This window comes from Leiobunum rupestre, chromosome 11 (genome assembly GCF_980474605.1).
Source record: "Leiobunum rupestre chromosome 11, qqLeiRupe1.1.hap1, whole genome shotgun sequence".
NCBI classification, from domain to species: domain Eukaryota; kingdom Metazoa; phylum Arthropoda; class Arachnida; order Opiliones; family Sclerosomatidae; genus Leiobunum; species Leiobunum rupestre.
This window is the reverse complement of record NC_143394.1, coordinates 39363527-39428089: the sequence shown is the minus strand read 5'-3', so window position 1 is coordinate 39428089 and position 64563 is coordinate 39363527. Positions and strand designations below refer to the sequence as shown.

The following is a 64563-nucleotide window of genomic DNA, read 5'->3' as shown; positions in this document are numbered from 1 at the left end:
AAATATGGCGTCGAATTCAAAATTCCCTCCATGTACACAAGGATAGTGGCGCACAAATGTCGACTAGATTTGATAATCCGTCTACTAACTTGTCAGTGGTGGCGAAACATGGTAGGAAAAAACAATTAATTGACTCGGCTACAATTCTCATTCTGGTTACTTACTGTTGCATTATAGTAAAATATATTTGTGTAACAAATTAGTAAAATATGAGCTGATACCGTAAAGCGCGTTGGTAAACAGAGCGTGGCATTTACAAAAGTGGTGCCATCTCTAGATTCATTGCTGAGTTAGAAGTTAAGAACACGCTAGAAAAAGTGCAGTGGTATCGTGCAGGTTGAAGTCTGTGCGCAATAAAGTTACTTGCGCGTACCTAATCTGTCTATTATATATTACAAATAATTAATTATAATATATTTTTTAGCATCTTTAGCCGTCGTGTCCTAAATTGCGCTTCAGCGATTTATCTTAAGATGGCTCTATTTGTGACAACAAAATTCCGGGTGCTTCTTTTATTTAGTTACAAATCAAATTGAAATCAAAACCGCAAACTGCTTCGTTCAATTTATGATGTCCACAACTTCGTCTTCATCCGCGCCGAACTCCATATTGACCAAAGTGTCGGGGATCTTGGAGACATCCTCGCTGTTATCCCCAATTGGCAAGTCATAAACGAGCTCTTCTTTAATGGAGCTGAGATCCACTTTGAGGCATTCGGGGCTGAACATAATTTCTGTCTCAATAGGGATGGTCCAGGTTGTGTCCGCGTGCGATTCGCGAGCTTCCGGAGAAATTGGTAAGTCATAAACGTGCTCTTCTTTGATGGAGCTGAGCTCCACTTTGAGGAAATCGGGGCTGAATATAATTTCTGTCTCAATAGGGATGGTCCCGGGTGTGTCCGCGTGCGGTTCGGGAGCTTCCGGAGAAATCGGTAAGTCATTAACGTGCTCTTCTTTAATGGAGCTGAGATCCACTTTGAGGCATTCGGGGCTGAACATAATTTCTGTCTCAATAGGGATGGTCCAGGTGGTATCCGAGTCCGGTTCGGGGACTTTCGGTTTGAGGGCATGTGTGCAGTCGGGGTTTGAGGTGCCAAATTGAATCTGTTCATCCGTCAGGCGTCGATGTGGCTTTGAATAAGACTCAACTCCCGTTTGAGTAGAAAGGGTGTCAACCAGCCGTGCTTGTAACGAAGTTTGGTGCGATGGCAGTCGATCGCGACTGGTCGAAGCGCCTCTTTCGTTACCGGGAAAACCGTTAAATGGAAAGGATTTTACCGTCGCGAAGTTGCCGTCGGTACTTGGGCTTTTGCGAGGCTCCCTCTCTTGAGCGTGACGTGCTCTGTCGTGCAGCACTAACTTGCTCTTTTGACTGGCCCGATATCCGCACTTGGTGCACCCAAAGGGTTTCTCGCCGGTGTGTCTTCTTATGTGTACTTTCAAGTCACTCTTTCGCGAGCTGGTATAGCTACACTCCCTACATTTAAATGGTTTTTCATCTGAATGCACTTTCTGGTGCACGGTCAAATGAATCTTACGCACAGCTGCGTAGCTACACTGACTACATTTAAATGGTTTATCACCAGAATGAACTTTCTGGTGCACAGTCAAATGACACTTATATGCAGCTGCGTAGCTACACTGACTACATTTATAAGGTTTCTCTCCGGAATGCACTTTCAGGTGCTTCGTCAAATTATTATTCTGTGCAGTTGCGTAGCTACACTGACTACACCTAAAAGGTTTTTCACCGGAATGCACTTTCTGGTGCTTAGTCAAATCACTTTTATGTGCAGCTGCGTAGTTACACTGATCACAACGAAAAGTTTTCTCTCCCTTGTGTCTTTTTTGGTGGACGATGAAATTACCATTTATGTTCGTGGCGTAGACGCACTCCGCGCATTGGAACCTCATCTCTTCCCGGGTATTAATTTGCCAGTTTCCCGCCGAGATGTTCCATTAGATGTTACTTTCAGATTTATCTTGCTAAAGTTCTGAAGTAATACTTATCCGTGAAAAACAAGTCTAGAAAGACCTAAACAAAATAAAATTTATATTAGTAATATTATCGCAATATTTCGTAAAACCCAAATCCGATTCGGCGGCCACACCATAGAAATCCTATAGGGTAGAATGATTATAACCGAAAAATATGTAAAGCGCCGCTGCAGACGATCGAAACGGTTCAGCCAATCAGAGCTCAGAGTGGTTCGCGAATTTGGTTTAGTTTTTATTTCACGTTTATTCCAAAAGACGGAAAAGTAAAGTTCGCGACAAAGATGAACGCATAGATCTATAAACTTAACTAAAGCCGAGGGGTAAGACAGTCTCAGATAATCTGTACACCGAGTTCGTTTAGCACTGTTAAAGGTACGTATTTTCAAGAGTACGCGAGTTCCATTTAGTACTGTCAAAGGTACCCCTCGACTAAAGCGCAAAACAAAGTAAACGTAAGACATATAAAAAATAATTAATTAAAAATAGATCAAAGGAAAATATAGAATGATGACTAGAAGGGTGTCGTTTATAACATCCCTAGTGACTGTGCGAAACAGAATGCAGGACCGAAAAATTAGAGCAAAAAACCTGCATCAAATAAGCTTAAATGAATAATGGGGTGTATTAGGATATGGGCGACGGTCCAAGTGAAAAATCATGAAAAAATGGGTAGAATGGTAAAACCCAAGTGATTTAAATCAGACAACCCTGCATGTGGATTAACTTTGGTTATATAAAAATTGTTCTTGACTTTTATTAAAACTATATTAAATTTCTTTCACGAAGTTACTGACAACTAGGAGCAACAAACACAAGGAGAAACAAACACAAGGAGAACGCAACTAGCCTTTAAACACGCTAACGAAGGGTTGTGTACGAATTTCATTGGACGAGCGTCACGAGCCTTTACGCTAAACGTTTTACGGGCGGGGGGAAGAAAATTTCAAAATTTTCCCCTTCCGACGGCAGCAGGCGCTAAAGCGTCTAGCCAATGAAAAATGTACACAAGAAAATCCACGACTCTCGACGGGTTGCGTTCTTCTTGTGTGGGGTGTTGTGTTTGTTGCTCCTAGGTGGCAGACAATAAATTTAACCTAACTCTAATTCACCAACTGTCCTAGCCTCTCGGCCTCCTTGTCTCTCTACCTATTTGTATTGTCCACTGTCTTAACGTGATGGGTCTTAGACCTCTTGTTAAGCAATAAAAGAACTAAAGAACTAAAGAACTCCCTTTCCTCCCGGGAGGCAATCTGTACTTAAATCGGCACTATGACTCTACTTTCTTACTTTATATTAGTGGCAGACAATAAATTTAACCTAACTCTAATCTAAAATATTCCCGCCTTTTGTAGAAGACGGGCACACTGGGAAAACCTACTCAATAAAATTTCACCAACAATTGATGTATTTCTATTTTGGAAGAATGACTATGTTGAGACGGAACCAATTAAATACCGGGTTGATTTTTAGGTGGAATTCACCACCCCGGCTCGAATGGGTTAAAGGAATACCGTCACTAACGTTAAATTGAAATAAAACACAGTTCCACGATTTCTGAGTGAAACAAACACGAGACGCAGAAATAAAAAGACATTGTCTCTTTTCCTCGGTCAGTTTTGACAGAAAAGCCACCTTAAGGAGAAAGCGTACCTTGATATTTTAGATGTAACGCGGTTTGAATATCCATTCTGCTTTTAAGAAAATGATTGTTTTGCGTGTTTCAAATGCTTCAATAATATTTTAACTGGTTTTGCTTGAAATTAGCTGAACATTTTTGGTTATTTCTAAAGAACAGTTTGATAATAAATGTAAAAATTCTTGGCTTTTTGATATAAAACAAAATATTGAATATGCAATATGGTATTTCTGCTAAAAGTGGAGTGTTTAATTAGGGCTTAACTGCGTTTAAATATTTTGCCTTTACGTTTTAAGTAAAGTAATTTTAGACAAAACTCAGGTAATTGTGCACTCATTCTACTTATGTAGTTATTGCTTTTGACCCCAGTATAATGTTAGAAGTCAGAAGTTCAAATTGGGAGATTTTTAATATTTTTATAGCTCCTTTAAGTTGTATCGGATTTTGACACCGAGATTTTCATATTTATCGATATCTTATGGACACGAGATGACGCTCAGGGCCGGATTAAGGAGAGTGCCAAGAGGGCATTAGCCCGCGGGCGCAAGGCTGTTGGGGGCACCCCATATTAGAAAATTTTACCGACGGAACGTCTGTATCTGCTAACTTACATACAAACTTGAGGAGCATCTAATGATTTTAGATAATGGAGTTCAAACTTGAAGGGTGTCTTATGATTTAAGATAATGGATTGCAAACTTTAAGGGCATCTAATGATTTTAGATAATGGAGTGCAAACTTGAAGGGCGTCTTATGATTTAAGATAATGGATTGCAAACTTTAAGGGCATTTGATGATTTTAGATAATGGAGTGCAAACTTGAAGGGCATCTAATGATTTAAAATTATCGATTTAGGAAGTTAAATTATTTCGGTATTTGATGAAGCAGAAAATTACATCCAAATACAATTGGAAAGTCTAAAATAATGCAATGCCATTGTGCCGCGAAAGCCCTTGGAGAAAAGTACGTGGCGGAAATGTGGTGGCGCATTTCAAATTCACTGGCTGGCCGCCATCGCTATTGCGAGACCCTTAATCGCAAAACAGACATACTAGAAAATGGATTAAAGAAACTTTGTTGTCGTTGATTCAGCTTCCTTTTTCAAAATTAGTCATTCGAAGTGATCGGCGTTGGAGACGGGAGAGAAACAAGTTGGCAAGCCAAAATATACCTCTCCTCGGTAGAATTGTCCCTAGTGGTATTAATTTCTCGAGATAACCATTAAAGATATATCTCCGCAATTTAGAGTTATTTGTTAAAAATATTAACCCATTTCTATCCCGCCCGGTATAAAATTTTAATTATAATTAAAATAATTGAGACGAACGACCAATTTTAATTTATTCAGAATATCATAAGTTAAGTAGTTACAACAGTAAGTTAGACGTACTATAACAATGCACAATTGAATTAAACCCTTTTACAGAACAAGTTTATCAGTTAAATATAATACGAAGCAAATTTTAATGAAAGAAATATCTACAGAGGCTTTTTGGAATTACTCGCTTACGAAATACTTGCCGCATCTTTAACGCTCATTTTATTTCAACACTCACCCTTGATGAAGATACCGTAGATATCTGGTAGTGGACGACTCGTTCACTTCCTGTTGACGTTGTGACGCATACCATATGAAAAAGACCAATGCCGTCCAATTTCCAATATCATATAATGACTCGCACACCCAAGAAATCATTGACTGCGTTAGAAATCGTAGATATCCAAATATCCACACCAAATGTATTTACAAGAAGCAAAAACCTTACCATCAACAAAGCACAGAGAGCCACTTGACTAACCGCCACCTCTTAAAGCAATTAACGTTAAATTATCTCCTTTGAATTAACAGAACTATATATAGGTCGTTAAGAAAGTGGACCACCCACAGGGTCTACCCTTTAACCCTCTAATCTCGGCTGACTGCGCTAAAACAAGATTTAACCTTTAAAAAATACCAGATTAGGCCTTCATAAATTCATTAATAAAAAAAGACTTTATTACCTATTATGCTTACGATGCCTGTCTTAATTTCAGTGAATCGAAGCAGCTATCGGTGGTTCTGTGGTAGAGCGCTCGACTGCCAAGCCGAATGGTCTGGGTTCGAAACCTGGGTGGCGCATTTGTTTTTAATCAATAGAGAAACGCTAAATTAGAATTTCTTCGATGCAATAATTTCAATTTCAATTCTATTACAATTAAACCAAAATTTCGTACTCTATTAAATACGCTTCCGATAAAGCTGAAGGTCTAATTTTCAATTTGGCGTAACAAGTGTCGGTGGTTCTGTGGTAGAACGTCCGCCTGTCAATCAGGAGGTCTCGGGTTCAAATCCCGCCCGATGCGATCGCAAATTGATACTAAGACGAATACCGTGTACAACTGGTGGAAACCCTGCCATTGGACGTTGAGAGGTAGCATTACACTCAGCACTCGGTCCGTCCCAAAGTCATTAAGAAGAAGTTGGAGAGAAAACGCCCATATAAACACAACAGACTCAACATGCACAACCATCAGAACACAAACACAACAAATTCAACACTCACAACCTACGCATAAACATTACAAAAACGTAATACACCAAACCGTCACGACGGTGAGCGAAAAAACACCATCCAAACCAAACCGCAAATGCATCCGTTAACGCTCACCGTCACACGGTGGTTTTGCCAACCCTTTGAGAAACTGCGTACGCAGTGATTACACTTTGCACCGAAAATGCGAACTTTGTCCCCTCGGAGAGGTAAAAACCAAAAAATTTGGTTATCTGTGGTTAGATCGTAGACGGGGTTTATTCAATGCATATTAAAAGTAATAGAAAATAAAAGATTTTGTTTCCATACTTAAAGTTATAAAGTACAATAATTATCCTACGTAAGAATTATTCTGTTTTGATGCTTCACAATTTCACGGATTAAGATCGTTTTCCCCCATTTCGAATTTCTTACTTCTCTCTTAACCTGTTACAGTTTAATTGATATTGCTTAGTTTTACTATACTAATTCGAAGCTAGAAGCAGCCGAGAGGGGAACAATAGCCGATCACTCTATAATATAAAACAAAGAAATCTGCAGGATCTGCTCCCGATCACCCAGTGAAACACGAAACAACATTCGGAGCACTTATGATTACTTACGATACTTTGGATTTATCGACAAAAATATGGCGTCGAATTCAAAATTCCCTCCATGTACACAAGGATAGTGGCGCACAAATGTCGACTAGATTTGATAATCCGTCTACTAACTTGTCAGTGGTGGCGAAACATGGTAGGAAAAAACAATTAATTGACTCGGCTACAATTCTCATTCTGGTTACTTACTGTTGCATTATAGTAAAATATATTTGTGTAACAAATTAGTAAAATATGAGCTGATACCGTAAAGCGCGTTGGTAAACAGAGCGTGGCATTTACAAAAGTGGTGCCATCTCTAGATTCATTGCTGAGTTAGAAGTTAAGAACACGCTAGAAAAAGTGCAGTGGTATCGTGCAGGTTGAAGTCTGTGCGCAATAAAGTTACTTGCGCGTACCTAATCTGTCTATTATATATTACAAATAATTAATTATAATATATTTTTTAGCATCTTTAGCCGTCGTGTCCTAAATTGCGCTTCAGCGATTTATCTTAAGATGGCTCTATTTGTGACAACAAAATTCCGGGTGCTTCTTTTATTTAGTTACAAATCAAATTGAAATCAAAACCGCAAACTGCTTCGTTCAATTTATGATGTCCACAACTTCGTCTTCATCCGCGCCGAACTCCATATTGACCAAAGTGTCGGGGATCTTGGAGACATCCTCGCTGTTATCCCCAATTGGCAAGTCATAAACGAGCTCTTCTTTAATGGAGCTGAGATCCACTTTGAGGCATTCGGGGCTGAACATAATTTCTGTCTCAATAGGGATGGTCCAGGTTGTGTCCGCGTGCGATTCGCGAGCTTCCGGAGAAATTGGTAAGTCATAAACGTGCTCTTCTTTGATGGAGCTGAGCTCCACTTTGAGGAAATCGGGGCTGAATATAATTTCTGTCTCAATAGGGATGGTCCCGGGTGTGTCCGCGTGCGGTTCGGGAGCTTCCGGAGAAATCGGTAAGTCATTAACGTGCTCTTCTTTAATGGAGCTGAGATCCACTTTGAGGCATTCGGGGCTGAACATAATTTCTGTCTCAATAGGGATGGTCCAGGTGGTATCCGAGTCCGGTTCGGGGACTTTCGGTTTGAGGGCATGTGTGCAGTCGGGGTTTGAGGTGCCAAATTGAATCTGTTCATCCGTCAGGCGTCGATGTGGCTTTGAATAAGACTCAACTCCCGTTTGAGTAGAAAGGGTGTCAACCAGCCGTGCTTGTAACGAAGTTTGGTGCGATGGCAGTCGATCGCGACTGGTCGAAGCGCCTCTTTCGTTACCGGGAAAACCGTTAAATGGAAAGGATTTTACCGTCGCGAAGTTGCCGTCGGTACTTGGGCTTTTGCGAGGCTCCCTCTCTTGAGCGTGACGTGCTCTGTCGTGCAGCACTAACTTGCTCTTTTGACTGGCCCGATATCCGCACTTGGTGCACCCAAAGGGTTTCTCGCCGGTGTGTCTTCTTATGTGTACTTTCAAGTCGCTCTTTCGCGAGCTGGTATAGCTACACTCCCTACATTTAAATGGTTTTTCATCTGAATGCACTTTCTGGTGCACGGTCAAATGAATCTTACGCACAGCTGCGTAGCTACACTGACTACATTTAAATGGTTTATCACCAGAATGAACTTTCTGGTGCACAGTCAAATGACACTTATATGCAGCTGCGTAGCTACACTGACTACATTTATAAGGTTTCTCTCCGGAATGCACTTTCAGGTGCTTCGTCAAATTATTATTCTGTGCAGTTGCGTAGCTACACTGACTACACCTAAAAGGTTTTTCACCGGAATGCACTTTCTGGTGCTTAGTCAAATCACTTTTATGTGCAGCTGCGTAGTTACACTGATCACAACGAAAAGTTTTCTCTCCCTTGTGTCTTTTTTGGTGGACGATGAAATTACCATTTATGTTCGTGGCGTAGACGCACTCCGCGCATTGGAACCTCATCTCTTCCCGGGTATTAATTTGCCAGTTTCCCGCCGAGATGTTCCATTAGATGTTACTTTCAGATTTATCTTGCTAAAGTTCTGAAGTAATACTTATCCGTGAAAAACAAGTCTAGAAAGACCTAAACAAAATAAAATTTATATTAGTAATATTATCGCAATATTTCGTAAAACCCAAATCCGATTCGGCGGCCACACCATAGAAATCCTATAGGGTAGAATGATTATAACCGAAAAATATGTAAAGCGCCGCTGCAGACGATCGAAACGGTTCAGCCAATCAGAGCTCAGAGTGGTTCGCGAATTTGGTTTAGTTTTTATTTCACGTTTATTCCAAAAGACGGAAAAGTAAAGTTCGCGACAAAGATGAACGCATAGATCTATAAACTTAACTAAAGCCGAGGGGTAAGACAGTCTCAGATAATCTGTACACCGAGTTCGTTTAGCACTGTTAAAGGTACGTATTTTCAAGAGTACGCGAGTTCCATTTAGTACTGTCAAAGGTACCCCTCGACTAAAGCGCAAAACAAAGTAAACGTAAGACATATAAAAAATAATTAATTAAAAATAGATCAAAGGAAAATATAGAATGATGACTAGAAGGGTGTCGTTTATAACATCCCTAGTGACTGTGCGAAACAGAATGCAGGACCGAAAAATTAGAGCAAAAAACCTGCATCAAATAAGCTTAAATGAATAATGGGGTGTATTAGGATATGGGCGACGGTCCAAGTGAAAAATCATGAAAAAATGGGTAGAATGGTAAAACCCAAGTGATTTAAATCAGACAACCCTGCATGTGGATTAACTTTGGTTATATAAAAATTGTTCTTGACTTTTATTAAAACTATATTAAATTTCTTTCACGAAGTTACTGACAACTAGGAGCAACAAACACAAGGAGAAACAAACACAAGGAGAACGCAACTAGCCTTTAAACACGCTAACGAAGGGTTGTGTACGAATTTCATTGGACGAGCGTCACGAGCCTTTACGCTAAACGTTTTACGGGCGGGGGGAAGAAAATTTCAAAATTTTCCCCTTCCGACGGCAGCAGGCGCTAAAGCGTCTAGCCAATGAAAAATGTACACAAGAAAATCCACGACTCTCGACGGGTTGCGTTCTTCTTGTGTGGGGTGTTGTGTTTGTTGCTCCTAGGTGGCAGACAATAAATTTAACCTAACTCTAATTCACCAACTGTCCTAGCCTCTCGGCCTCCTTGTCTCTCTACCTATTTGTATTGTCCACTGTCTTAACGTGATGGGTCTTAGACCTCTTGTTAAGCAATAAAAGAACTAAAGAACTAAAGAACTCCCTTTCCTCCCGGGAGGCAATCTGTACTTAAATCGGCACTATGACTCTACTTTCTTACTTTATATTAGTGGCAGACAATAAATTTAACCTAACTCTAATCTAAAATATTCCCGCCTTTTGTAGAAGACGGGCACACTGGGAAAACCTACTCAATAAAATTTCACCAACAATTGATGTATTTCTATTTTGGAAGAATGACTATGTTGAGACGGAACCAATTAAATACCGGGTTGATTTTTAGGTGGAATTCACCACCCCGGCTCGAATGGGTTAAAGGAATACCGTCACTAACGTTAAATTGAAATAAAACACAGTTCCACGATTTCTGAGTGAAACAAACACGAGACGCAGAAATAAAAAGACATTGTCTCTTTTCCTCGGTCAGTTTTGACAGAAAAGCCACCTTAAGGAGAAAGCGTACCTTGATATTTTAGATGTAACGCGGTTTGAATATCCATTCTGCTTTTAAGAAAATGATTGTTTTGCGTGTTTCAAATGCTTCAATAATATTTTAACTGGTTTTGCTTGAAATTAGCTGAACATTTTTGGTTATTTCTAAAGAACAGTTTGATAATAAATGTAAAAATTCTTGGCTTTTTGATATAAAACAAAATATTGAATATGCAATATGGTATTTCTGCTAAAAGTGGAGTGTTTAATTAGGGCTTAACTGCGTTTAAATATTTTGCCTTTACGTTTTAAGTAAAGTAATTTTAGACAAAACTCAGGTAATTGTGCACTCATTCTACTTATGTAGTTATTGCTTTTGACCCCAGTATAATGTTAGAAGTCAGAAGTTCAAATTGGGAGATTTTTAATATTTTTATAGCTCCTTTAAGTTGTATCGGATTTTGACACCGAGATTTTCATATTTATCGATATCTTATGGACACGAGATGACGCTCAGGGCCGGATTAAGGAGAGTGCCAAGAGGGCATTAGCCCGCGGGCGCAAGGCTGTTGGGGGCACCCCATATTAGAAAATTTTACCGACGGAACGTCTGTATCTGCTAACTTACATACAAACTTGAGGAGCATCTAATGATTTTAGATAATGGAGTTCAAACTTGAAGGGTGTCTTATGATTTAAGATAATGGATTGCAAACTTTAAGGGCATCTAATGATTTTAGATAATGGAGTGCAAACTTGAAGGGCGTCTTATGATTTAAGATAATGGATTGCAAACTTTAAGGGCATTTGATGATTTTAGATAATGGATTGAAAACTTTAAGGGCATTTGATGATTTTAGATAATGGAGTGCAAACTTGAAGGGCATCTAATGATTTAAAATTATCGATTTAGGAAGTTAAATTATTTCGGTATTTGATGAAGCAGAAAATTACATCCAAATACAATTGGAAAGTCTAAAATAATGCAATGCCATTGTGCCGCGAAAGCCCTTGGAGAAAAGTACGTGGCGGAAATGTGGTGGCGCATTTCAAATTCACTGGCTGGCCGCCATCGCTATTGCGAGACCCTTAATCGCAAAACAGACATACTAGAAAATGGATTAAAGAAACTTTGTTGTCGTTGATTCAGCTTCCTTTTTCAAAATTAGTCATTCGAAGTGATCGGCGTTGGAGACGGGAGAGAAACAAGTTGGCAAGCCAAAATATACCTCTCCTCGGTAGAATTGTCCCTAGTGGTATTAATTTCTCGAGATAACCATTAAAGATATATCTCCGCAATTTAGAGTTATTTGTTAAAAATATTAACCCATTTCTATCCCGCCCGGTATAAAATTTTAATTATAATTAAAATAATTGAGACGAACGACCAATTTTAATTTATTCAGAATATCATAAGTTAAGTAGTTACAACAGTAAGTTAGACGTACTATAACAATGCACAATTGAATTAAACCCTTTTACAGAACAAGTTTATCAGTTAAATATAATACGAAGCAAATTTTAATGAAAGAAATATCTACAGAGGCTTTTTGGAATTACTCGCTTACGAAATACTTGCCGCATCTTTAACGCTCATTTTATTTCAACACTCACCCTTGATGAAGATACCGTAGATATCTGGTAGTGGACGACTCGTTCACTTCCTGTTGACGTTGTGACGCATACCATATGAAAAAGACCAATGCCGTCCAATTTCCAATATCATATAATGACTCGCACACCCAAGAAATCATTGACTGCGTTAGAAATCGTAGATATCCAAATATCCACACCAAATGTATTTACAAGAAGCAAAAACCTTACCATCAACAAAGCACAGAGAGCCACTTGACTAACCGCCACCTCTTAAAGCAATTAACGTTAAATTATCTCCTTTGAATTAACAGAACTATATATAGGTCGTTAAGAAAGTGGACCACCCACAGGGTCTACCCTTTAACCCTCTAATCTCGGCTGACTGCGCTAAAACAAGATTTAACCTTTAAAAAATACCAGATTAGGCCTTCATAAATTCATTAATAAAAAAAGACTTTATTACCTATTATGCTTACGATGCCTGTCTTAATTTCAGTGAATCGAAGCAGCTATCGGTGGTTCTGTGGTAGAGCGCTCGACTGCCAAGCCGAATGGTCTGGGTTCGAAACCTGGGTGGCGCATTTGTTTTTAATCAATAGAGAAACGCTAAATTAGAATTTCTTCGATGCAATAATTTCAATTTCAATTCTATTACAATTAAACCAAAATTTCGTACTCTATTAAATACGCTTCCGATAAAGCTGAAGGTCTAATTTTCAATTTGGCGTAACAAGTGTCGGTGGTTCTGTGGTAGAACGTCCGCCTGTCAATCAGGAGGTCTCGGGTTCAAATCCCGCCCGATGCGATCGCAAATTGACACTAAGACGAATACCGTGTACAACTGGTGGAAACCCTGCCATTGGACGTTGAGAGGTAGCATTACACTCAGCACTCGGTCCGTCCCAAAGTCATTAAGAAGAAGTTGGAGAGAAAACGCCCATATAAACACAACAGACTCAACATGCACAACCATCAGAACACAAACACAACAAATTCAACACTCACAACCTACGCATAAACATTACAAAAACGTAATACACCAAACCGTCACGACGGTGAGCGAAAAAACACCATCCAAACCAAACCGCAAATGCATCCGTTAACGCTCACCGTCACACGGTGGTTTTGCCAACCCTTTGAGAAACTGCGTACGCAGTGATTACACTTTGCACCGAAAATGCGAACTTTGTCCCCTCGGAGAGGTAAAAACCAAAAAATTTGGTTATCTGTGGTTAGATCGTAGACGGGGTTTATTCAATGCATATTAAAAGTAATAGAAAATAAAAGATTTTGTTTCCATACTTAAAGTTATAAAGTACAATAATTATCCTACGTAAGAATTATTCTGTTTTGATGCTTCACAATTTCACGGATTAAGATCGTTTTCCCCCATTTCGAATTTCTTACTTCTCTCTTAACCTGTTACAGTTTAATTGATATTGCTTAGTTTTACTATACTAATTCGAAGCTAGAAGCAGCCGAGAGGGGAACAATAGCCGATCACTCTATAATATAAAACAAAGAAATCTGCAGGATCTGCTCCCGATCACCCAGTGAAACACGAAACAACATTCGGAGCACTTATGATTACTTACGATACTTTGGATTTATCGACAAAAATATGGCGTCGAATTCAAAATTCCCTCCATGTACACAAGGATAGTGGCGCACAAATGTCGACTAGATTTGATAATCCGTCTACTAACTTGTCAGTGGTGGCGAAACATGGTAGGAAAAAACAATTAATTGACTCGGCTACAATTCTCATTCTGGTTACTTACTGTTGCATTATAGTAAAATATATTTGTGTAACAAATTAGTAAAATATGAGCTGATACCGTAAAGCGCGTTGGTAAACAGAGCGTGGCATTTACAAAAGTGGTGCCATCTCTAGATTCATTGCTGAGTTAGAAGTTAAGAACACGCTAGAAAAAGTGCAGTGGTATCGTGCAGGTTGAAGTCTGTGCGCAATAAAGTTACTTGCGCGTACCTAATCTGTCTATTATATATTACAAATAATTAATTATAATATATTTTTTAGCATCTTTAGCCGTCGTGTCCTAAATTGCGCTTCAGCGATTTATCTTAAGATGGCTCTATTTGTGACAACAAAATTCCGGGTGCTTCTTTTATTTAGTTACAAATCAAATTGAAATCAAAACCGCAAACTGCTTCGTTCAATTTATGATGTCCACAACTTCGTCTTCATCCGCGCCGAACTCCATATTGACCAAAGTGTCGGGGATCTTGGAGACATCCTCGCTGTTATCCCCAATTGGCAAGTCATAAACGAGCTCTTCTTTAATGGAGCTGAGATCCACTTTGAGGCATTCGGGGCTGAACATAATTTCTGTCTCAATAGGGATGGTCCAGGTTGTGTCCGCGTGCGATTCGCGAGCTTCCGGAGAAATTGGTAAGTCATAAACGTGCTCTTCTTTGATGGAGCTGAGCTCCACTTTGAGGAAATCGGGGCTGAATATAATTTCTGTCTCAATAGGGATGGTCCCGGGTGTGTCCGCGTGCGGTTCGGGAGCTTCCGGAGAAATCGGTAAGTCATTAACGTGCTCTTCTTTAATGGAGCTGAGATCCACTTTGAGGCATTCGGGGCTGAACATAATTTCTGTCTCAATAGGGATGGTCCAGGTGGTATCCGAGTCCGGTTCGGGGACTTTCGGTTTGAGGGCATGTGTGCAGTCGGGGTTTGAGGTGCCAAATTGAATCTGTTCATCCGTCAGGCGTCGATGTGGCTTTGAATAAGACTCAACTCCCGTTTGAGTAGAAAGGGTGTCAACCAGCCGTGCTTGTAACGAAGTTTGGTGCGATGGCAGTCGATCGCGACTGGTCGAAGCGCCTCTTTCGTTACCGGGAAAACCGTTAAATGGAAAGGATTTTACCGTCGCGAAGTTGCCGTCGGTACTTGGGCTTTTGCGAGGCTCCCTCTCTTGAGCGTGACGTGCTCTGTCGTGCAGCACTAACTTGCTCTTTTGACTGGCCCGATATCCGCACTTGGTGCACCCAAAGGGTTTCTCGCCGGTGTGTCTTCTTATGTGTACTTTCAAGTCGCTCTTTCGCGAGCTGGTATAGCTACACTCCCTACATTTAAATGGTTTTTCATCTGAATGCACTTTCTGGTGCACGGTCAAATGAATCTTACGCACAGCTGCGTAGCTACACTGACTACATTTAAATGGTTTATCACCAGAATGAACTTTCTGGTGCACAGTCAAATGACACTTATATGCAGCTGCGTAGCTACACTGACTACATTTATAAGGTTTCTCTCCGGAATGCACTTTCAGGTGCTTCGTCAAATTATTATTCTGTGCAGTTGCGTAGCTACACTGACTACACCTAAAAGGTTTTTCACCGGAATGCACTTTCTGGTGCTTAGTCAAATCACTTTTATGTGCAGCTGCGTAGTTACACTGATCACAACGAAAAGTTTTCTCTCCCTTGTGTCTTTTTTGGTGGACGATGAAATTACCATTTATGTTCGTGGCGTAGACGCACTCCGCGCATTGGAACCTCATCTCTTCCCGGGTATTAATTTGCCAGTTTCCCGCCGAGATGTTCCATTAGATGTTACTTTCAGATTTATCTTGCTAAAGTTCTGAAGTAATACTTATCCGTGAAAAACAAGTCTAGAAAGACCTAAACAAAATAAAATTTATATTAGTAATATTATCGCAATATTTCGTAAAACCCAAATCCGATTCGGCGGCCACACCATAGAAATCCTATAGGGTAGAATGATTATAACCGAAAAATATGTAAAGCGCCGCTGCAGACGATCGAAACGGTTCAGCCAATCAGAGCTCAGAGTGGTTCGCGAATTTGGTTTAGTTTTTATTTCACGTTTATTCCAAAAGACGGAAAAGTAAAGTTCGCGACAAAGATGAACGCATAGATCTATAAACTTAACTAAAGCCGAGGGGTAAGACAGTCTCAGATAATCTGTACACCGAGTTCGTTTAGCACTGTTAAAGGTACGTATTTTCAAGAGTACGCGAGTTCCATTTAGTACTGTCAAAGGTACCCCTCGACTAAAGCGCAAAACAAAGTAAACGTAAGACATATAAAAAATAATTAATTAAAAATAGATCAAAGGAAAATATAGAATGATGACTAGAAGGGTGTCGTTTATAACATCCCTAGTGACTGTGCGAAACAGAATGCAGGACCGAAAAATTAGAGCAAAAAACCTGCATCAAATAAGCTTAAATGAATAATGGGGTGTATTAGGATATGGGCGACGGTCCAAGTGAAAAATCATGAAAAAATGGGTAGAATGGTAAAACCCAAGTGATTTAAATCAGACAACCCTGCATGTGGATTAACTTTGGTTATATAAAAATTGTTCTTGACTTTTATTAAAACTATATTAAATTTCTTTCACGAAGTTACTGACAACTAGGAGCAACAAACACAAGGAGAAACAAACACAAGGAGAACGCAACTAGCCTTTAAACACGCTAACGAAGGGTTGTGTACGAATTTCATTGGACGAGCGTCACGAGCCTTTACGCTAAACGTTTTACGGGCGGGGGGAAGAAAATTTCAAAATTTTCCCCTTCCGACGGCAGCAGGCGCTAAAGCGTCTAGCCAATGAAAAATGTACACAAGAAAATCCACGACTCTCGACGGGTTGCGTTCTTCTTGTGTGGGGTGTTGTGTTTGTTGCTCCTAGGTGGCAGACAATAAATTTAACCTAACTCTAATTCACCAACTGTCCTAGCCTCTCGGCCTCCTTGTCTCTCTACCTATTTGTATTGTCCACTGTCTTAACGTGATGGGTCTTAGACCTCTTGTTAAGCAATAAAAGAACTAAAGAACTAAAGAACTCCCTTTCCTCCCGGGAGGCAATCTGTACTTAAATCGGCACTATGACTCTACTTTCTTACTTTATATTAGTGGCAGACAATAAATTTAACCTAACTCTAATCTAAAATATTCCCGCCTTTTGTAGAAGACGGGCACACTGGGAAAACCTACTCAATAAAATTTCACCAACAATTGATGTATTTCTATTTTGGAAGAATGACTATGTTGAGACGGAACCAATTAAATACCGGGTTGATTTTTAGGTGGAATTCACCACCCCGGCTCGAATGGGTTAAAGGAATACCGTCACTAACGTTAAATTGAAATAAAACACAGTTCCACGATTTCTGAGTGAAACAAACACGAGACGCAGAAATAAAAAGACATTGTCTCTTTTCCTCGGTCAGTTTTGACAGAAAAGCCACCTTAAGGAGAAAGCGTACCTTGATATTTTAGATGTAACGCGGTTTGAATATCCATTCTGCTTTTAAGAAAATGATTGTTTTGCGTGTTTCAAATGCTTCAATAATATTTTAACTGGTTTTGCTTGAAATTAGCTGAACATTTTTGGTTATTTCTAAAGAACAGTTTGATAATAAATGTAAAAATTCTTGGCTTTTTGATATAAAACAAAATATTGAATATGCAATATGGTATTTCTGCTAAAAGTGGAGTGTTTAATTAGGGCTTAACTGCGTTTAAATATTTTGCCTTTACGTTTTAAGTAAAGTAATTTTAGACAAAACTCAGGTAATTGTGCACTCATTCTACTTATGTAGTTATTGCTTTTGACCCCAGTATAATGTTAGAAGTCAGAAGTTCAAATTGGGAGATTTTTAATATTTTTATAGCTCCTTTAAGTTGTATCGGATTTTGACACCGAGATTTTCATATTTATCGATATCTTATGGACACGAGATGACGCTCAGGGCCGGATTAAGGAGAGTGCCAAGAGGGCATTAGCCCGCGGGCGCAAGGCTGTTGGGGGCACCCCATATTAGAAAATTTTACCGACGGAACGTCTGTATCTGCTAACTTACATACAAACTTGAGGAGCATCTAATGATTTTAGATAATGGAGTTCAAACTTGAAGGGTGTCTTATGATTTAAGATAATGGATTGCAAACTTTAAGGGCATCTAATGATTTTAGATAATGGAGTGCAAACTTGAAGGGCGTCTTATGATTTAAGATAATGGATTGCAAACTTTAAGGGCATTTGATGATTTTAGATAATGGATTGAAAACTTTAAGGGCATTTGATGATTTTAGATAATGGAGTGCAAACTTGAAGGGCATCTAATGATTTAAAATTATCGATTTAGGAAGTTAAATTATTTCGGTATTTGATGAAGCAGAAAATTACATCCAAATACAATTGGAAAGTCTAAAATAATGCAATGCCATTGTGCCGCGAAAGCCCTTGGAGAAAAGTACGTGGCGGAAATGTGGTGGCGCATTTCAAATTCACTGGCTGGCCGCCATCGCTATTGCGAGACCCTTAATCGCAAAACAGACATACTAGAAAATGGATTAAAGAAACTTTGTTGTCGTTGATTCAGCTTCCTTTTTCAAAATTAGTCATTCGAAGTGATCGGCGTTGGAGACGGGAGAGAAACAAGTTGGCAAGCCAAAATATACCTCTCCTCGGTAGAATTGTCCCTAGTGGTATTAATTTCTCGAGATAACCATTAAAGATATATCTCCGCAATTTAGAGTTATTTGTTAAAAATATTAACCCATTTCTATCCCGCCCGGTATAAAATTTTAATTATAATTAAAATAATTGAGACGAACGACCAATTTTAATTTATTCAGAATATCATAAGTTAAGTAGTTACAACAGTAAGTTAGACGTACTATAACAATGCACAATTGAATTAAACCCTTTTACAGAACAAGTTTATCAGTTAAATATAATACGAAGCAAATTTTAATGAAAGAAATATCTACAGAGGCTTTTTGGAATTACTCGCTTACGAAATACTTGCCGCATCTTTAACGCTCATTTTATTTCAACACTCACCCTTGATGAAGATACCGTAGATATCTGGTAGTGGACGACTCGTTCACTTCCTGTTGACGTTGTGACGCATACCATATGAAAAAGACCAATGCCGTCCAATTTCCAATATCATATAATGACTCGCACACCCAAGAAATCATTGACTGCGTTAGAAATCGTAGATATCCAAATATCCACACCAAATGTATTTACAAGAAGCAAAAACCTTACCATCAACAAAGCACAGAGAGCCACTTGACTAACCGCCACCTCTTAAAGCAATTAACGTTAAATTATCTCCTTTGAATTAACAGAACTATATATAGGTCGTTAAGAAAGTGGACCACCCACAGGGTCTACCCTTTAACCCTCTAATCTCGGCTGACTGCGCTAAAACAAGATTTAACCTTTAAAAAATACCAGATTAGGCCTTCATAAATTCATTAATAAAAAAAGACTTTATTACCTATTATGCTTACGATGCCTGTCTTAATTTCAGTGAATCGAAGCAGCTATCGGTGGTTCTGTGGTAGAGCGCTCGACTGCCAAGCCGAATGGTCTGGGTTCGAAACCTGGGTGGCGCATTTGTTTTTAATCAATAGAGAAACGCTAAATTAGAATTTCTTCGATGCAATAATTTCAATTTCAATTCTATTACAATTAAACCAAAATTTCGTACTCTATTAAATACGCTTCCGATAAAGCTGAAGGTCTAATTTTCAATTTGGCGTAACAAGTGTCGGTGGTTCTGTGGTAGAACGTCCGCCTGTCAATCAGGAGGTCTCGGGTTCAAATCCCGCCCGATGCGATCGCAAATTGATACTAAGACGAATACCGTGTACAACTGGTGGAAACCCTGCCATTGGACGTTGAGAGGTAGCATTACACTCAGCACTCGGTCCGTCCCAAAGCCATTAAGAAGTTGGAGAGAAAACGCCCATATAAACACAACAGACTCAACATGCACAACCATCAGAACACAAACACAACAAATTCAACACTCACAACCTACGCATAAACATTACAAAAACGTAATACACCAAACCGTCACGACGGTGAGCGAAAAAACACCATCCAAACCAAACCGCAAATGCATCCGTTAACGCTCACCGTCACACGGTGGTTTTGCCAACCCTTTGAGAAACTGCGTACGCAGTGATTACACTTTGCACCGAAAATGCGAACTTTGTCCCCTCGGAGAGGTAAAAACCAAAAAATTTGGTTATCTGTGGTTAGATCGTAGACGGGGTTTATTCAATGCATATTAAAAGTAATAGAAAATAAAAGATTTTGTTTCCATACTTAAAGTTATAAAGTACAATAATTATCCTACGTAAGAATTATTCTGTTTTGATGCTTCACAATTTCACGGATTAAGATCGTTTTCCCCCATTTCGAATTTCTTACTTCTCTCTTAACCTGTTACAGTTTAATTGATATTGCTTAGTTTTACTATACTAATTCGAAGCTAGAAGCAGCCGAGAGGGGAACAATAGCCGATCACTCTATAATATAAAACAAAGAAATCTGCAGGATCTGCTCCCGATCACCCAGTGAAACACGAAACAACATTCGGAGCACTTATGATTACTTACGATACTTTGGATTTATCGACAAAAATATGGCGTCGAATTCAAAATTCCCTCCATGTACACAAGGATAGTGGCGCACAAATGTCGACTAGATTTGATAATCCGTCTACTAACTTGTCAGTGGTGGCGAAACATGGTAGGAAAAAACAATTAATTGACTCGGCTACAATTCTCATTCTGGTTACTTACTGTTGCATTATAGTAAAATATATTTGTGTAACAAATTAGTAAAATATGAGCTGATACCGTAAAGCGCGTTGGTAAACAGAGCGTGGCATTTACAAAAGTGGTGCCATCTCTAGATTCATTGCTGAGTTAGAAGTTAAGAACACGCTAGAAAAAGTGCAGTGGTATCGTGCAGGTTGAAGTCTGTGCGCAATAAAGTTACTTGCGCGTACCTAATCTGTCTATTATATATTACAAATAATTAATTATAATATATTTTTTAGCATCTTTAGCCGTCGTGTCCTAAATTGCGCTTCAGCGATTTATCTTAAGATGGCTCTATTTGTGACAACAAAATTCCGGGTGCTTCTTTTATTTAGTTACAAATCAAATTGAAATCAAAACCGCAAACTGCTTCGTTCAATTTATGATGTCCACAACTTCGTCTTCATCCGCGCCGAACTCCATATTGACCAAAGTGTCGGGGATCTTGGAGACATCCTCGCTGTTATCCCCAATTGGCAAGTCATAAACGAGCTCTTCTTTAATGGAGCTGAGATCCACTTTGAGGCATTCGGGGCTGAACATAATTTCTGTCTCAATAGGGATGGTCCAGGTTGTGTCCGCGTGCGATTCGCGAGCTTCCGGAGAAATTGGTAAGTCATAAACGTGCTCTTCTTTGATGGAGCTGAGCTCCACTTTGAGGAAATCGGGGCTGAATATAATTTCTGTCTCAATAGGGATGGTCCCGGGTGTGTCCGCGTGCGGTTCGGGAGCTTCCGGAGAAATCGGTAAGTCATTAACGTGCTCTTCTTTAATGGAGCTGAGATCCACTTTGAGGCATTCGGGGCTGAACATAATTTCTGTCTCAATAGGGATGGTCCAGGTGGTATCCGAGTCCGGTTCGGGGACTTTCGGTTTGAGGGCATGTGTGCAGTCGGGGTTTGAGGTGCCAAATTGAATCTGTTCATCCGTCAGGCGTCGATGTGGCTTTGAATAAGACTCAACTCCCGTTTGAGTAGAAAGGGTGTCAACCAGCCGTGCTTGTAACGAAGTTTGGTGCGATGGCAGTCGATCGCGACTGGTCGAAGCGCCTCTTTCGTTACCGGGAAAACCGTTAAATGGAAAGGATTTTACCGTCGCGAAGTTGCCGTCGGTACTTGGGCTTTTGCGAGGCTCCCTCTCTTGAGCGTGACGTGCTCTGTCGTGCAGCACTAACTTGCTCTTTTGACTGGCCCGATATCCGCACTTGGTGCACCCAAAGGGTTTCTCGCCGGTGTGTCTTCTTATGTGTACTTTCAAGTCACTCTTTCGCGAGCTGGTATAGCTACACTCCCTACATTTAAATGGTTTTTCATCTGAATGCACTTTCTGGTGCACGGTCAAATGAATCTTACGCACAGCTGCGTAGCTACACTGACTACATTTAAATGGTTTATCACCAGAATGAACTTTCTGGTGCACAGTCAAATGACACTTATATGCAGCTGCGTAGCTACACTGACTACATTTATAAGGTTTCTCTCCGGAATGCACTTTCAGGTGCTTCGTCAAATTATTATTCTGTGCAGTTGCGTAGCTACACTGACTACACCTAAAAGGTTTTTCACCGGAATGCACTTTCTGGTGCTTAGTCAAATCACTTTTATGTGCAGCTGCGTAGTTACACTGATCACAACGAAAAGTTTTCTCTCCCTTGTGTCTTTTTTGGTGGACGATGAAATTACCATTTATGTTCGTGGCGTAGACGCACTCCGCGCATTGGAACCTCATCTCTTCCCGGGTATTAATTTGCCAGTTTCCCGCCGAGATGTTCCATTAGATGTTACTTTCAGATTTATCTTGCTAAAGTTCTGAAGTAATACTTATCCGTGAAAAACAAGTCTAGAAAGACCTAAACAAAATAAAATTTATATTAGTAATATTATCGCAATATTTCGTAAAACCCAAATCCGATTCGGCGGCCACACCATAGAAATCCTATAGGGTAGAATGATTATAACCGAAAAATATGTAAAGCGCCGCTGCAGACGATCGAAACGGTTCAGCCAATCAGAGCTCAGAGTGGTTCGCGAATTTGGTTTAGTTTTTATTTCACGTTTATTCCAAAAGACGGAAAAGTAAAGTTCGCGACAAAGATGAACGCATAGATCTATAAACTTAACTAAAGCCGAGGGGTAAGACAGTCTCAGATAATCTGTACACCGAGTTCGTTTAGCACTGTTAAAGGTACGTATTTTCAAGAGTACGCGAGTTCCATTTAGTACTGTCAAAGGTACCCCTCGACTAAAGCGCAAAACAAAGTAAACGTAAGACATATAAAAAATAATTAATTAAAAATAGATCAAAGGAAAATATAGAATGATGACTAGAAGGGTGTCGTTTATAACATCCCTAGTGACTGTGCGAAACAGAATGCAGGACCGAAAAATTAGAGCAAAAAACCTGCATCAAATAAGCTTAAATGAATAATGGGGTGTATTAGGATATGGGCGACGGTCCAAGTGAAAAATCATGAAAAAATGGGTAGAATGGTAAAACCCAAGTGATTTAAATCAGACAACCCTGCATGTGGATTAACTTTGGTTATATAAAAATTGTTCTTGACTTTTATTAAAACTATATTAAATTTCTTTCACGAAGTTACTGACAACTAGGAGCAACAAACACAAGGAGAAACAAACACAAGGAGAACGCAACTAGCCTTTAAACACGCTAACGAAGGGTTGTGTACGAATTTCATTGGACGAGCGTCACGAGCCTTTACGCTAAACGTTTTACGGGCGGGGGGAAGAAAATTTCAAAATTTTCCCCTTCCGACGGCAGCAGGCGCTAAAGCGTCTAGCCAATGAAAAATGTACACAAGAAAATCCACGACTCTCGACGGGTTGCGTTCTTCTTGTGTGGGGTGTTGTGTTTGTTGCTCCTAGGTGGCAGACAATAAATTTAACCTAACTCTAATTCACCAACTGTCCTAGCCTCTCGGCCTCCTTGTCTCTCTACCTATTTGTATTGTCCACTGTCTTAACGTGATGGGTCTTAGACCTCTTGTTAAGCAATAAAAGAACTAAAGAACTAAAGAACTCCCTTTCCTCCCGGGAGGCAATCTGTACTTAAATCGGCACTATGACTCTACTTTCTTACTTTATATTAGTGGCAGACAATAAATTTAACCTAACTCTAATCTAAAATATTCCCGCCTTTTGTAGAAGACGGGCACACTGGGAAAACCTACTCAATAAAATTTCACCAACAATTGATGTATTTCTATTTTGGAAGAATGACTATGTTGAGACGGAACCAATTAAATACCGGGTTGATTTTTAGGTGGAATTCACCACCCCGGCTCGAATGGGTTAAAGGAATACCGTCACTAACGTTAAATTGAAATAAAACACAGTTCCACGATTTCTGAGTGAAACAAACACGAGACGCAGAAATAAAAAGACATTGTCTCTTTTCCTCGGTCAGTTTTGACAGAAAAGCCACCTTAAGGAGAAAGCGTACCTTGATATTTTAGATGTAACGCGGTTTGAATATCCATTCTGCTTTTAAGAAAATGATTGTTTTGCGTGTTTCAAATGCTTCAATAATATTTTAACTGGTTTTGCTTGAAATTAGCTGAACATTTTTGGTTATTTCTAAAGAACAGTTTGATAATAAATGTAAAAATTCTTGGCTTTTTGATATAAAACAAAATATTGAATATGCAATATGGTATTTCTGCTAAAAGTGGAGTGTTTAATTAGGGCTTAACTGCGTTTAAATATTTTGCCTTTACGTTTTAAGTAAAGTAATTTTAGACAAAACTCAGGTAATTGTGCACTCATTCTACTTATGTAGTTATTGCTTTTGACCCCAGTATAATGTTAGAAGTCAGAAGTTCAAATTGGGAGATTTTTAATATTTTTATAGCTCCTTTAAGTTGTATCGGATTTTGACACCGAGATTTTCATATTTATCGATATCTTATGGACACGAGATGACGCTCAGGGCCGGATTAAGGAGAGTGCCAAGAGGGCATTAGCCCGCGGGCGCAAGGCTGTTGGGGGCACCCCATATTAGAAAATTTTACCGACGGAACGTCTGTATCTGCTAACTTACATACAAACTTGAGGAGCATCTAATGATTTTAGATAATGGAGTTCAAACTTGAAGGGTGTCTTATGATTTAAGATAATGGATTGCAAACTTTAAGGGCATCTAATGATTTTAGATAATGGAGTGCAAACTTGAAGGGCGTCTTATGATTTAAGATAATGGATTGCAAACTTTAAGGGCATTTGATGATTTTAGATAATGGAGTGCAAACTTGAAGGGCATCTAATGATTTAAAATTATCGATTTAGGAAGTTAAATTATTTCGGTATTTGATGAAGCAGAAAATTACATCCAAATACAATTGGAAAGTCTAAAATAATGCAATGCCATTGTGCCGCGAAAGCCCTTGGAGAAAAGTACGTGGCGGAAATGTGGTGGCGCATTTCAAATTCACTGGCTGGCCGCCATCGCTATTGCGAGACCCTTAATCGCAAAACAGACATACTAGAAAATGGATTAAAGAAACTTTGTTGTCGTTGATTCAGCTTCCTTTTTCAAAATTAGTCATTCGAAGTGATCGGCGTTGGAGACGGGAGAGAAACAAGTTGGCAAGCCAAAATATACCTCTCCTCGGTAGAATTGTCCCTAGTGGTATTAATTTCTCGAGATAACCATTAAAGATATATCTCCGCAATTTAGAGTTATTTGTTAAAAATATTAACCCATTTCTATCCCGCCCGGTATAAAATTTTAATTATAATTAAAATAATTGAGACGAACGACCAATTTTAATTTATTCAGAATATCATAAGTTAAGTAGTTACAACAGTAAGTTAGACGTACTATAACAATGCACAATTGAATTAAACCCTTTTACAGAACAAGTTTATCAGTTAAATATAATACGAAGCAAATTTTAATGAAAGAAATATCTACAGAGGCTTTTTGGAATTACTCGCTTACGAAATACTTGCCGCATCTTTAACGCTCATTTTATTTCAACACTCACCCTTGATGAAGATACCGTAGATATCTGGTAGTGGACGACTCGTTCACTTCCTGTTGACGTTGTGACGCATACCATATGAAAAAGACCAATGCCGTCCAATTTCCAATATCATATAATGACTCGCACACCCAAGAAATCATTGACTGCGTTAGAAATCGTAGATATCCAAATATCCACACCAAATGTATTTACAAGAAGCAAAAACCTTACCATCAACAAAGCACAGAGAGCCACTTGACTAACCGCCACCTCTTAAAGCAATTAACGTTAAATTATCTCCTTTGAATTAACAGAACTATATATAGGTCGTTAAGAAAGTGGACCACCCACAGGGTCTACCCTTTAACCCTCTAATCTCGGCTGACTGCGCTAAAACAAGATTTAACCTTTAAAAAATACCAGATTAGGCCTTCATAAATTCATTAATAAAAAAAGACTTTATTACCTATTATGCTTACGATGCCTGTCTTAATTTCAGTGAATCGAAGCAGCTATCGGTGGTTCTGTGGTAGAGCGCTCGACTGCCAAGCCGAATGGTCTGGGTTCGAAACCTGGGTGGCGCATTTGTTTTTAATCAATAGAGAAACGCTAAATTAGAATTTCTTCGATGCAATAATTTCAATTTCAATTCTATTACAATTAAACCAAAATTTCGTACTCTATTAAATACGCTTCCGATAAAGCTGAAGGTCTAATTTTCAATTTGGCGTAACAAGTGTCGGTGGTTCTGTGGTAGAACGTCCGCCTGTCAATCAGGAGGTCTCGGGTTCAAATCCCGCCCGATGCGATCGCAAATTGATACTAAGACGAATACCGTGTACAACTGGTGGAAACCCTGCCATTGGACGTTGAGAGGTAGCATTACACTCAGCACTCGGTCCGTCCCAAAGTCATTAAGAAGAAGTTGGAGAGAAAACGCCCATATAAACACAACAGACTCAACATGCACAACCATCAGAACACAAACACAACAAATTCAACACTCACAACCTACGCATAAACATTACAAAAACGTAATACACCAAACCGTCACGACGGTGAGCGAAAAAACACCATCCAAACCAAACCGCAAATGCATCCGTTAACGCTCACCGTCACACGGTGGTTTTGCCAACCCTTTGAGAAACTGCGTACGCAGTGATTACACTTTGCACCGAAAATGCGAACTTTGTCCCCTCGGAGAGGTAAAAACCAAAAAATTTGGTTATCTGTGGTTAGATCGTAGACGGGGTTTATTCAATGCATATTAAAAGTAATAGAAAATAAAAGATTTTGTTTCCATACTTAAAGTTATAAAGTACAATAATTATCCTACGTAAGAATTATTCTGTTTTGATGCTTCACAATTTCACGGATTAAGATCGTTTTCCCCCATTTCGAATTTCTTACTTCTCTCTTAACCTGTTACAGTTTAATTGATATTGCTTAGTTTTACTATACTAATTCGAAGCTAGAAGCAGCCGAGAGGGGAACAATAGCCGATCACTCTATAATATAAAACAAAGAAATCTGCAGGATCTGCTCCCGATCACCCAGTGAAACACGAAACAACATTCGGAGCACTTATGATTACTTACGATACTTTGGATTTATCGACAAAAATATGGCGTCGAATTCAAAATTCCCTCCATGTACACAAGGATAGTGGCGCACAAATGTCGACTAGATTTGATAATCCGTCTACTAACTTGTCAGTGGTGGCGAAACATGGTAGGAAAAAACAATTAATTGACTCGGCTACAATTCTCATTCTGGTTACTTACTGTTGCATTATAGTAAAATATATTTGTGTAACAAATTAGTAAAATATGAGCTGATACCGTAAAGCGCGTTGGTAAACAGAGCGTGGCATTTACAAAAGTGGTGCCATCTCTAGATTCATTGCTGAGTTAGAAGTTAAGAACACGCTAGAAAAAGTGCAGTGGTATCGTGCAGGTTGAAGTCTGTGCGCAATAAAGTTACTTGCGCGTACCTAATCTGTCTATTATATATTACAAATAATTAATTATAATATATTTTTTAGCATCTTTAGCCGTCGTGTCCTAAATTGCGCTTCAGCGATTTATCTTAAGATGGCTCTATTTGTGACAACAAAATTCCGGGTGCTTCTTTTATTTAGTTACAAATCAAATTGAAATCAAAACCGCAAACTGCTTCGTTCAATTTATGATGTCCACAACTTCGTCTTCATCCGCGCCGAACTCCATATTGACCAAAGTGTCGGGGATCTTGGAGACATCCTCGCTGTTATCCCCAATTGGCAAGTCATAAACGAGCTCTTCTTTAATGGAGCTGAGATCCACTTTGAGGCATTCGGGGCTGAACATAATTTCTGTCTCAATAGGGATGGTCCAGGTTGTGTCCGCGTGCGATTCGCGAGCTTCCGGAGAAATTGGTAAGTCATAAACGTGCTCTTCTTTGATGGAGCTGAGCTCCACTTTGAGGAAATCGGGGCTGAATATAATTTCTGTCTCAATAGGGATGGTCCCGGGTGTGTCCGCGTGCGGTTCGGGAGCTTCCGGAGAAATCGGTAAGTCATTAACGTGCTCTTCTTTAATGGAGCTGAGATCCACTTTGAGGCATTCGGGGCTGAACATAATTTCTGTCTCAATAGGGATGGTCCAGGTGGTATCCGAGTCCGGTTCGGGGACTTTCGGTTTGAGGGCATGTGTGCAGTCGGGGTTTGAGGTGCCAAATTGAATCTGTTCATCCGTCAGGCGTCGATGTGGCTTTGAATAAGACTCAACTCCCGTTTGAGTAGAAAGGGTGTCAACCAGCCGTGCTTGTAACGAAGTTTGGTGCGATGGCAGTCGATCGCGACTGGTCGAAGCGCCTCTTTCGTTACCGGGAAAACCGTTAAATGGAAAGGATTTTACCGTCGCGAAGTTGCCGTCGGTACTTGGGCTTTTGCGAGGCTCCCTCTCTTGAGCGTGACGTGCTCTGTCGTGCAGCACTAACTTGCTCTTTTGACTGGCCCGATATCCGCACTTGGTGCACCCAAAGGGTTTCTCGCCGGTGTGTCTTCTTATGTGTACTTTCAAGTCGCTCTTTCGCGAGCTGGTATAGCTACACTCCCTACATTTAAATGGTTTTTCATCTGAATGCACTTTCTGGTGCACGGTCAAATGAATCTTACGCACAGCTGCGTAGCTACACTGACTACATTTAAATGGTTTATCACCAGAATGAACTTTCTGGTGCACAGTCAAATGACACTTATATGCAGCTGCGTAGCTACACTGACTACATTTATAAGGTTTCTCTCCGGAATGCACTTTCAGGTGCTTCGTCAAATTATTATTCTGTGCAGTTGCGTAGCTACACTGACTACACCTAAAAGGTTTTTCACCGGAATGCACTTTCTGGTGCTTAGTCAAATCACTTTTATGTGCAGCTGCGTAGTTACACTGATCACAACGAAAAGTTTTCTCTCCCTTGTGTCTTTTTTGGTGGACGATGAAATTACCATTTATGTTCGTGGCGTAGACGCACTCCGCGCATTGGAACCTCATCTCTTCCCGGGTATTAATTTGCCAGTTTCCCGCCGAGATGTTCCATTAGATGTTACTTTCAGATTTATCTTGCTAAAGTTCTGAAGTAATACTTATCCGTGAAAAACAAGTCTAGAAAGACCTAAACAAAATAAAATTTATATTAGTAATATTATCGCAATATTTCGTAAAACCCAAATCCGATTCGGCGGCCACACCATAGAAATCCTATAGGGTAGAATGATTATAACCGAAATATATGTAAAGCGCCGCTGCAGACGATCGAAACGGTTCAGCCAATCAGAGCTCAGAGTGGTTCGCGAATTTGGTTTAGTTTTTATTTCACGTTTATTCCAAAAGACGGAAAAGTAAAGTTCGCGACAAAGATGAACGCATAGATCTATAAACTTAACTAAAGCCGAGGGGTAAGACAGTCTCAGATAATCTGTACACCGAGTTCGTTTAGCACTGTTAAAGGTACGTATTTTCAAGAGTACGCGAGTTCCATTTAGTACTGTCAAAGGTACCCCTCGACTAAAGCGCAAAACAAAGTAAACGTAAGACATATAAAAAATAATTAATTAAAAATAGATCAAAGGAAAATATAGAATGATGACTAGAATGGTGTCGTTTATAACATCCCTAGTGACTGTGCGAAACAGAATGCAGGACCGAAAAATTAGAGCAAAAAACCTGCATCAAATAAGCTTAAATGAATAATGGGGTGTATTAGGATATGGGCGACGGTCCAAGTGAAAAATCATGAAAAAATGGGTAGAATGGTAAAACCCAAGTGATTTAAATCAGACAACCCTGCATGTGGATTAACTTTGGTTATATAAAAATTGTTCTTGACTTTTATTAAAACTCCATTAAATTTCTTTCACGAAGTTACTGACAACTAGGAGCAACAAACACAAGGAGAAACAAACACAAGGAGAACGCAACTAGCCTTTAAACACGCTAACGAAGGGTTGTGTACGAATTTCATTGGACGAACGTCACGAGCCTTTACGATGAACGTTTTACGGGCGGGGGGAAAGACAATTTCCGAATTTTCCCCTTCCGACGGCAGCAGGCGCTAAAGCGTCTAACCAATGAAAAACGTACACAAGAAAATCCACGACTTTTGACGGGTTGCGTTCTCCTTGTGTGGGGTGTTGTGTTTGTTGCTCCTAGCTGACAAATACTGGTAGAGTTATAGTCCAGTAACTTTAGGATTTCACTTCGGAAAAAATGCCCCGCGCTGAATTTTTGCATACATCTTTAAACCTCTATATACATTTTATTCGCCTATAATTTTAAACTATTTACTGAAACTCAATATATGAGGTGTTATTCTTCTTCAAATGGTCTTATCCTTCTTTATAAATTCTAAAAAACATCGGGCTAAAAAGTTATGAAAATTGGCGAACTTTTTCAAACATAGCGGCGAAAGTCGGCACCGCAGCCTTTAGAACATTGGGGAGGTTCTATAAGACCATAACCACCTTCGATTGTGAAATGTTTTGGTATGACATATTTTCCCCCCAACTTTATCGCAATAAAACATTGAAGCCGTACTACAAAAAGTGGCACTGCGATTGCGCAAAAACGACTGCACAGACGCTAAATTCACATAAGACCATTCTTATCAAGAACGTGCTAAGAATTATTTTTGTAATCGACATAATAGCTATAAAACTAATAATTTTCCCGCCAATAAAAAAGTTCCATACACTTTAATGATGGAGACGTTTATAGAGACTAAATAAAGGTGTATGCAAAAATTCAGCCCGGGGGCATTTTTTCCGAAGTTTGGTCGATTTTTTTCCCATAGTTACTGGACTATTAGCCAAATCAGGTTTACTGAATTTATCTCCCAATCAAAATTCTTCAGTACGAAAATTGTATTGGATTGGGAAAAATGAAGATTCAGTTGTCAGTATAAAGCTCACCATTCACCTTGAGCTATAATTAATAGGTTCTAAGTAAAATTATCCATAGTATATACGATGTTCAAGTTAGTCTTTAGATGTAGACATATAACACACTATAGAAAACTATCCTAATTGACTTACGAGGAGACTACCCGAGGTGATATTCACCGTTTTTGTGGAAACTAGGTGAGTACGTAGACCTTATGCTAACATGAAATTTCACCAAGGGAAAAGTTGCAATGGGCATTAGTTCGCCATGGCAACCGAAGATGTTTTTGACAACACAGTATGTATATTTTCCCATTGAAAATAACATGGGAATCTGAGCACTTCTAAAAATTTCAAAAAAAATAGATCAAAATTTACAAATGAAATTAATTATATGATATTTTGATGAATTTTGGTCAATTTGGTCAAAATATGTAAAAATTGATCAGAATCGGTAAAAATGGAGAAAAGCGAAATATAAAGATAAAAAAAGTTGTATTTGCCAACTAATCGCCAAATCGACGATAATAAATGCATTTTATCAAAATTAATAAAATTAATTCAAACTTGATTAATTGCCTAACCGATATAATTTAACAAAACTATAAAATCTGATGTTTGTATATTGGTTTGTTGTTCTTTATGCACGTCTAAGATAGTTGTCCGAGTCGCCCGAAATTTGGCCTGCGGCATTGTGGCGCCTCCCGTCAGGTTTTAAAGGTGCTTGAGTTTGCCAACTTTCGTAGTTTTTGGCCGTCAGGTTTTAAAGGTGTCTTGAGTTTGCTTATCTTCGAAATTTTTGACCACAGGACCAATAAAATTTGGTCAATTCGATCAAAACTTGTACAATATATTTAGATTAAACTGGGTAAATGTAATAATATTTAGATTAAATTGTGTAACTGTGATTAAAATGAACTGTAATGAGTTAATCTTGATTAAATTTAACGAAAATTGGGTGCTTTTGTTAATAGTACTTACAATGTTTGCGAAATGTAATTAAATTGGATGAAAAGAGAAAACGTGAATAGATCTAACAATGTTTAACAAAATTGATAAATATTTTTAAATATTTTATTCAAAATATTTTACACGACTAGTTTCGCTGCTCGCTAGCACCAATTTGTCGATTTCTTTTGAATATATAGTTTTAATGAATAGGGTTAGTCCTACCGTACTAATTATCATGATTACAGAATATCATTAAAAATTTTCACCTTTACTTAAGACATTAATTAACTAATTTTATCAATTTTGATCAAATTATTTCCATTTTATCAAATTTGATAGAACTAATTTAAACGTTATCTTTCGCCTTTCTCCATTTTATCGATAGTGATCAATTTTTAATCACATGGATAAAATTTTACCAAACAACTAAATTCCATTTGATTAATTTTGATAATATGTATTTAGTATCGTCGATTTGGCGATTAGTTGGAAAATACAACTTTTTTTATCTTTATATTTCGCTTTTCACCATTTTTACCGATTCTGATCAATTTTTACATATTTTGACCAAATTGACCAAATTTCATCAAAATATCATAAAATTAATTTCATTTGTCAATTTTGATCTATTTTCCCATGTTTTCAATGGGAAAATATACATACTGTGTTGTCAAAAACATTTTCGGTTGCCATGGCAAAACTAATGCCCATTGCAACTTTTCCCTTACATACCCACCTAGTTTCAACCAAATCGGTGATTATCCCCTCGGGTAGTCTCCTCGTTAGTTTTGAAAAATTGTCCTAATGTCTGTGACCAACGTTTAGAACCTAATATTTTAATCTTCTAATTTTGGTATTCACCATTTTTGTTGAATAGAAGGCTATTTTTAACAATAGGTACTTTTGGTTTTTTTATGGTTTTTGGTTTATTATTTGTCAAGGATTACAATAATGCAAAAAGTTTTAACCGCAATTTATTATTTAGAAAAGTATGTTAAATATAAAATTGTTACTTTCCAGCAATTTTAAGAAAAAGTGTAAAATAGCTGAAAGGTGTATAATTAACGTTAATTTCATTATTATCTCTCGTGTCATTTGTGAGAAATATGAACCCTAGCACTTACTCCCCAATGCGTTTTACTTTAATTTAGACCAAACTTCTTTTACCGTGTCGCGTTCCCAACGTTATCCAAAAATGAACTTTTCAGAATTTTCGTTCTGGCAAATTGACATAGCTGCAATATTAGCGTAAATTTCTAGGAACCTTGTGAATTTTCCCTAGGATGATTATTTAAATTCCTAGATTTTTTAATGCGATTTGGATAACGTGGCGCTGATGACGAATAAGAAAAATGTGGAAATGCAAAACACTACTAACTTACTTTTTAATTTTAGGAATTTTCGCCGTATTTCAACGCATTTTAGGGGTTTTGGCGGGGAAAATAAGTTAGGTTATTTATATTTTTGGGTTATTTGGATTAATATCGGGTTGACGATACTTGATGAGTCAGGCTTGGTGCTGTCCTCTAGAATCTCTCAAATCCTGATTGCAAAGCTTCCTCGTGGCGAGAGCTGGGCAACGTATGGCTAATAACCTGCGGCTGATTTGCACAGGTAACACTGTCCCTATCCGGATTGTCCTTAATGGGGTCACTGGTAGTGTATTCGGCTGCCGGACCTGATTTCTGGGCCTGTTTCTGGGCCTGTTTGCGGCGACCCTCTGTAGCCTCCCGGAGGGGAGACGTACGCCGTTCTTTTGTTGGGCCTGGATTTTGGGTTCGTGCGATGGTGCTCACCATACCTGTCATTTGATAACCTTATCGGGGATGGTAATTGCAGTGGAATAGAAAGTCTCTCTAGCCCTCAGCTGTGCGAGGATGGGTTCTCGGGCAGGCCCATGGTGTCGCCTTTTGTTGGGCCGTGATGAGGGCGTTTGTTTGCCATATGTGAGCCTGTTTTTTATAGCTGTCTCACTGGCCAAACGTTTGTTTCGCAAAGCGCATTTTTGTCCGGTCCTGGTTGAGTGTTGTGGGCCGCCGTAGTGCCTAGCGGAACGGCGGGGTACAAATACATAACTTTATGTCCTCTAGGTTTGGCCCTCAAGGGGTCGGAGTGTGCAATAACTGGTGGCTTTCCGGGGAGTCGGGGTCCGGCACTTGTAACTAGAGTTCTTAAATTACGGTAATTTAGGAAATCAGTAAATTACACGGTAATTTACCGTGTTGCGGTAAATTACCGTAATTAAAGTAGAAACCGTTTGTTGCTCAAAATATTTCTGAATAACTAGGTCTACTTTCTTTATTTTACCCATATTTACCAAATAAAACTTTATTTACTTATTTAAATTATATGAAATTATAGAAAGAATACTATATTATTTCGCTAGACTACTTCGAAGTAACGCTAAACCAACGCAGATGCTCGGAATAACCAAGTGAAAATACAACTAATATTTTAGCAGACGACAGATGAATCATGAATGTGATTTTTCTTAAACAGCGCTAGACATAAGAATTCTTCCTATTAAACGTATCTAACTATTCTAACACGGCCTTTGACTCCTTGGAAATTCGCTACCAAAACGAATCTAGGTGGCGCAGCGGTGCCTACCTCTTCGAGTTAGTGCGTTACGCCTATGACCTAGTGTTTGCTGGAGTTAAATTACATTATTAAACGATGCAAAAATACACTAAAACGCGAATAACGTTAGGTTTTGAGTTTTGTAATCTTGTGCGACGTATTTTAGGTACATTTTAGCCCGAAAGATCAAAGAAAATTGAGAAAATGAAGCACGAGTACGATGGTAAATTACCATCGTAATTTACCACAGTAAATAACCCTGGTATTTACCAGGGTAATTACCATTTTCGTAATTTACCTGAGAAAATCGTAAATTACTGTTACCAGGGTAATTTACCGCGTAAATTACCAGGGTAAATTACCGATTCGTATCTCTACTTGTAACCCACAAGGGCGGTGGCGCACTGGGAGATGTTAGCTCCGTCCAAATGGTCCTATCTCCACCTCCGACTTCGGTCAGGTGTGGGCTGGATACTGGGCTTCGGCCCAGGCTAACGGAGAGGGGCCGGGCCACCTGGCCGCTTCGGCGGATTGAGTAGCCTGCTGTGGGGCTCCGGGCCTCCGTATGAGGGCCCGGCGGACCCATCTCCCGGCCTTTTGGGGTTCCACCGGGATATCCGGTGCCAGCTGTGCCGGGTTATGCGGGCTGCTGGGTGCCCGCCGTTCCCCTTTAGGAGCTCTCTCCAAAAGGCTTGGCTCTCTACCTTTCTCGGTAGGGTGTCGGCTGGCGTTGCTAGAGCATCCGTTCTCTATCCCACTGCTGTGTGCGAAGTGGCGAGCTGGTCGACCCATTGCTGCACTTTCTGCTGGGATGAGCGGCTTGCGTCGAGGGTGCGACCATCAGTAGTGGGGTTCTGCTACCCATGCTGGTTTTGTCACCTGTCCGGGCTTGTGGACGCTGGCGTAGGGCATTCTGATGAGACCACCGGTGTAGTAGGCTGACTGATTCGCTTGGAGCACCGGTATATAAATTTCTGACCACATGTCCTCTAGGTTTCCCACTGTCCCTATCTAGTGGTGTGATGGGGTCACTGGAGCCTGTGGGGGCTCCATACCCGGCTCTCAAGGTCATTTGATCGGGGCGCTGGGTCACTGGAACCTCATTGGTGTTCCATACTTGTCATTCTGTGACCTACTAAGAAGAGTAGTTTGCAGTGGAAGAAGAAGTCACTCTAGTCTTCAGCTGTGCGAGGGTGGGTTTCGGGCAGCCCATGGTGTCGCCTTTTGTTGGGCCACGATGAGGGCGTTTGTTAGCTATATGTGGGGCAGTCATGATGGCTGTCTCACTGGCCGAACGTTGTTTCGCAAAGCACACTTTTGTCCCGGCCTCTTTAATCTCGTAGGCCGCTGTAGTGCTTAGGCGGAGCAGCGGGGTACAAATACATAAGACTTATGTCCTCTAGGTTGCGTTATAGATGGCCCATAACTTTTTTTAGTATGGGGTTGGGGAGGCGCCAATACTTAGAATACATTCGAAGTTGTATAAGTCAACATCACACAGAAGACATATATATGATATAGTATGGTTAAAAAAAGTCTAAAATGCGTTCAAATACGGGAAAATTTCCCCAACCCTTAAACGTTAGTTCTGTTTTGCATTTGAACCTTTTTCTTCATCAGTCCTATAATATCCAAAAAGTATTAAAATCTAGGAATTTAAAAAATCGTCCACGTCATAAGTCCTACCTCATCCCACACGTACACAAAACTCGAAATATGTCGTATTTTCCGTTGTAAAAATTGCTGGCAAGTAACAATTTTACATTGATCATATCTTTTTAAATTATTAAGGGTTAAAACTTTTTGCATTACTGTAATCCATGACAAATAACAAACCAAAAAACAAAAAACACACAAAAAAACGAAAGTACCTATTGTTAAAAAACTAAATTAAAATATTAACATTGCCTACCTTTATTAATGTAAAATGATATATTTTGTAAAAGTAGAGGTATTATTCTAAGAATTAGAAGTAATTATCTTTCTGGTTTTTAAAGCGCGATATTTCGTTGTTGCGATCATAGAATTGGTTGCGCCAAAACTTATTGATCGACTTTGAGTAATTTTACCAAATAAATTTCTTACCGACGTGACGACGTCAATCTGCCAGAATCCTGAAACTTGGAAAAGATAATATTTACGGTGCGGTGGAATACCCGACTAAACAGAATAAAGCTATGGTCGTAACTATGGCTTAAACATTAGAAACTGCTTTTAAACTATAATAACATTACGGACAAAATTATCTAAAGTACAAAAACCTTGTTTACTATTATTAATAACCCAAATTTATCGAGGGGTCCGTCACTTCCAGGAATCGTGTATGAGATTCCGAATCAAGGAATCTGGAATCGAGATTCTTGATACTGTTAAGATTCTAGATTCAGTGATTCCGCAATAATATCTTACGGATTGATTTACACAGTTCAAGCAAAGAATGGCACAATCGCAGTCGGGAGGATTCGAACCTGGTCGGGAAGATTCGAACCTCGGCGGGAAGATTCCAACAAATTTCTAGTCTGTCGCCTTAACCCCTCGGCCACGACTGCCCTTATAACGAATGTTTTTTGAAAATTGATAAGAATAATATCTTACGGAGTGTTTTATACATCCAAACAGCAAGAGAAGAATTTACTAACGCAGTCAACAGGATTCGAACCTGCGCGGGAAGATCCCAACAGATTTCTAGTCTGTCGCCTTAACCACTCGGCGAAATTGTTTTGAAAATTGATAAGAATAATATCTTACGGATTGTTTTACACATCCACAGAGCAAGAGAAGAAATTACTAACGCATCGGCAGGACTCGAACCTGCGCGGAAAGATCCCAACAGATCTCCAGTCTGTCGCCTTAACCACTCGGCCACGACTGCCCTTATGATCAAAATTTTTCTGAAAGTTCATAAGAATAATATCTTACGGATTGTTTCACACATCCAAACAGCAAGAGAAGAATTTACTAACGCAGTCAGTAGGATTCGCACCTGCGCGGGAAGATCACAACAGATTTCTAGTCAGTCGCCTCAACCACTCGGCCACGACTGCCTAATAACTAGATAAATTTGTGAAAAATGATAAGAATAATATCTTACGGATTGATTTAAACAGGCAAAGAGAAAAATTAACAATCGCAGTCGGCAGGATCCGAACCTGCGCGGGAAGATCCCAACAGATTTAAAGTCTGTCACCTTAACCCCTCGGCCACGACTGCCCTTATAATCGAATTTTTTTATGAAAGTTGATAAGAATAATATCTTACGGATTTTTTTACACATCCAAAGAGCAAAAGAAGAAATTACTAACGCAGTCAGCAGGATTCGAACTTGCGCGGGAAGATCTCAACAGATGTCTAGTCTGTCGCCTTAACCACTCGGCCACGACCGCCCTTATAATCTACTTTTTTTTATGAAAGTTGATAAGAATAATATCTTACGGATTTTTTTACACATCCAAAGAGCAATAGAAGAATTTACTAACGCAGTCAGCAGGATTCGAACCTGCGCGGGAAGATCTCAACAGATGTCTAGTCTGTCGCCTTAACCACTCGGCCACGACCGCCCTTATAATCTATTTTTTTTTATGAAAGTTGATAAGAATAATATCTTACGGATTTTTTTGCACATCCAAAGAGCAATAGAGGAATTTACTAACGCGGTCAGCAGGATTCGAACCTGCGCGGGAAGATTCCAACAGATTTCTAGTCTGTCGCCTTAACCACTCACCCACGACTGCCCTGTTAATCAGTTACTTATATTAATGATAAGATCCATTTCTATAGCCAAAGCTTTATAGGAAAAAGTACCACCTACATTCGGCTAGATTTGCATCTGTGCGAGGGGATACCAACAGATTTGTTGTACGTCGCCGTAAATACTGTCAATTTGGTAATATTTTCTAAAGGGATGGTATAAAAGGTCTCGATCCCGTTTCGTCACAGTTTAAGTCGCCGCCTGGCCATTTTGCAACTGCAAATTATCCGCATTCACCGTCGATGCATTCCGCCGCTAATTCAATTCGACACGTTTCAAAATTTTTATTGACATGCCTCGCCGGAAAGACCGATTATATATTTTTATTTAACTAATTTTAATTACGTTATTTAAAAAAAGAAGTGTTTGGTTCTTGATTTAGCAGTTTTCGTAACGTGCCGCTGTAAAAAGCTAGATGAAACGATTGATCAGCCAAACTTTATTATTTATGATTCGGAACGGATACTACGCGACGCAATTATATTGTTCATGGATGGCACCTTCTAGTCTGTTCCAAAGCTATTCTGCCAACTTTATACCATTCACTGCGAAGTTAACGGCGTCATGTTTCCTCGCGTCTTCGCACTACATCTAGATAAAAGTACTTACATCTGTTAGCTACGATAGATGGCGATACCTATTCCGTAAACAAACCAACGGATTACCACTACTTTTTCTTTTTGAATTCCCCTTCCCCTTTTTTCGAATTCACGACTTGGCACTTGAACCGGGATTACGTTTTTAGTAAATAACTATTAATTGCGGAGATATCTGAGAGGTTCGAGGTGACGGAAACTCATTCCGACGAGTCGTCGGAGTCAACTTTGCTGAAGGTCCTCGGAGTGGTATGGGCAACGGATTCGGACGAACTACGAATTGACATTACGTCACTGCAGCAATTCATTTCGACAACTTTTGGGAAAACTAAACGATACTTTCTACAAGCGGCCTCTCGAATATTTGACCCGGTTGGGTTTTTATCGCCGTTTACCGTAAGAATGAAATGTCTACTACAGGAGCTGTGGGCAAATGGTGTTAAATGGGATGAAGAGGTTTCAAATGAATTGTTATCGGTGTGGGAACGCTGGCGTCAAGAGCTCGGTAGAATGAATGAAATATCGATACCAAGATGCTATTTCAAAGGTTCGAGAGAGGCAAGGTCGTCTATGGAGCTGCATTGCTTTTGTGATGCAAGCGAGAAGGCGTATGAAGCGGTGGTGTATATCCGAACCGTTTACCAAGATAATTCGATAGACACTAACTTTATCGCCTCAAAGAACAGGGTTGCCCCCTTAAAGAGGCTTACTCTACCTCGCTTGGAGTTAATGGCCGCCCTAGTTGGTGCACGTCTTATGGAGTTCATCGTACGAGACTTTCAAGGAGGGATAATCAATGTCCACTATTGGACGGATTCTATGGACGCCTATTATTGGATCCGAAGTACATCTAGGACTTGGAAACCTTTTGTTGCGAATAGGGTGGCTGAAATTCAGTCGCTAACGGATCCAGAGAAATGGCATCACGTGACGGGAAAAGCGAATCCGGCGGATTTACAAACGAGAGGTGTCACTATATCCTGTTTAGTTAGTAGTAACCAATGGTGGAAGGGGCCACAATTTTTACTTGAACCTATAGACAAGTGGACTAACTGGCCCCCGAAGGTCGACCTTAAAGAGCTACGTTCAATACATGTACAGCAAACCGTATGTGCTGTTCAAGTTTCCATACAACCGGTCCTGGACATAACCCCATCTAAAGCAAGCATTGAGAGTTACGGCTTGGATACAAAGATATGTTCACTACTCGAAAAACTTGAACGCTATAATAAAAAACAAACTTACCCCAGAAGAGTTAGATAAGGCTCAGATCTACTGGGTTAAGATTGCGCAGAAGAACGCATTTCAGGGAGAAATACATACATTGGAAAATAAAGAGCCTATTGAGTCCGACTCCAAGTTAAAAAGTCTCGACCCTTTCCTGGATGATAACCAAGTCGTACGGGTGGGAGGAAGACTTCAGAAAGCAACCATTAGCTACGCAATGCGTCATCCTATATTATTACCAGGAAATCATCACCTGACCAGGCTAATCATAGAGTCTGTCCACGATCAGGTTTTCCATATGGGTGTGGTAATGACACTTTCAAGAATACGGGAGACCTATTGGATAATGAGAGGACGTCAAGTGGTTAAAAGTATTATAGCTAAATGTTTACCGTGCCAGAGAATGAAGGCTAAACTGACGGCGCAGGACATGGCTCCTTTACCACGTGATCGAATATCGGAGTCACCACCGTTTCACGTAACCGGCGTAGACTTTGCGGGACCATTGATGGTAAAACAAGTTAATACCGAGAAGGTAGTCACGAAGGGGTACATTGCCCTGTTTACTTGCGCTGTCACTCGAGCAATTCACCTGGAGCTAGTAAGCAATATGTCGACGGAAAACTTCATCTTATTTATAAAGCGTTTTATTGCTCGACGTGGTATCTGCAAAATAGTCTTTTCGGACAACGCGAAGACGTTTAAGAAGGCCAAGACAGAACTTGAAAAGCTTTGGAAGAGTCTTTGGTCACCGAAGTTAAAGAACTACTTTACCTGTCACAATATCGTATGGAGGTACAACGTCGAACGGGCCCCCTGGTGGGGGGGCTTTTTCTAACGATTGGTTAGAACTGTAAAGAATTGTCTGAAGAAATGCCTCGGTCGAGCCTTGCTGGGATATGAAGAGATGGAGACTTCATTAATCGAAATCGAGGCTCTTGTAAACTCAAGGCCAATTACCTACCTATGTGATATTAAAGATGATCCTATCCCCTTGACCCCGTAAAATTTTCTGATTGGTTTGAGAGCAAATTCTTTACCGCAAAAACCAAAGGTCTTAGACCCGGAGTTGCAAGTCATTAATAGAAACTCTCTGGTTAAACGATGGATTTACCGAGACAAATTGTTAAGTCAATTTTGGAATAAATGGACCAAGGAGTATATTCTCCAGCTACTTTCCGCTCATCAGGCCGAAGTGGAAGGAGGGGTCAAAGCTTCACCGTCGCTAAAACCGGGTGATGTCGTGCTAATTTTAGAGGATAAACTGCTGCGCCATCTTTGGAAGATCGGTAAAATAGAAGAAGTATATACAGGAAGGGACGAGAAAGTTAGATCCTGTCTGGTCCGTACATCAACTTCAGCTCTGAAGAGACCCGTACAACTCCTATGTAACTTAGAACTTGACGAGGTGTAAAGGTAGTTAGTAAAACTCCCTTTGGGTGGGAGTATGTTGTGGAATGTTCCTTATTTTCTAAACTGGTTCTTGGTACTAAATATGGTGTTTTATTATGTTGTTTTTAAACCTTAATAATTTGAACTTTCGTTACTCAAATAGACTTTGATGTTAGATAAGCGATTGAAAGCTTAAATAGTAACAAAAATACCGTATTTTAATTAATATAAATAACTAACATCTTCAATTGTTCCAAATCTTTCGAACTATGGGGTGGGGAAGTGGTTAGAACTTTTGCTTCGCAGTAAAAACTTAAAGAAATTGTCGGCAAGTAGCTCTTTTTTCAACAGATCTCGCTATAGCCGACATTAAAACAAGATATTTAATTGATCAATAACGTAAATAACATAAATTTTAAACAATATTATTTATATGCGATATATAATTTAGGTTAAAGCCCACTAAATAGAGTATAAGTTGTCTAAATGTAATACTCTACAAAGGCTCTCCGACGACGTTATCATTTGGCTATTTTGAATTTTAGCTTCCTTTGCCATTAATAGATGGCACCACGTTCTCCACTAAAGTCACTTTTTTGGAAGAATCGGATAGATTCATGGCCATCTCTATTAACTGGGGCCTTTTCATAATACAGGTGGCAATGATAGAGCCGAGAGTTGGTGTAACGATTTTTACCTCTCCGAGGGAACTATGTCCTCTAGGAGGGGTTATACAATCACCGTGTCTGTCTGTGTGTCTGTCCTGCGAACGCGTTCACATTTTCCGTGCAAAGGTTAATCATTGCGTACGCAGTTTCTCGAAATCTCTGCGTTCGCAGTTGCTAGGACTGTCGAAGGGTTGGCAAAACCACCGTGCGACGGTGAGCGTTAACGGATTAATTTGCGGTTGGGTTTGGTTTGGTGCTTTCATTTCTCAAAGAAAGGGTATACGCAACTCCAATTGAAAAGAGAGACGATCTTCGCCGGATAATTGAAATTGCTTGTCCAGAAGTAACACCAGAACTGATAGATCGTTCATTTGATGAAATGATTGTCCGAGCTCAAGCTTAAGCTTGTGTTGCAGCTAGAGATACGAATCGGCAATTTACCCTGGTAATTTACGCGGTAAATTACCCTGGTAACAGTAATTTACAATTTTCTCAGGTAAATTACGAAAATGGTAATTACCCTGGTAATTACCAGGGTAATTTACTGTGGTAAGGTAATTTACCATCGTATTCGTGTTTCACTGTTTCTCAATTTTCTTTGATCTTTTGGGCTAAAATGCACCAAAAATACGTCGCACAAGATTACAAAACTCAAAACCTAACGTTATTCGCGTTTTAGTGTATTTTTGCATCGTTTAATAATGTAATTTCACTCCAGCAAACACTAGATCATAGGTGTAAACCGCGGAACGCACTAACTCGAAGAGCTAGGCACCGCTGCGCCACCTAGATTCGTTTTGGTTGCGAATTTCCAAGGAGTCGAAGGCCGCGTGTTAGAATAGTTTGATACGTTTAATAGGAAGAATACTTATGGCTAGCCCTGTTTATACCGGTTCAATTAACTATCGATGAATCTGACGAGGATGATAACGATAGTGAATACCTTGAGGAATATGATAATACTGATAATTCATCTCAAAATGAAGGTAATTGAACATTTTTTGGGCATTTATAACCTATTGTGGTAATTTATAAAATGTATAATACCCAACAAAAGCGTTTCTTCTTTGTATTCCTTGTTTTAATCGTAAAAAAAACCCTTTTTAAAAAAAAAAATTACGGTAATTTACCGCAACACGGTAAATTACGCGATAAATTACCGCGTAATTTACTGATTTCCTAAATTACGGTAATTTAAGAACTCTAGTTGCAGCCTATGAGGGTTTAATTGAACCCACTTTGTAAACAATTGTTTAGCGTGTTTGAAATAAATTATATCGAAAGAATTGTAGCAGAATAGCCCTGTCGTTGTGCCAATTAGTGTTACCAATTTATAAGACTAATTGGCACAAATAATTTTATTAGCAACGATTAAGTTAATCTAATTTGTACCAGTAATCGCTGGAGCACATTAAAAAACTTCAATTCTCAGATAAATAAACGGTTTTCTTAAAGCTTAAATAGTAACAAAAATACCGTATTTTAATTAATATAACTAACATCTTCAATAGTTCCAAATCTTTCGAACTATGGGGTGGGGAAGTGGTTAGAACTTTTGCTTCGCAGTAAAAACTTAAAGAAATTGTCGGCAAGTAGCTCTTTTTTCAACAGATGTCGCTATAGCCGACATTGAAACAAGATATTTAATTGATCAATAACGTAAATAACATAAATTTTAAACAATATTATTTATATGCGATGTATAATTTAGGTTAAAGCCCACTAAATAGAGTTAAGTTGTCTATATGTAATACTCTACAAAGGCTCTCCGACGACGTTATCATTTGCCTATTTTGAATTTTAGCTTCCTTTGCCATTAATAGATGGCACCACGCTCTCCACTAATAGATTCATGGCCATCTCTATTAACTGGGGCGTTTTCTCTCCAACTGCTTCTTAATGACTTTAGGACGGACTGAGTGCTGAATGTTATGCAACCTCTCAACGTCCAATGGCAGGGTTTCCACCAATTGTACACGGTATCATACAATTTGCGATTTATTGGCGCCGGCCGGTAATCGAACCCGGGTCTGCCTCGTGCAAGAGATTCACTCTAAACCACGCGGATAGTTCACCGCCGAGCCATTGACTTCCTTAGTAAAGGAACCAACCATTATGATAAGGCGGGTTTTTTACTAAACGGATGAATACAATATCTGTGGATATGTTTTATTGAACTTTGTTTTTTTATTTTTGTGAACTTGTTTTTATTTCGTCGGGAATTGAGCCGGGAGCGCGGTTTTAGGACTTTGATTCGTTGCCGCTGTGTTATTGTTTCCTTTTACGTTGTGTTATAAATCTGTAATATATTATTCAATGACATTGTTAAACTCTTGTCAGTAGGTTTATTTTTTCGGATACGCTTTTTTGTTGTGTTTTTAACTGATCGAGATTACGTTCTTTTTTGTCTAATCTTTGGTATTGTTGGTTTTTTCTGTCTTATATTTGTATCTACTATTTTTTAAGTTTATTTCCTTTTTCCCGCAAATACGTCCAGTCTTAGAGGAACCTTTAAGAGCGTAAGTCATGCCCAAAAGCTTATCATTATAATAAACGTGAAAAATCGTATTTGTGAATGGTAATTTTAAATATCTTTCGTTTTATTTGTATTTTATTTCGTTTTTTCAGTCGTTTATTTTTATCGAGTTGTATACATCGTGCGCTTACACTTATGTTGGTCTGGTTTTTAACTGGGTCGTCATTGCTTCGTAATTTATTTTAAACGTTTTCTCGACTGATTAAGATGTTGAATTTGAAATAAAACGTATTTCGTAAGCGAGAAAAATACAAGTACCCTCTGTAGATATTTCTTTCATTAAAATTGGCTTCGTATTATATTTAACTGATAAACTTGTACCGTAAATAGGGTTAAATTCAATTGTGCATTGTTTAAGTACGTCTAACTCACTGTTGTAACTACTTAATTTATAATATTCTGAATAAATTATACTCGGTTGTTTCGTCTCAATTATTTTAATTATAATTAAAATTTTATACAGGGCGGGATTGAACCTGGATTACGTTTTTAGTAAATAACTCTGAATTGCGGAGATCTATCTTTAAGGGTTATCTCGAGAAATTAATACCGCTAGGGACAATTCTTCCGAGGAGAGGTATATTTTGACTTGCCAACTTGTTCTACGAGCTTAGGCGACGGGCGAACGGATCGGTCGCAACCTAAGTTAGTCACCGTTGACATTTTCTACCACTACTACCAGATGTTATGAAATGCTATTAATGGATAACTAAAGTTAAGGTTATTAGGTTTAAAATACTGGGTGTCTTCATTTGATCGGCCCAGGCATTTTTCTCAAAAACTATACCTTCTAGAAATGTGAAACTTTCAGTATGTACTCGGTGGAGATCGTTGTTATTTGTGAATTTCAGAAAAATCGTGAAATATTTAACGGTTTTAGAACTTGTAGTTTTTGAACGCTAGGTGGTAGACGAAAACTTTCAAAGAGTAAGTTGTAGAGCATACTCGAAAATCTCTAATGCAGTTGGTATCGTCAAAATCGTACATTTTGTCACTGAAATAATAGGTCATGAAAAATAACAAGTTGGTACTACCCAAATGTTTTTACGCCTCATGTTATTGTAATGATTGTCTGTGAAAAATGAACATGTTTTGAGCCAAATCAAAGTGCAATATTATAAGGAATTACAGTAGGACCCCGCACACGTTTGTTTTCTATGGACAAAAAGTTTGTGTTTTTTATTAAACAAGAAAAAGTAGGTTTTAGTGTCTATAAAATGTCTAATTTATGCTAACTGAATTACCGAAAGCATTTTTTTTCACTTCTGATTCGTTTAAAATGTGGATCCGTTTTAGTATTTAAAGTGCCAACGCTTTGTTAGAAAAACATTATCTCTACGTAATCCGGTAAAAAAGTATGAATCGTTATACTCGTGAACAGCGGTCCAGGATGGTTGAGTTCGTTATAGTACGGCGATGGTCATCGAATCGCACGTTTAACAACTCTGTTTATCCTGACAGTCAACCAAATCACCCCACTATTCTCCGAGCTGTTGCTGACTTCGAAGGAGACGGCAATTTGAGTCCCAGATTCCGCGGACCTAGAAGTCATAACACTAATATGGAAGACACAGTCATCGCCTACTTTGTCGCTTACCCTCGAGCAATTATAAGAATGGCAGGCTCTGATTTGGACTTGTCAAAATATTATGTCTGGAGTGTCCTTAACCACCATTAATTTCACCCATTTCGTGCCACGCTCCACAAAGCACTTCACGATGGTGATCAGCGCCTTAGGTTGGATTTCGGTAACTGGTTCAGTACCATGGTTTGATCCTGGCGTTCAACGAGTGTTCCTTTGGAAGGGACTACCCATTTAACCGCCAGAATAACCATATGTGGAGCGATGTAAATCCACACTGGGGATTCCCACATCACAATCAAGTACAATTCCGATTGAACGTCTGGACAGGTCTACTAGGAGATCGCGTCATTGGGCCAGTTTGTCTTCCGAATCGGCTTAATGGGGTGAGCTACTTGGCGTTTCTACGAAATGAAGAAGCAGAAGCGTTGGAAGATGTCCGTTTAGTCAACCTGCCACGCCTTTGGTTCTTGCATGACGGTGCACCTCCCCACCAGGAACGACATGCCGTGCAATACCTCAACACCCGAACACCGAGTTGCCTGAGCGTGGGATTGGGAAGAATGGTCTAGTGCGATGGCCTCCTAGGTCCCCAGATTTGACACCGCTGGACTTTTACCTGTGGGGATTCGTCAAGGAGGAAGCATACAAGACGCCAGTCCCTAGTGAAGACGACTTGCGCCAGAGAATCATTGCAGCGTTCCAACTCGTTCCAGATATGGTCCGTGGTTCGTTCCAGAATATGCTTCATCGCGTACGGATTTGTATAGCAGTGGACGGTGGCATTATTGAACAAACAAACTTTCTGTAATTCCTTATTTCAATAATTGCACATGTTCTAACACTTAATTTGAAAAAGTAAAATAATGATTTGGCTAAAAACATGTTCATTTTTCACAGACAATCATTACAATAACATGAGGCGTAAAAACATTTGGGTAGGACCAGCTTGTTATTTTTCATGACCTATTATTTCAGTGACAAAATGTACGATTTTGACCATTCCAACTCCATGAAAGGTTTCCATTGACCTTTTTCGTCTACCACCTAGCGTTCAAAAACAACAAATTCTAAAACCGTGCAAAATTTCACGAATTTTCTGAAATTCAAAAAATAACAACGATCTCTACCGAAAGAGTACATACGGAAAATATAGTTTTTGAGAAAAATGCCTGGGCCGATCAAACGAAGATACCCTGTATAGGATTCGCTGTACCAAGCGCTGCTATTTAAATTAAGGTTAAAGGGATAGAAATAAACACTCGGAGCTACCATGCCAAAGTTCATATTTATTGAAATGTTAATATCGGGCTATTAAATCATAGAAACTACAAGAGGAATAGAAAGAGTCGATGAAAAGTGTTACGGGCTCGGTACGTGCAAAAGGTTCTCCGTTCATTTCCGCTTGAATCTAATTGGCCGTCATTTCCAAAGCTTCTTTTTGATTGGACCAGAGATAACCGGAAATGAAGGGATAACCTTTTGCCCGTGTCATCTTAGTAAAGCACGTACAAAGGCAGGGCCTTCTATTCCTGTGGCAGGTATTTTTGGATATAGAGAAAGATATGGTAAAACTTGAAAAACTATTTACAACGCTGAAGATGGGACCTCTTGGCACAACGGATGGGATCGAAAGATAGAATTATAATCCCTTATGGCCTATACAGCCTCGTGAGGAAGAAGCAAGACTAGAACAATTTATAATGTTCTAATAAAATAAGGTTTCCCTTAAAAGTTAACGAAAAAATTCGTTGCGTTGCTTAAAGGGAGTAGAACCCTCCTTGTTTGGTAGGGTCAGAAGAAAATAGGGGAAGTACGTATCTGTAGCTTTGAGCCATAGAAGTCGTCGTGTGACCCACGAAAATGCCTTTTTACGCGTAATAAACCAAACTGAAAAAGTAGTTCCACTTTTGTTTTGATTCAACTCGGCTATAAACGACGAAAGCAAATACGCCTTAGCTCAATTAGCAGAGAATGAGAAGGACAATATGTCACAATTGTTCAATTTAAGAAAAATTGATTTTTTAAACGATGTATTCATCCGCGATTTCCTGCCAAACCGTTTTGGCGCGAAAATTCGTGAAAAGTGACGCCTTTCCAAAGCTGACTAGAAGCGTACTTCCCCCTATTTTCTTCTGGTAGGGTGCGCCATAGCTTCTCTATTTTCCCACTCATGGCGCTAGTCAGAACGATAGTCGAAACACCCAATTCTTCTATTAGAGGAAGCGTGCCCGCCCTGAAGAGGTTTTATCACTTGAAACCTTTATTGTTTCATATTTAGTGTGTATTTCTTAAATGCACCCTTAATTAACATATAAACAACAATATCCGAGCTATAAAATAATTATTTTCATTATAATTTGGATATTTATTCAAATATAATTTCTTAATAATGAGGTATGTGGTTTTAGATTCACGAAAAGCGTTCTAGTAGATATGAGAAATTTAAGCAGTACCAAAGCGGGGATACTTTTAGTCGAATAATTCCTCAAAAACGACTGTATTTCACACTGCGTATCACACGTGGTTAGAAATATGAGGGGAGGGAATTATCTATTGCCCCAAATTCCTGAAAAGGTTAATTTATGGGGTAATGAGGCAAAAATATAAGTCTTACATTGGGGTTGCGATGGGACTTTATTTACAATTAGGACCAATGGGGATGTAGTATATGTAGATGGCGTTAATTTAGTAAATTTAAATATGTAAATATATAAGCTAATGCACTACATAATAAAATTTGGAATTTTATCATGTACCATTCTTTTTTAAAACTTACAACAGGGGAAAGAATCTATCTCTAAGAAGGGGATTTACCACGATTTTGTTATTCTTCAGAAGCTCTAATTTCTTTGTTCTCACGTTGTAATATTACTTAGCTTTACACTGGCTAGTATTTTTTACCTTCGCGCGAAGTTAACAATCGTTCCTTTAAAACCTAGGAGGATGATTCTAAGGGGAATAGTGCTCAGTTCTAAAATTCACATTTACACTACCAGGTACTACGTCTACTCATAATAATAACTGAGTCAACTAATTAATTTAACAATGGGTAAAAAAATTATTGTTACAAGAGTCGTAGTCTAGGGAGGGTGGTCGATCGATGATTGCAAGGTACAAATGACACTGAACCAAAATTAAAACCCTTTGTATACACGTCAAGATAGTGGCGTAGCCATGGGGCACTGGGGTAACGTATGGGTGTATGTACAATTGTTGTTTTCAAATTGTGTGCTCATCCCGAATCAAAATTCTGGCTACTGCGTTAAGAAGATTAATGACTACGGTTCCGATGTCTACGAAACGCTAAAGACTATTTTGAGTGGTAATGGCTAATTCGGATACGTACAGCTGGCAAAGTTATAATAAGAGCCAGTGTGTCAGAATTTATAGCCCAGTGTACCTAGTAATAAAAACCACACCACCGGAGGTCTATCATCACAGTGCCCTACGCCAGCGTCCACAAGCACGGACAGATGACAAATTCAGCAAGGGTAGTAGTACCCTACTACTGATGGTCGCACCTTTGACGCAAGCCACTCAACCCAGCAGAAAGTGCAACAATGGGACAACCAGACCCGACTTCGCACACAGCAGTGGGATTAAGAATGTATGCTATAGCAACTCCAGCCGACACCCTACCTACGTAGGTAAAGAGTAATACTGTTTCATTATGTCCTTATTTTACAAAAATGACTCATTTGTAAGAGCATCTAGTTTATTGTTACTTCTCTGTTTGAGATCCGCACACCTGTCGGTGTAATTATGCGACAGCCATGCTGCGAGTTACAGAACACTCGAATGGTGAAGCCATCTCGAGACTAATATCGCAACAATACCCTTCAGAAACAGCTCCTAAATGGGAACGATGGACAGACAGTGGTCCACATAACCCGGCAGGAACCAGGACCACTGCGCCTCCTATGGAGACCCGCCGCCCCACAGCAGGCTACTCAATCCTCCGAGGCGGCTAGTTTGCACGGACCCTCTCCGTTAGCCTGAGCCGAAGCTCAGTTTCCAGCCCAAACCTGACCGAAGTCGGATGTGGAGATAGGACCATTTGAACAGAGCTAACATCTCCTAGTGCACCACCACCCTTATGGGTTACAAGAGCCGAGCCCCGTCTCCCCGGTAAAGCCACCAGTTATTGCACATTTTAACCCATTTAGGGCCAATAATAAGAGCCAATAAAAAGCTTATTTAAGGCAGATTAAATTTAGTTGAATAATGGGAGATAGTTTCCAGAACATTCCAGAAACTAAGTCTCAAGACGCCCACTAGAGCGAGGAATTTCTACCGCGGACTTAATGGCTGCCAAGACACGGTTTTAGACTCGAGCTTAGACAACCCACTGAAGGACCGAGCCCGTTGAATGTCTCAACATAGTTATTAGTTATTATATCTAAGTAGAAATAATTACTTACTGACCCATGTAGGTTCAGGCCCCATAATTTATTTTATAGGCCTGGTCCAAAAAAGGTCCTCAGATTTCATGGGCGCCACCAATTAGCTGACGCTTGGAGGAAGGCCAATTTAACCCGGCCTTGTTGCTGGGACTTGACTCCCAACCGTTAACCTCATCCTTCCAATTTAGGACACCGCAAATAGTGAGTCCAGTTTGATTTTTGGTTGATAGAATTAAATAAAATAGCCAATGGGAATAGAAACCATATCTTTATTTAACTATCAAACTTTTTCCACGATGAAAGGATTTCATTTTTGCATTATAAACTTATATCAAAGTAATACTTCAATAAACAAGAGCTACATCATAATATTTACCGACGCGTACGTGAGTAACTGTAATATATATCGAAATGAATTTTTTATTCCTCTCTCTAGTTTCTATGATGGAACTTCGAAGATTCCACCAATCTCTGACGCCATCTCACGCCGAATCTATATATCGATATTTGCGACTTTAGATGGCGCCACGTGTTCCACAAAACGTTTCGCTACTGTCTTAGGTTTAAGGGTGTCTTATGATCTTTCAGAAGTTTGTCTGTCTAAATAAAAACATTATCGTATTACGCTTTAGATATGCAAATTAATATCGTATTTCAAACACGGATTTTAATTTAATAACCCATATTAATTTATAGAAATATAAGACGCCAGCATTTAGTGTAGGCTGCGTAGTGCACTCTGGGTTCTTAATAAATGGGGAATGTATATTTTGACTCAAGCCAAGAGCTTATCTTATTTTATATCCTTCGGTTAGGCATACTTTATCGAGTGCTGAGTGAGGCGAAAGCAATTCGAGTTGGATGGGGACATACAGGCCCCAGTATAATACAGTTGAGCTAAGAAAACGGCGCAGGGGGGAAATGATTTATTTTGAAACCTCGAACACTGGCGCTGCATAATTTCGAACCATCCGTCTTCGCGCGAAAATGAAGCTGCCACTCGTCGATTCGATAGACTTGCGAATTCTCCGCCCCCCTTCCAGTATTCGCTTTCAGTCTTTGGTTACCCCCCTCCCCAAGTGTGATCTTTCGGGTGCACCCTCGACTCTAACGAGTTCCCTTCCATTGGAACAAAGATGGGATCCAGTTTTTGGGCCTTGGATGGTATTTTTCGATATAGGAATATCGACTCTGACTGCCGGCTCTTTTGACAAGGCGATCTTTCAGCCACGAACAAAACGGAACTTCTCAAGTCTATGATAACTCCACCCCTTTTGTTTCGGAAAGAAACGAAACAAGTTCTGTTTTTCTCTCGCTACTTTTAATACTTTGGGGCGAAAATTGCTCGCATACTCCGATAGCGAATGACACACGCGACAGATATCGAAAGTTTGTTTCGCGTTCTAACGTTTTTATATATAATGGGATTTACGGAGTTTTGTTATTTTTTTGGGCAGCGTTGGCTGCTTTAAACCACACTGGATTAAACCATGGTTTAAATCATGGTTTAAACCAATTGTTTTTTTTAAAACCCAATGGTTTTTTTAATAACTATTCCTAAATGTTTGTACATTTTCTTACCGAAATGATGACATTTCTAAAACATTTAGAAGGTGACCACATTTCCTATATTTTCAATACCTTCTAATAAATTCCTTAGGTTTTATCATGCAGTCTCAAGAACGCAAAGAGGCACTAAGAACTATGAATGATAGCATTGTCCCCTGCCGCCATGATCTTATACTTTCAGAAGCAGTCTCTCTATGTAAAAATCCATTACACCAAGGCCCAAGTTAGGCTTAAGCCATCGACAAAGTATAACTTCATGGCGCCAAAATTGAAGTCTTTCATAGTTCTTTGTACCTCTATGCGTTCTTGGTAGTATATAACCCGAAAACATTCCGTCGTCGTGTACCCTTGTTCATCCTATATTTCACTTTATTTTATAAACTTTTTTTAGATAACAATCCTTATTTTTGCTTATGGTTTTTTTTCCCTATATTTTCATTTAATTCGCTTGAAAATTTATTATTTTTTCTATATAATTTTCGAGGCATTTTCTTGGTCACCCTGCATTTATACAAAATCGAAAATGAAACTAAAACTAAAACTTCGTCCTGGTGAGACTTGTTAAAAACGAAGCTAAAGCTAAATCTTTGTTCTGGTCACGTGAGACTAGTATAGGGAGTTTACAGTATGACGTGCCACTACGTTACCCGTGCTTTTTCCTATTGATAAAAAATTTCCCCCCACAATGGCGGCCATGCTCAAAGCTACGGAGTGATATTTCCCTATTAATACTCATATTTATTTTTAGTTAATTGGTTGTATGCACTGTAAAACAAAAGCGAAAAATATATTAAAAGCAAAATAAAGCAGTGTTTAAAAAAACCGGTTTTTGGGTTTATTAAAAAAAAACAGTTTTTGGGTTTAATAAAAAAACGGTTTTTGGGTTTATTGAAAGAACGAAAAACCTCTAACCACTATCATGACGATGATTTTTTTCCTTGATTTAAAGGGAGTAAAGAGAAGTATATTCGATGGTGGATCAACGAGTGTAATGTTTTTGACACTAGGAGCGCTGTTGATTTACGTTTAGGCTGAAAAATCTGTAGGAGCCTCAATGAATAATTTCGATAGATCACATAAGATTATTCGCATTTACGCTCGACCTTTATTTTCCGCGGAATCAAAATCCACGGAAACCCTGAAATTTTAGGAATTGAATATTATCCCGGGGTCAGAGGGCAAAGCCACCAGCGTATTATCAATTTATTAATCAAAACATCACAAATATGAAGTAGATAAGACTAGATTAGCTGGATTAGACATTTGTTATTTGAGATTTTAAACTTGTTATATATTTTGTTGTGTTTCCGTGGAACTCCAGGGTTCCGCAGTACACAGCTGGAAAACCACTGGTTTATCAGCTCAGTAAATCAAAATTAAAACAGTTAGTTTAAACACGAAACTAAATCGAACTCATGGTAAACCGGCAGATAGAAAGTTAGCTGATTTTAAATCCCTCACAGTTATTGTTTTTTAAATTCCTTTCGAAATTCAATTTCTGTGTATTTTTAGATGCTTTCCAGAAGATTATACATATACTAAACGTAGAAGTCATATAACTATTCAGCTAACTGAATCTGATGAGATTAAGCTCAGATCGGTTATATAGGATAATGAATCCGATACAATTTGAAATCCGATTTTGCTTGTTGAGGGGAATTAAAATATTAACGGTTAATAAACCTGATCTGAGTAACTGATTACCTTCAGATATCTAAAAATTATGACTCGAATAACCCTTGGAAGCACTATTAGCACAGTCAAGTTATATTGGAACCCGGAAAAAAATGGGTACAAGCAACTCTCAACGGTTTTGGGTTCTAAATGGTCTCCTTATCACGTAAAAAAAATATACCACTTTATGCAAAGAGGAACATGTCTAAAAATGGCCGCCATTTTGTCTATTTTTAGTTTTTTGACGTTCTTGCGTGAACGATACTACATAGGCCTATAGTTCCTTTGGCAAAGTTGTTCAGACCATAATTGTCTATCGTGTCATATCTCATTTGTTAACATAGCATGAGCGCCACCTGGTGCGCATAGATTGAACATGTGTAACATAGCCGAAATCTACCCTTTTTTTAGTTTTATTTTGACATCCTTGCGTGAACGATACTATATTGGCCAATACCTCCTAAAGCAAAGTTGTCCAGAAGCACCTTTGCTATCGTTTGATATATCATTTGTTAAAATAGCGTAAGCGCCTCCTGGTGGGCAAAGATGGAGGCAAGGTCCCTATCAACCAAGGATCGAACCGAGCCTCGGCTATTTGGAAAACCCTCGGCCTCGGTCCGAGGGTCGTCTAAAAATAGCCGAGGAACCGAGGATTTTTTCGCTCTTATTAAAAACATGGATAACTGAAATTTTGGCCCATTTTCTACCGTAAAATATATATCTAAGGAGAATGAATATGTGGAGGCGATCGTCCGGCTACCGGCACCTTAAACGCTTTTTCCCCTCTCTTGCGCGGAGGAGGAGTCAATACTCGAAAGTTTTAGTTTTAGTTTTGTAACTTTGGTTTTAGGGGGCGCGGCTGCTTGGAGGGACGAAACATCTACAATATTTGATATTAAAACTTTTATTTGGAAGCTTTATTTATCCATTTGACCATTTAACCGTTGCCTCGGCCTCGGGCCCTCAAGGGGTCGGAGTGTGCAATAACTGGTGGCTTTACCGGGGAGTCGGGATCTGGCTCTTGTAACCCATAAGGGCGGTGGCGCACTGGGAGATGTTAGCTCCGTCCAAAGGGTCCTATCTCCAACCTCCGACTTCGGCCCAGGCTAATGGAGAGGGGCCGGCAAACTGGCTGCCTCGGCGGATTGGGTAGCCTGCTGTGGGGCTGCGGGCCTCCGTATGAGGGCACGGTGGACCCATCTCCTGGCCTTTTGGATCCCACCGGGATCTCCGGTGCCAGCTGTGCCGGGTTATGCGGGCTGCTGTGTGCCTGCCGTTCCCCTTTAGGCGCTCTCTCCAATGGGCTTGGCTCCCTGCCTCTGTAGGTGGGGTGTCGGCCGGAGTTGCTAGAGCATCCGTTCTATATCCCACTGCTGTGTGCGAAGTGGCGGGCTGGTCGTCCCATTGTTGCACCTTCTGCTGGGTTGAGCGGCTTGCGTCGAGGGTGCAACCATCAGTAGTGGGGTTCTGCTGCCCATGCTGGTCTTGTCACCTGTCCGGGCTTTTGGACGCTGGCGTAGGGCATTCTGATGATAGGCCTCCGGTGGTGTGGTTTTTTGTTACCGGTACACCGGGCTATAAATTCTGACTACATGCCTCGGCCTCGGCCTCGGCCCGAGTAAGTTTTTCGACCCTTGTTCGATCCTTGCTATCAACCCTTCACAGCTTTTCAATCGTATTATTTGTACTAACACAACTACAGAAGATTTAAAGGAATGTTTAAATACGAACTGGCTTCATTCCCTCGCTCAATTTTTGTTGATGGGTACTTGAGAAAAACCACCAAGTCTAATCTTTTGAAGGAACTAGATAAACTTGAAACTCCAACTAATTCGGTCATACAGAATGTTAATAACATCTTAGTGATTGATGGTGGGCATTTACTATACGAAGTTGTTTGGCACCGACCTTCAACTTACTCCAATATTGTAGAACAGTAAATTCACTACTTAAAATATCACCACGGATCAAATAATTCGAATATTACAATAGTATTTGACGGCTATGATTTAGAACACAGAAGTACCAAGAAAGAACACCTAAAGAGAGCAAAAAATATTCCAGATATAGTTATTAAACCAGAACTGTTTTGCTCAGTACCTCAAAGTGATTTTCTCTCAGACTTGAACAACAAAAAGGCACTCGTAAAAGAACTCACTACGGAATTGGTAAAGGCTAAAATTAATGTCACTCACGCTCCCTCTGACGCAGATACTGTAGTAATAACAACTTCGTTGGGACTGAAACCTAGGAGCAACAAACACAAGGAGAACGCAGCTAGCCTTTAAACACGCTAACGAAGGGTTGTGTACGAATTTCATTGGACGAGCGTCACGAGCCTTTACGCTGAACGTTTTACGGGCGGGGGGGGGGGAGACAATTTCCGAATTTTCCCCTTCTGACGGCCGCAGACGCTAAAGCGTCTAGCCAATGAAAAATGTATGCGAGAAAATCCATGACTTTTGACGGGTTGCGTTCTCCTTGTGTGGGCAGTGCTGTGTTTGTTGCTCCTAGCTGAAACGAATAAATAACCACGTATTTATTGTTGCTGACGACACGGATATAATGGTTTTGCTAATATATCATTGTAAAAAAAGGATTTTTTATGATAAGACCTGGAAAAAATTCCAAACCTGACAAAATTACAGATATCCACAGTTTGAAGACGAAACTAAAAGATAGAGCTGAAATTTTGCCTTTTATTCATGCCTTTTCGGGTTGCGATACTAAGAATAAAGTCCTTAAACTTCTCGTGGATAATCCAAGTTTAATTCAAAATGCCAAATTCTTCAACATAAGAAACTCAGATCGCCCAGAGCTTATGAAAGCTGGAGATGAAATTATTTTAAAACTTTACGGTGCAAATGCTAGAACCAAAACTCTTCACGAACATAGATTTCTTATGTACAACAGCTTTGCTTCGAAGCAACTTTTGAAAAGTTCTTTTGAATTAGCCTCGCTTCCTCCCACGTCGCAAGCTGCAAAAAATCATATCGAAAGGGTATACTACCAAACCCAAGAATGGCTAGGGGAAAGTTTGGAACCCGAATTATGGGGTTCGAAAATAAATAATAACGTTTTGGAACCTATTCGTTCCGAAGTAGCTCCAGAAAGGATTTTACATCTTATATTTTGTGGATGTAAAGTTAGTAACTGCAGTAAAGCTTGTTCTTGTCGAAAATATGGCATAATCTGTTCGGTCATGTGCGGCGAATGCAACGGAATCGGTTGTCTCAACTCTTATAAAGAAAATGAGGAACAGAATGAAGACGTGTCCGATTGGGAAGAATTATAAGAAATATATATTTAATATTTATGTTTTATCTTAAAATAGTTACTTAAACTTACATAAAATTTTACAAGTGCGCATATAATAACACTAAAATGCATAAATAAAATGTTATTAAGAATAAAAATATTAATTATTTCTGCTATTAAATCCCAGACGAAAATGGACCTTACTTCCATCTTTGCCCACCAGGAGGCGCTTACGCTATTTTAACAAATGATATATCAAACGATAGCAAATGTGTTTCTGGACAACTTTGCTGTAGGAGGTATTGGCCAATATAGTATCGTTCACGTAAGGATGTCAAAATAAAACTAAAAAAGGGTAGATTTCGGTTATGTTACACATGTTCAATCTATGCGCACCAGGTGGCGCTCATGCTATGTTAACAAATGAGATATGACACGATAGGCAATTATGGTCTGAACAACTTTGCCAAAGGAACTATAGGCCTATGTAGTATCGTTCACGCAAGAACGTCAAAAAACTAAAAATATACAAAATGGCGGCCATTTTTAGACATGTTCCTCTTTGCATAAAGTGGTATATTTTTTTTACATGATAAGGAGACCATTTAGAACCCAAAACCGTTGAGAGTTGCTTGTACCCATTTTTTTCCGGGTTCACTGGAAATTTATTTTATTTTGACTTTTAGGAAAAGTCCTATTGTAGCATTTCGAATTGTTAAATGAAATTATTTCCCCCTAAAAAGAGGCTTGGCAGCATGACGTAGGTAATACGTTACCCATATTTTTTCCAATTGAAAAAAAAAGCATACCAGCATGGTGGCCATAGCCAAAGGTCATGCTACCAAGTCCTTATTACTACCCCAATTTTCAAAACACTTCGTATTCCCTTTAAAGTCTATCGGCACCCAAAAATTAAAATTTAATATTTTATTAGATTATGTATTGTTGTCAACACTGTCAAAATTTCATATTAAAATATTAATTATTTTATAAGTTATTCCAAATAGAAAATGTGCATTTTAACTGGCAAACTTCCGTTTTCATTTGACCCTAAAACACGAAATCTTGAATGTATGACGTAAAAGAAGTCAAACAAAATATATTTTACTCAAACCGCCAAATTGCCTAGATCATGATTACGTATGGAAACGTTTGGCTACACCCTAGAAATTAAAAAGCCAAAATCCATTACAAGACTTGTTGCGTTGTACGATGAAAACATACTAAACATTAAGAAATAGAGGGCTCTGATTACCTTATCATGGTTTTAAATACCAGTGGATGAAACTATCTTTACCCCATCTGTACGAAAGAAATATTTCAACCAGGGAATAATTATTTCACGGTTGGCGCTGCTGTAGTCTGAATGAGTACATTAGCGACACGAATTAAATCTTATTTACATTCGAGCCCGCCAAATTAACTAGCATCTGTGACCTCAGTGATGCTATAAATTAAGTCACGCGCCCTTTTAATAACGGAATTTATATAGAAGGTGCTATAAGGAGATGCACCGAGAAAATAGGAGACAGTGCAGGTAGACTTTAAGATCGGTATCTCGTCCTTGAAAGTTTCTATTTTTCGCGCGATATCAATCCTTATCCATTAGCCCTCGATATATATATATTTTGGGTCTTTTAATCCGGAAATCCTTTGATTGAAACCGAAGCGTTCCTTATAATAAATGCTCCTTTTATCTTTTAATCCCTTTACATTACTTTTAATCGGATTTGTTGGACGGAGAGAACTTACCCGATAAAGTTTGGTCGAGGAAACAGTTGTCCCCATCTAGAGTTTTCTGGAAATTGGGTCAAACTCTCTTTTCATATTATCATAAGTCATCATATTCCTCCATAAGTACGCCACTTAGGGTAGTATTTTTTTGAGGAGTGACGTCATCATCTGAAGAAAAATTCCAGCCCCCTTACGCGGCACTGTCAAAGATTTCGTGATCCGCGAGAGTGACATGGAGATTTTTAGAATTTGGAGTGCCTACTTAAGTAATAATATTAAAGCACTTATGATGTTTCTACAGATATCTGATTCATTTTGATTTTTTGTGGACACTAAATACCTTTAGATTACTTTTAATTGTGGTTTTCGTAAGTAATATAATAAAATATAAGTATGACAGTTGGCCTTTTTATTTACTACATCCGTTCTTTCTAGTGACGTCAAAAAATATCGAAATAGCGTTATGTGTGGAGTTTATCAACCTTTGATTTTAGATTATTAACGGATTGACTCATTGAAATTTGGCTGACCAATTGATAGGAAAAATAAAAGACACAAAGAATACTTAATTTTCGGGTATTGGAATTGCCTTTTTCTAGTAATTGGTCTTTGGTGAAGGATACACATATCATTCTTATTATTACTATGAGTTATTTAAATCTACGATAAAATTATAAATCGTATAGATCGATAAAATCGTGGCGAGATAAATTTCACAACTGATGTGGAAATATACTACACTTTGATCTTAACCAGAAATCGAATATTTTTCAAAAACATGATTATTATTTTTTATTTCAATCAAAACACGGTACGGAATTTATCGCTTGCTTAGTAAACGAATATTCATAATTTTATGAACTTATGATTTTCGAAGCTACGTTACTCTATGTAAACTGATAAAGGTTAATTTATATACAGGGTGCTGCAAAAGGTTATTCAAAAACTTTAAGGAGTTGTAGGGGGTGAGTTGAGAAGTATGCCTGTTTGTGTCCCCATTTTCCTACGATGAGTTAAAAGAGCGCCAGAGAGCTTCATAGTGTGGCTTACTAGCACCTGGAAGTAGGCTGCAACAAGCGCAAAACCAAGCAGCAGGGACTTAAATACTAATTAAGTTTACTTTTTTTATGCTGGTTACCTCGATTTGTTTGCAAAGTCGTTTTTTACCTATCACACGAACCCAAACCTTAATGTTCGCATATTCCTGCTGCCAGCGCCGGCCATAGCCCTTGGTCAGGGTAGAGCGAGATTGTTTTTCGATTGTTGCCACGCCGCCCCGCCCCTCTCAAAAGGAATTTTGGCGCCCCTTTCCACCTGGCCGCTGTCCTGGCGCCTAGAGCGACCGCTCCACTTGCTCTACCCTAGGGCCGGCGCTGCCTGCTGCTAGGTTTTGCGGTTGTTCCAGCCTACTTCCAGGATCTAGTAGGCCACACTTTGAAGCTCTCTGGCGCTCTTTTAACTCATCGTAGGAAAATGGGACAATAACAGGCATACTTCTCAATTCACCCCCTACAACTCCTTAAAATTTTTGCATAACCTTTTCCAGCACCCTGTATTTTTAAAATCGCAACCATGTTGGAGCGTCAGGACAAACACCACACGTAAAAGAAATTTGTAAAAAAAGTAGCGCTCGATCGTTCAATTATGTTACTTATGGTAGCACCGCAGCGCAGGTGCTACAGAGTTTCGTTATTTTTGTTGTTGACGGCCAACTTTAATTTGGACCAGGAGCGGTTAAAGTTGTCCCTTAGTCTTCTTTTTTTTCTGGATATAACTGAAGAGAAATTTTCCTTTTGAGCCGACTCTGAGCGTGTATTCCCTCCTCTTCCAGATAAGAGGGCCGGCTTCTCTGACAAATTCTAGTTGGATTCCGAGTCTCTTCCATCTTCCCTTATTTCGGCCATATCCCCTTCCGTTTTTTGCCTCCGCTCCGAAAAAGTTCAAGTCGAGCGAAACAACTAAACCCCTCAGAAAGGCCGACTCTTCTCCGAGAAAGGACTTTGGATGAATCCCTCCGAAATCTCAGGGACTTTTTACCGCCATTCTCTTTTAAAACCGAAACACCAATTTATCTTTGTCCCCTCATCCGGGTTACGAACCTATATGTTGTACTTATGACTGGCGTAGTTTTTTTTATTTCTTTACGTTTCGCGTTATCCGTCGTTTCTGTTTGGTCACTGAATTTACTCGTTGTCTTCTTCGCGTATAGAGTCGCGAAGCCATTGGAGGTTTGATTTTAACGCTCTTATCTATACTAGATGGCGCTATTTTAAATGTTTTAGTTGGAATGATAAAAATTTTTTTTTGTTTATTTTGATTATTTAAAATATTAATATTTAATACCTTTGGTGCTATCTAGTAAGACTTTGGTTATTTAAAAATTGGCATCTAAGAAAATAATTTATAATATTCTAAATTTTTAAAGTATTTGATTCAAACAGCTGCTCTAATGTATTACGAGAAGTCAGCCTTTGTTATTCAAAATGAGCCGGCACTTACCTTATTTTTCTATTGTCAATTTCGGTGAAACCTCTTCATTAGGCGCTTATCTTTCGCCTTTCCCTTCCTTTGACCGGTTCTGAGACTCTAAATTAAACTATTCTGGAATTCCACTTGACTGTTGCTTTTGATAACCAATAGTTTACGGTTTAAAGTCATCCTCACTTCCGGTCTAGGCAAATAGTTCAATTTTGGAAAAATTTGCAGTTTGAGTTCTAAAACAAGCAAAACAAATAAGTTCTAACAGGTTTATTACATTGGTTCATGGCTTAAAACGATAAATTTAAAAATAATGTTTTAGTGAAAAACTGCTACATGAAAATTGTTTAATTAAAATCTTAAAATTAAACAACTTTCCATGCATTAGTTTGTTACTAATTTATTATTTTTAAATGATCCAATCAGAATAAAGTTGAATTGTAATTAGATCAATTATAAAACATTTTGTATGGAAATTTTCGATCCAAGTCGAATTTGGAGTCTTATCTTATTCAAGTATCTAGAATTTAAATTTCAATGGTGGCAATTCACACGTGGAAACATTTTTTGTACCAACGTTTTCTAATCAATTTCACCAAACACGTAGTATTTTCGTTAACAGATAAATAAACTAAGTTCGCTGAAAAAGGATTAGATTTGTGAAATGAGCGCCACTCATCAGTATGTTTTTTTTTCTGAATGCAACAAGGGCCACTAAGAACGGGCCCAGGCCCTAAGAAAGGTGTTATTTCCGGAAATAACTGTACGTTTTCAAAGATAAGCTTGGAAGAGAGCTCGGCACTGGTAATATTATCAAAGAAAATGATTACCACTTTTTTACCGAAACCTGGCCAATAAAAGGGTTAGTGTTTCTAACACGGAGCAGCTGTAGACAGATGGGGAGCAAATTATGTTGACTCGTGTAAGGTTCTGAACGTCATTTTTGAGCTAACACCTAATTCATGATTGAAAACTAACGCTATGCCCTCTTTCGGCGGCCGCCAGAAACGTGGATTTATCACAGTAAAGGCTAGTTCCCACTTGGCGAATTTTCGAGACGAATAAAATTTTCGCGAAACGAAAAAAGACGCCTTTTTTCGGTAGCTGGGGAAGCGGTTCTCACTTTAGCGCGAAAATTTAAAAACGCTGAAAACAACTCGTGCGGGTTTTTAGTAATGTTTTAGACCTAAAATAAAACATCAGTTCAAAATGAAGCAAATGGATGTTCCTGTTGATAATTTCAATAAATAAACGATTCTATTCGTGAGATAATTACCTTTACTTCAGTATCTTCGTCAAGTTGGATGAGCCGCTTTTCTAAAGACCTAGGCTTAATAAGTGACGGACGGGAGCGGAATAGATCGAGGGAACACGTTTTCTGATTGGCTGAAGCTTTTTATCGCCAAGGTGTGGACGTCAAAAAATAGAACATTCGCTAGATACCGCGGAGACGCGACTTTAGCGGCGAATTTGAAAAAAATCGCAAATTTTATTCGCGAGCGTCAATTTTCAGCGCGAAAATTGTTTTTTTCGCTAAGTGGGAACTAGGCTTTACATCGTCGAAGTGTTCAGGACTGAATGTCAAGAAGACGCTAAGGATAATAATGTAGTGGACAACGAAGCTTTACCAGCACAGTGCCATCTAAATTACCAACACAGCGCCATCTAAAGTCGTCTCGTTCGTTACTTGTTAAATTAATTAGAAAATTTACATTTTTTTCTGAGGCATTTTAACGGACTAAAGAATAGGCCTTTATTCCTATATTTTCCTTTATTTTTAATGCCTTCCTATAAATTCCTTTATTTTCACCTATTTTCCTATAATTTCACGGTCTTTTGAAAATGAAAGAACTTATTTTTTACGTGTCATAGAACATCTAGTGAAAACACTGCCACTTTCGAAGAAAATCTTGAAATATATGGGCTTTGTAAATCCGCTAACAATTTTAAGTGATCCAATACGCGTTGTAACCCGGCCACCTCCCTTCCATAAACTGCAACCTTGTACCTCTTCGTGGTGGAAGGGAGTAACAGGTGGAGGGGAAACCCTTCATGCTGGCCAACTAAGGCTCTGCTTCTTCCTTAAGCTAAGGTGTGAGGTATCGTGCTGAGGGCTGGGTGGTACCGGGGAAGCGTAAATACGGTATCGCGAACGAACCCCTCGGGGCACCAGGCGACACCCCGTTGTATTTTAGCCTTCCGCCCGGACAGAGGATTAAGGGCGGTGACCTTTTACTTTCCTCTTTTCTCGTGGGACCAAATATGGAAACACAAAAAAACAAACAAAAAAACCAAAAACCGGGCAAGGGTTCAAAAGAACCCGGCCTTAAGCAAGGGGAGGGTTCGAAAGGACCCAACCCAAAGCAAGGGGCGGGTTCATCTTCGGATGTTACCCCCCCACCCCCTGTTTCTAACCTGGAGGTGGGAATTTCCCCTACAAGAACCCGGCCTAGCCTTCCAGGGTCTGCCTCTGGCAAGACCCAGTCGGTGAAGCAAGGGTTCAAGGGGGAGAAACCCCTCAGTAAAACTCAAAAGCGGAATCGACGCCGCAGGGAAAGATTGATGCAGGAGGAGGTCTCTGGTAAGGACGACCACCCGCCATCACTTTCAAAACGTTCCAGGGAAAATGACTCCCCCGATTCCCAGTCTCAGGTTTCCAAAAAGGTGAAGTCTCACGAAACCTTAAGCTCCACAAAGATGGCCATCGTTAAAGAAGGCTATCCTGTGAAAACCATCTCCGCAGAGGAAATGGGCACCATCCAGCGTGAGGTCCTGAAGCGGATAGATGGGTCACCTTCGGGAGACCCTCTACCTCGTTTTGGGAACTTTCAGCTGGTTGGGGGCGCCATTCACTACCTCTGTAAGGATGCGTTTACAGCGGATTGGTTGGTGGGAGGATTTAACCAGAAGGAATTGGTCTCCGGGGGGTCACGGCTTTCAGTAATGAAGGCCGTCGACCTACCGAAACCTTTCAAGGTAGCCTTCCGCACCAAGGACGTCTACACCAAGGATGGCAATGTCCTCCTTCGTAGACTCAGGACCTACAACAACGCGCTAAATACGCAATGTTGGAAGGTCGTAAATAAAGCCGATGAGCCGACTGCCATCCGCTGGATCTTCCAGGTGGATGGA

General features: G+C 39.4%; 4 protein-coding genes and 2 non-coding genes across 6 annotated transcripts; 1 reads left to right on the top strand and 5 right to left on the bottom strand.

Annotated features, from left to right (window-relative positions):
* Positions 1-7295: 7295 nt before the first annotated feature.
* Positions 7296-8765, bottom strand: LOC149922570 (uncharacterized). Its single transcript, XM_090163802.1, has one exon. The coding sequence runs from the start codon at positions 8700-8702 to the stop codon at positions 7350-7352; it is 1353 nt and encodes a 450-aa protein (XP_090019928.1). The 5' UTR covers positions 8703-8765; the 3' UTR covers positions 7296-7349.
* Positions 8766-14124: 5359 nt separating this feature from the next.
* LOC149922569 (uncharacterized) lies at positions 14125-15594 on the bottom strand. Its single transcript, XM_090163803.1, has one exon. It carries the CDS (start codon positions 15529-15531, stop codon positions 14179-14181), a length of 1353 nt encoding a protein of 450 aa, XP_090019929.1. The 5' UTR covers positions 15532-15594; the 3' UTR covers positions 14125-14178.
* A 12145-nt stretch (positions 15595-27739) lies between these two features.
* On the bottom strand, positions 27740-29209 carry LOC149922568 (uncharacterized). The gene has a single exon (XM_090163329.1). It carries the CDS (start codon positions 29144-29146, stop codon positions 27794-27796), a length of 1353 nt encoding a protein of 450 aa, XP_090019455.1. The 5' UTR covers positions 29147-29209; the 3' UTR covers positions 27740-27793.
* An 8144-nt stretch (positions 29210-37353) lies between these two features.
* On the bottom strand, positions 37354-37436 carry TRNAS-GGA (transfer RNA serine (anticodon GGA)). Its single transcript has one exon. It is a non-coding gene; the product is annotated as a tRNA-Ser (tRNA).
* A 602-nt stretch (positions 37437-38038) lies between these two features.
* Positions 38039-38120, bottom strand: TRNAS-AGA (transfer RNA serine (anticodon AGA)). Its single transcript has one exon. It is a non-coding gene; the product is annotated as a tRNA-Ser (tRNA).
* A 1189-nt stretch (positions 38121-39309) lies between these two features.
* On the top strand, positions 39310-41548 carry LOC149922565 (uncharacterized). Its single transcript, XM_090162310.1, has 4 exons — positions 39310-40161; positions 40217-40441; positions 40535-40645; positions 41189-41548. The coding sequence occupies exons 1-4, from the start codon at positions 39310-39312 to the stop codon at positions 41546-41548; spliced, it is 1548 nt and encodes a 515-aa protein (XP_090018436.1).
* Positions 41549-64563: the final 23015 nt, after the last annotated feature.

Coding starts and splice junctions, on each gene's coding strand:
- LOC149922565 (XM_090162310.1), top strand. CDS start 39,310: ATGAAATGTCTACTACAGGAGCTGTGGGCAAATGGTGTTAAATGGGAT. Junction 40,442..40,534: donor AGGTTTTCCATATGGGTGTG/GTAATGACACTT, acceptor TTACCGTGCCAG/AGAATGAAGGCTAAACTGAC. Junction 40,646..41,188: donor ACTTTGCGGGACCATTGATG/GTAAAACAAGTT, acceptor CAAAAACCAAAG/GTCTTAGACCCGGAGTTGCA.
- LOC149922570 (XM_090163802.1), bottom strand. CDS start 8,702: ATGAGGTTCCAATGCGCGGAGTGCGTCTACGCCACGAACATAAATGGT.
- LOC149922569 (XM_090163803.1), bottom strand. CDS start 15,531: ATGAGGTTCCAATGCGCGGAGTGCGTCTACGCCACGAACATAAATGGT.
- LOC149922568 (XM_090163329.1), bottom strand. CDS start 29,146: ATGAGGTTCCAATGCGCGGAGTGCGTCTACGCCACGAACATAAATGGT.